The 65,568-nt window shown below is 41.7% G+C and overlaps 1 protein-coding gene across 3 annotated transcripts; it reads left to right on the plus strand.

The window, feature by feature from the left end:
- Window positions 1-13,494: 13,494 nt before the first annotated feature.
- On the plus strand, window positions 13,495-50,902 carry jag1a (jagged canonical Notch ligand 1a). Of its 3 annotated transcripts, none has more exons than XM_084684871.1 (26): window positions 13,495-13,877; window positions 14,323-14,625; window positions 22,980-23,037; window positions 25,535-25,792; window positions 26,518-26,578; window positions 27,005-27,135; window positions 27,356-27,475; window positions 29,637-29,750; window positions 29,944-30,057; window positions 31,609-31,722; window positions 32,484-32,530; window positions 32,994-33,167; window positions 33,861-34,011; window positions 35,958-36,122; window positions 37,261-37,374; window positions 37,764-37,877; window positions 38,198-38,311; window positions 38,567-38,683; window positions 38,870-38,897; window positions 39,259-39,344; window positions 42,065-42,178; window positions 42,392-42,501; window positions 42,687-42,917; window positions 48,326-48,457; window positions 48,646-48,789; window positions 49,031-49,192. In XM_084684871.1, the coding sequence occupies exons 1-26, from the start codon at window positions 13,803-13,805 to the stop codon at window positions 49,058-49,060; spliced, it is 3,219 nt and encodes a 1,072-aa protein (XP_084540997.1). In that variant the 5' UTR covers window positions 13,495-13,802; the 3' UTR covers window positions 49,061-49,192. The 3 variants fall into 3 exon arrangements, with proteins under 3 accessions (XP_084540997.1, XP_084540995.1, XP_084540996.1); XM_084684869.1 differs by having other exon boundaries at window positions 13,536-13,877; window positions 48,639-48,789; window positions 49,031-50,902; XM_084684870.1 differs by lacking the exon at window positions 13,495-13,877 and adding an exon at window positions 21,771-22,306 and having other exon boundaries at window positions 14,557-14,625; window positions 48,639-48,789; window positions 49,031-50,902.
- The last annotated feature ends 14,666 nt before the right edge of the window (window positions 50,903-65,568 follow it).

A 65,568-nucleotide genomic window follows, 5' to 3' on the forward strand; every position in this document is an offset into this window, starting at 1 on the left:
CTATGGTGGGCGGGCCAATAATTCAAACAAGACTGCACCAGAAAGCTGCATGGTAAGTAGCCTGGCATACCAAATCTAATTAAACTATTATAAGGATGATAAATCTTTTTTTCTTTTTTTTACATGCACATAAAAAAACCTATGCATATCTGTCTTGATGGCATCAATCACAAATAATGTTGTTAGTTTGGTATATGAACATACTTTTTGAAAAAGTTATGTTTTTCTTGGTGGTCCAATTTACCTTAACCCACTGAGGTAAAATGGGCAACATGGTTTCAGATAAAATGGGCCATCATCTGCGTCACTCACAAACACACATACACATGTGTTGGAGTGTGTGTGAGGGTGTGTGTGTGTGTGTGTGTCACACCATGACCCCCCCAACAATAATAATGGTAGTAGATATTTTATGTACAGTGAGTATGGCGAAGGAGAAGGAAACGAGAGGAGAGGAGAGCGGGAGAAGGAAAGAGAGAGAAAAGAGAGTAGGAGCAAGGACCAGAGAGGAAAGGATACAAAGATAAAACAGGGATGGAAAGGAAGGCCAAACAATTACAATCTGTGGAAAGAGGAGAGGATGAAGGGGGCCTTAGATGAATATATGGAGGGAGAGAAGAAAGGAATTACAGTGAGTGTGCACCTCTTATCAAGAGCATGGGGTGTGCCGCAATCAACACTGCAAAGACGCATCAGTGGAAAGGTGACTGGCAGTGAACATGTGTCAGGGCGGAAGCCCTACCTTCCACAGGAGGCAGAAAGGGAGCTTGTTGCCACCCTCAACACATTGGCGCAGAGGGGGTTTCCCTTCACAAAACGTGATGTCCGGCAAGTGGCCTTTGATTTTGCAGCCAAGAACAACATATCTGGTTTCTCCAAGACAGCAGGGAGGGCTGGATATTACTGGTTTAAGAACTTTCTAAAGCACAACCCAGAGCTTGGGATGTGCAAGCCAGAGGTCCTGTCTGCAGCACGGGCTGCTGGACTCAACAAAGAGGTGGTTAGCCAGTGGTTTAACCAGTATGAGAGCCTTTTGGTCGAGCTGGGTATTGAGGGCACACCGTCACATATATATGGAACTGTGACGAGTCTGGGCTTCAGGATAAATGTTTTTTAAATTATGGCACATATGAATGAATATGTTTGTTTAATGCAGTTTAAATGTTTTGTGGCTGTATAAGCAACTGTGTCTTAAAATTAAAATTGATGATAAATTACTATTTCCCTACGTGCTCGTGCACTTGCCCTGATAAGTTTAGTCTGATTGAAATTAACCACATGATATGGATGCGGATCAGCCGTCGACGAACCGATATTTGCGGTTCTCAGTTAGCTCGCTAATGGTAACGGGCTGAAGGGACACATGATTAACTTAGCTTCAACCCTTACGACGAACGGGCCCCTGAACAGATTCTCACAATAATATATATGTGAGATAACAATGGTTGTGCCCTTGCCGAAGGCAAAACACACTCAATTACATAAACTATATAATGCTCATTCATCGTGATCTGCCTAAGTTTATCCATTTCTTTCCAGTTGGGCTGTTGTGTTTGAAGTCTCCACTTCAATCAAATCTTTCCTTATGTTTATGGTCAACTGCTAGTTTAACTTGAAGGACAATAATAAAAAACATGTTAAGCCTAAAACATGTTAGTCTAAATGCCAGCAGCCAAACTACAACATGCCAAAGGAGAACGCATCCCTGCTGGAGACCTGTAACACCTGGATACAATGGCATGCAATGATTAAGATCTACAGTACTTAAAATTAAAATAAAGATAATATAAAATAGAGAGCATAGTAGTACTAGAAAGTAGAAATTGCACTGTTGCATCCCCATTGACAAGCATAAAACCAAAAATATAATATAGCTGCAAGCAGCAATGGAGGGGCCAAGCAGGAGAAGGCCTCCATAGCACTTACGCAATAATGAAGTCACAGCAACCTGTTGCACTCATGCAACACACCAAGTTTGGTTGAAATATCTGTTTGCGTTCAAGAGTACTGAGTGTTCAAATAACAAAATAAAAAATTCTGGTATAACACCACAGGCCTCCTCTGCTCCTCATGGGAAGGAAGGAACCGAAGTTTGGTGATGATCGGACAAATTTTTGCTGAGTTATGCTCTCACGTGTTTTGCGTCCTCACCGCCGCTTTTGATCAGCTCTACCGAACAAACGTTCGGTAACGAAAATGGAAAATCCATCCGACACCTTTGTGAAGCTTGGTCTGAATATCATCTGTGCCAAATTTAGTAAACATTGGACAACATTTGGGGCGTACAAAAGGTTTTTACACTTTTCCATTCACGCCAGAATGGCGGCCGCGTCAATTCGGTTGTTATGAAATATTATCGATGGTCAAGCTTGATATCTCACAATACATCAACAGACAAAGAAATTACTTTATTAAGGTAAACACTTCAACAGTTATTAGCCAAAACACTTGTATGCTTCCGGCCACGCCTCCTTTTAGTCACATGACACAAGTAAGGCACTCTTGAGACAACTGATGAATGGTTTCATGTGTCGACTGGACAAGTCTGAGAACTGAATAGTAGAGGCTCTGGTCAACCCTCTAAAGAGCTGCTATCCATTTACTTGAAACTTAGACGACATTGGCACAAAAGTCTTCATACTTTTTAATGCACTGTATTATCTATGTTTTGTCTTTTGTTTTATCTCTTTTTTATAGCTCTGTCTGTTATTTTATATGGAACTTGCTGTCTGAAATAAAGATATTTATATATATATATATATATATATATATATATATATATCAATGTTTCAGGATTTGTATAACTTTTTACCATTGCATACTAAATAGGAAATGCAATACCAACAAGATCAGCTTTTGTTAGTGTTTCTTTGCCTTTACTATCAATGTTTACGGATTTGGAGACCTTTTTACCATGGCATACAAAATCGAGGCTTGGTCAGCCCATATACTCTCTTGAAATGTTGTGTGTGCGTTTTGTCAAGCCCGCGCGTGTGTCAAGGGAAGGCTGAGTGTGTGGGGATTTGGAGCCGGCGCGGGCAGGAGGAGGGGCGAGAGGATTTAGCAAAAAAGCTCTAGAAATTAGCCAAGCATGTATATTTAAAATCTAAAAATCTACTTTTCATCTTACATTCAACTTTTTTTTCAGATTTGAATACTAAACATTCTCAAGAGTCTTCATATGAACTAGTGATAGTATCAGAGTATCCGTTTTAGACTGGTGGATGTGTAAAGCATTATTTTAGCGATAAATTCGATTTGCAGTCATTTTTAAAGATATTAAGTACATTTTTCATATGGTAACATAATGTACATGTTGTCTTCCACCAATGTGCCAACTTTGGTTTTGATATCTCAAAGATTTGCTAAGATTTGATCCAATTTCCTGTTTGGCGGCTTTTCTGCAGAATTTGATTGGCTGTTCCGGACAAACGGTTTTGAAAATCAAATATCCTTCGATAACTTTTGTGAGGCTCGGTCTGAAGATCATATATGGTAATTTTGAAGAAGATTTGACAACATTTGTAGGAGGCGTAGGCTTTCAAAGGTTTTTGATAAAACCTGAAATGGCTGAAAATCAGTATAACCGGAAATGTACGCCACTGTGTGCATTGCAGTCGGCTTGATCCAGGGAATCCAATGGACATACGGTTCAAAAGTTGCGTGTGTAAACACAAGTCCAACTTTGACCCATTGGTGGTGCTAGAGTGCCCAAGTATGGGACATGAAACGTTGTGAATTGGACCAGGGGACTGTCGTCAATGAGTGTGCCAAATTTCACAACTTTCGACCACGCGCTCTAGGGCCTGCCATAGGACCCCATGGTGGAAGAATCATAATAATAATAGAAAAACTAACAATTATAATAGGTGCATCGTAGCTTCGCTGCTTGGCCCCTAAATACAAAATATACAAAGCTGTCATGCCCTCTGCCCCCTAGTGGTGGGTTGTTTGTGTTTCCCGGTTGTGGGTGTGGCCATGGTCTCCAGTTCCAATCACCCACTCCTCTGCCTGAGTCTCCACACCTGTCTCCCATCAACTCAGCAGCCCTGCAGTTTATCAACCCTGGTTTTCACATCATTCATCGCCTGATAATAGTTTTGTCTACCCCCGGTAGTACACTCCCGGTTACAGTAAGACTAGTATTTTTTGTGTGAGACATTTCTGTACTGACCTTTTTGTCAGCACAGACCTTTTTGTCATCTGTGCCTCCAGGATCACCAAACTTGCCTCCCAGCCAAACCCTGTACAGCCTACCCTGCCGTCCTGTCTGTTTTCCATCACCATCATTCCCCTCTGCACTTACCCCAACATTAAACCCCTCTGGTCCATCCCTTCGTTTTTTTGTGTCTGTGTTGTGCACCACCAACAACCAACATAAAGCAGCAAAAACGGTGCATCTTTAAATGCTAGCATTGCAGCCGTCTCTATGTTGGTGCCTCAACATGTCCAGGGCAGCATGTGTTCATCTGTTTTGTACTTCATCTGGGTTCATCTCTATAATTCAACTGGTTCAATGACTTGCAGCCCAGTGCAAAACAAATCAAGAGAATAGGTTTTGGAGGGTTCTAAGACTAACATGTCACAAGTTTAGAAAACCCCTACTTCAATTGTATCAAGACCTCTTATCAAATATCAGCTGATTCTAAATAGGCTGTGACCCAGACACATACTAAGAGAGAGTAAGACTCAGTTATAAGACACATGGCTAATTCAATGGTTTTAATACCCAAGCACGCAAGCCAGGTCTGGCCTTCTTCAGCTGAGTCAGCAGGCTTGCAGTGACTGATGAAATGGTGAAAGGCACATTTAATAGGCCAACTCTGGAGTGGATAAACATTTTGATCGCATGAATACTCAGACATACTTGTTCACTGTGCCATCAATGCAGTATGCATGTGTGTCAAATTCTTCCTTCACTATTTCATAGTTAGATCTCCTGTACTTAAAACCTTGACTTTCAGCAGTATATTTTGAGCTCTCCTTGTGAGATATGACTCCAGCATGCTTGTCAGTCTTGCTTCTATCAGTGACAGATGGGGACTGCACACCTCTATATACAACATCATTACATACCTTTCTGGAGTCCAATGAAATGGATTTCAAAACTGTGTCATCTGTTAGTTTAGGAACAAAGGCCCAAGTCCCAAGGACTGTGACTATTCCCATTCATTAGACAATTTATTATGCAAGAAGGACCGTTAAGGGAAATGTGATTGTTTTAATGACTTGTAATTACCTATTTTGTTTCGTTTTAGTGCAAAAGCCATTCACGCCTCTAAAACATATAATGAAAAATGATATATCACGTATATTCACAATTATCATTTATCATCTTGTTTATTTATTAGACATACATTTAATTCCATAAAATATCACTAATCTGACATGGGTGAGGGAATAAGAACATCTCCTTTATTTCTGTTAAACCCCTGGAGTATTGCAGGTTTTTGATGAAGTTTTGTGAAATAAACAATATAATCCTAATAAATGTCTTTGTTATATTTGAGCTAATCAGCGGACATTTCTCAAATTAAATGCACCAGCATAACTTGAACATTTATTTCCAAGACTGCCCAAAATGTACACATAAGTCAAAAGTGAAGAAAGTATTTATTATATAACAGCCCAGACTATTTACAGAGGGTGGCCTTGCCATGTTTCTTTTACATTTAGACAAAACAAAGAAGGACTTAATTTAATTGCATTTCCTTCAAACAAACTCAAGCGCTCCCGGCATTTGTCAGTAAACAGTGGCAAATGAGTACTGCCAAGATGTACAGAGCATTTGCCTCTTTTTCAAAAGAAAAGTTGCCTAGATCAACTTAGAATACAGTCTTTGAGCTGGCACATGTAGGCCGTAAGGTGAACCCTGTTATCGTTTCATTCCGCTCCACAGTCTGGCATCTATACAATCTTTAGCTCATAAAAAAGAACTAAGCTACCAAAAAAAAGTTTGTCGCTAAAATTCCAGTTGATTGTCGATGCGTCTATGTTTTATGCAGAACTGTGAAGTTTCTTCAGAGTGTAATAGGATTTTGGTGGCACGGTTCAACTCGAGATTGGTCTACACCAATAAGTTAAATGCTTTTTGTCAACATGGATGGATATGGTTGACAAATAGAGGATGGGACCTTTCACGACACCTGGATGACTCGAAATTCGGCCCCTGACAGTGTTTTGCATGTCAGAATCAGAATTCGGTTTATTCGCCATGTATGTTACAAACATTGAATTTACTGTGGCAGGGAGGTGCAAACAGTAAACATATACTAATCTTAAATTAAAGGTACAAAAGTTTAACTATTCCTAAGAACTAAACAATCTAAGAATAAAACTAATAATTTAAATAAAATAAAATATATATAAAAATAAGAGGAAGAATAGGAATGAGAATGAGCGGCATGAGTGGTCAACATAGTGCAATCAGATACTGGGTAAAATAATGAATGAATGTCAGTGGGAGTCGGCCTTGTTGAAAAGGCCAGTAGCAGATGGAAAGAAACTGTTCTTATGGCGTGAGGTTTTGGTCCTGATGGACCACAGCCTTCTACCGGAGGGGAGTAACTGGAACAGGGAGTGTCCAGGGTGGGAGGGGTCGGCCGCAATCTTCCTCGCTCGCCTCAGGGTCCTCGAGGTGTGCAGGCAGATTGCAGCCGATCACCTTCTCAGCAGTGCGGATGATACGCTGCAGTCTGCTCTTGTCCTTGGCAGTGGCAGCAGTGTACCAGATGGTGATGGAAGAGGTGAGGATGGACTCAATGATGGCTTTGTAGAAGTGCACCATCATTGTCTTTGGCAGGTTGAATTTCTTCAGCTGTCGTAGGAAGTACATCCTCTGTTGTGCTTCCTTGGTGAGGGAGCTGATGTTCAGTTCCCACTTGAGGTCCTGGGAGAGCATGGTGCCCAGGAAGCGCAAGGACTCTACAGTGTTGCCTGGGGAGTCACACAGGGTGATGGGGGTGAGTGGGGCTGTATTCTTCCTGAAGTCCACAACCATCTCCACTGTCTTAAGAGCATTGAGCTCCGAGTTGTTCTGGCTGCACCAGGTCACCAGGTTGTCAACTTCCCACCTATCATCAGACTCGTCCCCGTCAGGTGGGAAGCTAACAACCTGTGATACACTGCGGCTGCAAAAGTGCTGATGTTCCTGTTTTTGCTAGGACTTCACAAAAGAAACTGAGGAACTGGAAAATAACTGTCCTGACACTGACATTTAGGACTGTGTGTCCTTAATCTGTTATTCCTTATTCTGTTTTGTACAGTTTTGTCATGTCATGTCATCATCTACCGCTTGTCCTGGGGTCGGGTCGCGGGGGCAGCAACCTAAGCAGGGAGGCCCAGACTTCCGTCTCCCCGGCCACTTCCACCAGCTCTTCTTGGGAGACCCCGAGGCGTTCCCAGGCCAGCCAAGAGACATAGTCCCTCCAGTGTATCCTGGGTCTTCCCCGGGGCCTCTTTCCAGTGGGACGTGCCCAGAACACCTCACCAGGGAGGTGTCCAGGAGGCATCCTAATGAGATGCCCGAGCCACCTCAGCTGGCTCCTCTCGAAGCGGAGGAGCAGCGGTTCTACTCTGAGCCCTTCCCGGTTGACCGAGCTTCTCACCCTCTCTAAGGGAGAGCCCGGACACCCTGCGGAGAAAGCTAATTTTGACATGTCGTTGTTGTAACATTCAATTCATTCATTCATTCTTCCGCAAATGAAAACAACACTGATTAACCATAAAAACAATCTGTATGAAAAGTATGAAATATGATATATAAAACTGTACAAAAGGAATAACAGATTAAGGACACATAGTCCTCAGTGTCAGGACAGTTATGTTCCAGTTCCTTAGTTTATTTTTTGTTGGCACAATTACAACAACGACAAACTGCTGGAGGTAGGGCGTTCTCATATAGAGCACCTCTTCTCTGGAAAAAATTACCTGTCTCAATTAGGGAGGCTGATACTGTTTTGACATTTAAAACTAGATTAAAAACGTTCTTGTTTAGTCAATCCTATGATTGTTAAATGTGTGTACTTTCTATGTAAACCTGGGGTGTGCGTTTGCCTATGTGTGTATCACATGTAACTTTTAAATTGTAATTTTAGCTTATGTTCACACTGCCCATTTAAATGTTACAAATAAAGTAAACCTGTTATTGTATATTGTTACTGTAATAGTTCCGTTGCTGTATATTTTAATTGTTATAGTTTACTAGTTGGAGACAACGGGGGGCTGGTTGTTTTCCTCCTTATTCGTATAAATATAACCTATTTTAGAGTTGTTTCCCCTGGAACAGATTTCATGTTCCAACCAAGGGGGGCTGTCGCTGTCTTGGTGTGTGGGGCTGCATCAAATACCCTCTTAGCTTTGTTAAATTGCTGCACTAGTCCACACTTGACCGGTGGGGATCTCATTCTATTACGACTGAAACTGTTAGCTGCTCCTGGCATTCTCTAATCCCTGTTCTCCTCTCTGTCCCCCCCACACATCCCTTGTGGTGTGGGGGGTCTGAGCTGTCAGGACCTGCCTGGTCGTCGGTCTACCAACGCTGGACCAGGTCGTCAACCGGAAACCAGCCTCCATGACGGCCAACAGCGAGTTTCCAGGTCCCATCCAACGTCTATAAAGCCAAACAATGGATTTTTGGTGTTTCAAAACCCATTGACACTGTATGACTATGTTTAGCTTGTGTTCTGCTCCTCTCTCTTGCCAACCGTCTCTGGAGGAGGGGATCCCTCTCTGAATTGCTCCTCCCAAGGTTTCTCCCAAGGTTTCTTCAATTTTTTTCTCCCGTTGGGAGTTTTTCTGGGAGTTTTTCCTTGTCTTCCTTGAGGGTTTAGGTTGGTTGAGGGGCAGTTCTATGGGCGTATGTGAAGCCCTCTGTGACATGCTTGCGTGTAAAAAGGGCTATACAAATAAATTTGATTTGATAAGTCTGTGCAACACAGTCCTAGCGAAAAACAGGAACATCTGCCTTACTCATACGCACTTTTGCAGCCGCAGTGTATCACATGCAAAACACTGTCAGGGGCTGAATTTCTGGTCATCCAGGTGACGTGCAAGGTCCCATCCTCTATTTTGCCAACCATATCCATCCATTGTTAACAAAAAGCAGCTACTTTATTGGTGTAGAACGATCACGTGTCAAACCGTTCCAAAACCGTTCCAAAACCGTCCAAAATCATATTATGCTCTGAAGAAACTAGTTCTGCATAAAACATAGACGCATTGACAATCGACTGGAATTTTAGCGACAAACTTTTTGGTAGCTTAGTTCTTTTAGCTTAGCACAACTCGTTCTTTTTTATGAGCTAAAGATTGTGTAGATGCCAGACTGTGGAGCAGGAATCATTTTCTAAAATACTTTTTGTGGTTCACCTTGTGGCCTAATGGGGGAAGCATTTAAAGTTGGCAAACATGAAGCAAAGTTGTTTCAGAATCAATTCACTATGTACTCAGACTTACTGTCCTAAAGGTATTCATTTAGCAGACGCTCTTATCCAGAGCGACTTACAGTAAGTACAGGGGATATTCCCCCGCTGTTACGCCTACACTGAGATCCGGGCCTCGACGCTCCCTCTCTCCTGAATATTAGGGATGCGTAATGACACGCACCTGTGTACACGTTTGCCCTCGGCTGTAGCCAATTATGTTTATGTATTTAAGGAGTGAGTTTGTGTATGTCATTTGTCAGTTATTGTCATGTTTTTTGTTCAGGGAGCATGTTAGACTTCTCTTGAGAGCTCTGCTGGATGCAAGCTTTATTTTGTTGTTCTGTATGACGAATAGGTTACCTGAGTTGAGTGCTGTTTTGTTTTGCCGATGGGCATTACATTAAACTACAACCTCCTGCATCATACACCTCTTGTTTTTTTCGTTCAACTCAACAACTTGGTGACACCCGAGTGAAGCAGGGTGAAGTGCCTTGCCCAAGGACACAACACCATTTGGCTGGCCGGGAATCAAACCAGCAACCTTCTGATTAATAGCCTAACTGCTCAGCCATCTGATTCCTCGTAAATAACGTATATAACTCCTCATAGCAGCTGTAGTGCATGTTAAAGTGAAGTATCATTATGTATTATTTACATGTATAAATAATAAGTAATAGTAATATTATTACGAAGTGTTTGGCAGTTTGAAAGGGAAAAGGTATATGAGACTAAGGGCAATATCCCATGGTTTTATCCCTAGTGCACAGAGGTTAACCTTTGAGTTAGCTCACTGTCAACCTAATGGTCAATCCGTACCCAAGGGCTATTGTCCTGTCGTGACTCATGAACCAGACCTCAGGTTGGAGTGGTAGGCCACATGGGACCCAAGTCAACACATTGTTAAAGTTTCAAAATCCTATGTATACCCCTTCCTATTAAACTCAAAACAGTGGTGAATTATCCTTACAATAATAGTCTAGACTATGTTCCACATACATTACAATATTCGAAATACCTACTCCCGATAAATCACTTGGCCAATCACAGATTTCACATTGAGACTAGGTCTTGCAAGATTGTACTTGAGCAAGCCATTCTCCCATGGCGCATGACCAACTGATTAATCATTAATGCAGAGGCGTATACGTGACATCAATAGTTGATTAACCTCACTGTACTAGGTCGACTTTCGCAATGCGCTGCGCACCAACAGGGAAGGACACAGAGGCGGTCCTGAGGCGGTCGGGGAGTTTTAGCGTGGGAACTTTTCACACAGCTACAAGGCTTTGACATCAGCGTAGAATCAGACAGTGTGGGTATAAGCTCTTTTGATTATTGGGACACTATGCTGTCTCGCCTGAGAACCAAAAAGAAAGTGGGAGTGGAGAGGAGCGGAAGGGCAGGTTGGATGGGAGGGTGTGTTGAAGAAGAAAAATGTGAGGCGTACGGTTACAGGCGGTGGAGAATTGTAAATTAATTAATCAAATAAATACAATGTGTACACAGAAACGTATGGTATAGCGGAATACTATTAAAGAGTTCAGAGGTTGCAGTGGTTGTAGGGAAAAAAAGTAATCTCTGTAGTGGAAATCACAAATGACACTGTCAATACCCTTTTTGACAAATTTGTTCTGCTGAGCTGAAGAGTTGTGCTTGCCACACCTCAAGAGACAAAAATGATGAATTTCTGGTAAATGTGAACTTCCCAGCAGTGTATTCTTTACTCAGTTACTCATCCGTCCCCACTCAATCATGAGAAGAGGGAAGTCGGGACAATTACATGAAGGGTGACGAGAGCTGTTTTAATTTGTGGATGGTGAAAGGCAGACTGTGAGTAATTCATTGCCTAATGGTATTTTAATTGGCTAAAGAGTCAGCCCATGAGAGTAATATCACCAGGGCAATAAACATGTTTATAGTAGAGTTTTGTATATGTCAATTTATGTTTATAATTTATATGAGAAGAGTTGCAAAAGTGAATGTATTTGATATGAATGAAAGAGCTAATGTATTTAGAACTGGTAGAAGAATTATACTGTATCAAGGTTATGATGAAAACTTAAAAAAAAGTGAGCAATACCAAAGCAAACCACAAGAAAAGGAAAAATGTTTTTACATTCTCCACTAAATTAAAAAAGGATACCAGTCCTAACCCTAATCCAGAATTTAAAAGGCATTGATCCAGAAAAAAAACCTTCAGAGAACCGTTGGTTCATACAGCTTGTTTACTTTGTAATGATTTTCATACAAAACAATGTAGAGTACCGGCACCTCGGTCAGCCTTGCTGTGTTGTGAGTGTACTTACTTACTTACAAGAGGGTGTGGTGGTGGTGGTCTAACCCAACCCAAGGGGGTGGGGTAGTGGTGCTCTATACCCAACCCAAGGTGATAACTAAGGTTATAATTTTGCCGATTTGTTTCAAGAACAGATGGGTTTAGTGCAGTGCAAAACAAGGATCCCTATTGTTCACGTTGACTCCTGCGTGTAGCACATGCTCGGCTAGCCTATACCACTTTTTTATGTTGATCACTTTTGTCATCCCATTGGCAGGGAACGGCGCAGCATCGCAAGTCAAAGACCCAGACGCAACTAGCGTTCTCACGCCAGCTTAACCCTGCTGCTGGCCTCTGCTCCAGTGCATGCTCTTTCATTCCACGTTTTCTTCCATCCCAGGAGGAGCAAGGCTCGCTTTCATTAGTATCATACTGTAGGGTGCCGTGCTGACTGTCATTACCTTTTCCCATTAAGTCAATTGGTGACGGGAACGAGCGACAACCGTTTCAGAGGACTGAATCCTGCGGGGCCCTCCTGTGGCCCTTTTCAGAACATAAAACACACACACACACAGGCACGAGCAGACAAGTCTGTACCCCGCTACGGCATTGAAATAATCCATTCAAATTTATAGGGTCCTATTGTTGGGCCCGTTACACCCTAGCTCTGTTGTCACCCGTGAGTGTCACGCAGTTATTCAGGCGACACTTTCCCCTCAGTGTAAGGCAAGGGGGAGGGAAGGGCTCCTTTTCAGCAAAAAGGGACATCATCTATTCATTGGGGGCTCTTGAAGGGGGAAGAGTCCAGCTGTTCTAATTTGAGAATAAAGACTGAGGGGTGCCTTTGTCCCTTAATTGTCGCAGAGTCTCTATTTCATAAGGGAGCGACTCGCCCCCCTTCTCCATCAAAGCTCAAATTTGGGATGGGGTACTAGTGACTTTTTCAAAAGAAAGTCCTCTTTTCTAATAACTGGATACTTAGGTCTCATTCTAAAGTAAGCCCCACCTTCAGTTATTTTGTAAATCACAATATATGGCACCGTGCAACGACACCCCAAATTTTCCGAAGGTTACAGGTTACCGCTTTAGGGGTAAAACGTCTGTATACTCTCTGTGAGGGTTCCTCATAATGATTTAACAGGAGTCAAATACAGGTGTATTTGAAACATTATACAATTTTAATACATATCATATGGGTTTTTAACTATCTTCTCAGCTAGTTGTATACACAGACAAGGACACTGGCATGTTGTATGTCTAACTAAACAATGCATTTGAATCATGATGCTGCTACCGGGTTGACATCATCAGGTGTTTTTTTCACAAATGTTGAAGGAATTTGTTGGGTACAGGCTACATTACTGAGGGACATCATATTCAAGCATCCATCATTTACTGTTGTTAGGTAGAGGTAGTGAGGTGAATTAATGCACTATACTTACATATCTATTTATATTATATCACGTTGGTATAATGATGTAAAGCCATTTCTACACATTGAATAATATATTAACTTTTACTGTGTTTTCTTTTTCTGTGACATGTCTGATAAACCATAGAGTCAACCTACTGTGGTTCCATTTCCAGTTAAAATTAAGAAGGAAACGCTAAAGACATCTCACTGTGTGTTTTGTTGACCTATTTGAATAGCATCCATGTGTGGGGGCACTTACACAGTTGCCTGTGAAGCAACTGTAAACATTGGGTCGCACGACATGCATAAATGTACAAAAAGGTGCGGCTTCGAGCTCAGTGCCTCTCCTACTGATTAATATTAAGCTGCTGCTCGCGCCCCTTGATCCCCTGAACTTGTTGTAAAGCTGGAGCAGTCCTTCTGCCACAGACGGCGTTTTCTTAGCTCGTGGGTATTGTTGTATCACAGGAGCAGCAATATATAAAGAAAAAGGACAATAACAATAGTGAAACGGACAAAGGAGTGAGAGAAGGCGGCAGGCCATTTTTTGCCATTCGAAATCAATGCTGGTTTGAAAAGGTGTTGTTCTCCACTCGTGCATGTTAAAATCGGGGAGGAGTATATAGATCGAGCCGTGGGTCGGCCGGACGTTTAGTTCTACTGCAAACGGCACTGTCAAACAAAAGACATGATTTTGAGACGGAGTTCATTATTCTGTGCTGCTTTTTCTATAAATGTTTTACTGCAGTGCATATGGATTAAGGTATGTGGATTTACTGATTTACGTATTTTTATTTGCTACACATTCGCACAATATATTGAGTAACTGCTTTTAGAGGTTGTGATTTTGGAAGATGGTAATTTCATGAGGACAATTGAGTTCCGTAATGAATTTGAGATAAAAAAAGAAGTAATAGGCTACTTAAGTAATTTTAGATAACTTTATATAGGCCACACATAAGTGCAATGATTATAACTTAGTCATATGGCTACGTGGGGCTTATTAATAATAAATCGTTCACAAAGTTTGTATCTAGAAATAGTTATTACACGTGTTTTGACAATATTGGCGTTGTAGAAAATCCAGCAACTTGATATACCCGTAGCCCAGAGCAGAACATCAATTGGACATTGTGGCATAATTTTGTTTGTCAAAAGTGTCTCTCTGTCAACAGGGTCATAACCGTGCATACTTTTTCTCCGAACAGGTGTCTGTGGGATCCGGACACTTCGAGTTGCAAATCTTATCTATGCAGAACGTGAATGGCGAACTCCAGACTGGTTTGTGTTGCGATGGGACTCGTAACGCTGCGGATCACAAGTGCACGAGGGACGAGTGTGATACCTATTTTAAAGTGTGTCTGAAGGAGTACCAGTTAAAGGTCTATTCAGCGGGCCCCTGCAGCTTTGGATCGGCGTCTACTCCCGTCGTCGGTGGGAATAACTTTTCTTTGCGGAACCCGAGGAGTGACAAGTCGAGGATTGTTTTGCCTTTCAGCTTTGCTTGGCCGGTGAGTTAATTGCTTAGTTGTAAAAGCAATCAATGATAATATATGTTTACTTGTCTTATTCTCTCTCGCGCTCGCTCCCCCACTACCGTGGGCTGCTTCAGTTAAAATCTTCAAATAGCCTACTTTTGACTATGCTACTTAAACGTGTATTTTTCCTCATATTATGTCCTGATTGTGACGTGATAAACTGTAAGTGTTATTCATTTGTGTCAGCAGTAGCCTAACGTGAAGTCCCTATCAGGAAATCCGAGTTCTCTCTGCATACACTGAGTTGACATGATACCCCCCAGGCTTAAAACAAGGACTGTCTTTATTAGAACGCCCCTGGCCGAATGTTAGACAATGGCTTCTGCAAGAACAAGCAATAAAGCACCTGTGTTATCTCCCCAGCGCGTTTACACACAATGCCCTCAGGAAGCTGTAATGACAAAGTAATCATTCGAACCGTTCCTGTTGATTCGTGTTCAAATTCCAAATGGAATGTCGAGTTTTATTCAGCAAATTGTGTATTGTTACACTTGAGTAAAATTAGATTTCAGAGGTAGGAGGCTATTCTTTGAAAATCTGATTGAAATGGTCTTTATATATATTTCCAGTTTGTAGCCACTGCATAAAATAAGCTAAAGTTAGACGTATTTTCACCCAAACAGCGATTGGTTTACAACTTTTTATTTGTTGGGTTCCACATCACAAATACAACAAAGTGATTGGATGTTTGGAGTAGCCTAGTTGCTAGGGAACGGCCTCCCACGGGGAGAAAGAGAACTGAATTGAAGGATGGGAAGGGGGTTGCACCTGCAAGTGGGCAATAGAGAAGCCTGGGGCCGGTTGCACAAAGCACCTTAAGTTAAGATTTTCCTTAAAGACAGAGTTAAGGTTTCCTTAAAATATAATCGGTTGCACAAAGCACCCTTAAGTATTTTCTTTAAGGTTTCCTTAAATGTTCCCTTAAGTATTTAAGGTTTTCTCCTTAACTTTGTCTTAAATACTTAAGGAATCCCTTAAGAAGCGTTGCACGGAAGACCTTGGCAAACAAAGTAAGGAAGAAAACTTAAGGTACCTCTGACTTATTCTTTACCGCAACATGGCTGGTTTATGGAGATAAATAAACCCATCCCACACCTATGGCACTCTGTTAAGCTACTGTGCTGCAGTCTAAACATAAATAGCTACTATTTAAGCATCGGCTACCGCTGTAAATAAAGTAGCTATAATATAAATATAGTATAGACTCATTCCTGTAAATGCAGTGTAATTGTTGATCTCATTTTGATCTAGTTAGCTACCTAAGAAGTACTGTAGGCTAGCGCTCACTTTTTAAAAACGTTAGGCTACTGAGTAGCAACAAGACCTATGCTATGAGTAAAGTTGATATCTCCTGTTTTATTGGACTCCCTCCTGAAATTGGTTATCTCTTATTTGGACATAACAGTCAAGTTATCATAGCTAGCTCTAGCATATATGTTTTATTTCTTGAATTGACCGCTTCACCAAACTTATTGAGGTTTATTTTTGATGCAATTTCGTCCTACAATCGTACGTTTCCAAAAAACGTTGTTTTTTGTTTGAAGTTATTTGTGGATCAAATTTACGTTTTAGTATGCGCTTTCTTTTTTGTATTCCTGTAGAAGCACAATATTTTCCTCCTCTGCCCAATTGGGTTTTCTTGCCTTCTTTTCGTAGGTGTATAAGTTAGCTACTAGCTAGCTCTAGCTACGAAGGTGACGCACTAGATACAACCAAACAATGCGTTCACCGTGGAAACGGTCGAATTTTACTGCTGTAAAATCACGTTAAATGTAGTAAATCCCTTAGCTAAGGATAAATTTACCCTTAAGTGTCATACTAAAAACTTAAGGTGTTTTGTGCAACCGGCCCCAGCAGTCCTGGGCTCGTTAAGAGCTTCTTACAGTGCGTTCCCACTGCAGCGACGCGATGCGAGCGACATGTTTTCCATTCATTTTCTATGGAGCCAGGCGAATCGCTTGCGTGGTGCATTGTGGGTAGCGAGGCGACGCGACAGAGTTGAGATTTTCTCAACTTTATGCAAATGAGGAGCGATTTTCGCTAGCGATGGCCAATCGGAGTGTTTTCTTGTTTCTCGTAACGTAGCAACCATGTCAAACATTACTAGCTTTCTAGGTTTCAAGGTGGAGGATAAACTAATCATTTGTGTGGCTGTTTACCCAGTCCTGTAGATACATGGCTGTATTTGTACAGAGATGTTAATAAATAAAAAAAACAATGCATGGCGCAAGGTTGCCGAAGTTGTTGGTGATTGTACTTTCTTCTACGTAACTTCGTTCTGTGGTAACTACTGTAGCTAGCTATAGATAACCTGGCTGGAACTCTCTATCGTATCGACAGATTAGCAGAGACTTTGAGTAATATAATAAAACGTTTTATACACATGTCAGTGTAAGCCTATTAAACTGTTTTGTATTTTGTATACAAGTTGTATTTTGATCGATGTTGCGAGTACGTAAACCCAGTCTGCACACTTGGCCATTACAACTACAACAGTGACTTTAGAGAACTACATTCTAAATGAATCTGTTTGAAACGCCCCCGAGCGTGTTGAACTGTGGGAAGGCAAGCGATTCGCGTCACTGCATTGTGAACGCACCATTACAGTGCGTGTCCACTGCAGCGACGCTGCAGTCTCTGCTAATCTGCCGATACGATAGGGAGTTCCAGCCCGGCTAGCTAGCTAGTTAGCACAGAACGAAGTTACGTAATGTGACTAAACTGAATTTGAAAGTACAAGCACCCACAACTTCACACAAACGATTAGTTTCTCCTCCAGCTTGAAACCTAGAAAGCTAGAAAAATGTTTACCATGGTTGCTACGTTACGAGAAACAAGAAAACACTCCGATTGGCCATCGCTAGCAAAAATCGCTCTTCATTAGCATAAAGTTGAGAATATCTCAACTTGAATCGCGTTGCGTCGCTACCCACAATGCACCACGCAAGCGATTCGCCTGGCTCCATAGAAAATGAATGGAAAACATGTTGTCGCTCGCATCGCGTCGCTGCAGTGGACACGCACTGTTACGGTGCGTTCACACTGCAGCGACGCGAATCGCTTGCCATCGCTCGCCTTCCCACAGTTCACCACGCTCGGGGGGGTTTCAAACAGATTCATTTAGAATGTAGTTCTCTAAAGTCACTGTTGTAGTTGTAATGGCCAAGTGTGCAGACTGGGTTTACGTACTCGCAGCATCGATCAAAATACAACTTGTATACAAAATACAAAACTGTTTAATAGACATACACGTTGACATGTGTAGCCTATAAAACGTTTTATTAGGTGCTGTCAGTTTAACGCGTTATTAACGGCGTTAACACAAACCCAAATTAACGGCGTCAATTTTGTTATCACGCGATTAACGCTCTTTTTGGCCTAGCAAACTTTGTAGTTTTTTTCACATGCTGTTGCAACAACTGCCGACGTTAGAAAAACTACAACACCACACCGGATCTAGCTAGACCGGAAAACAACAGGCACGCCACACACACTTGTTTAGCTTGCGAGCCGGTACGTTTTGAGTGGATGGCGAGCGCGAGACGCCGAAATGGATGCCAATAAGATTCTGAATGTAAAGTTTACTTTAAAAAGTTGCCAAATGGATCCATTGACAAGACCAAAGGGATCTGTGTGTTTTGTCGTTGTAAACTGAGCAATCATTGCAGCACGTCCAGTCTGAAATACCACTTGATGGCCAAGCACACAGCTGATGCGATTCATGCGAATTCTCCGCCCCCTCGTCAAAGCCAGGCGATTGCAATGTTGTTTTCAATAAAAAAAATATTTGCACGAAGCAATCCGAAACACTTTTCAATTTTGATAAGAGCATTAAAATTTGAAAAAAGAACGTGACAAAAAGAAATCAAGGGACATTTAGAATAGATAAAAATGTGCGATTAATCGCGAGTTAACTATGACATTAATGCGATTAATCGCAATTAAATATTTTAATCGTTTGACATCACTAGTTTTATTATATTACTCAAAGTCTCTGCTAATCTGTCGATACGATAGGGAGTTCCAGCCGGGCTAGCTAGCTAGCTACAGTAGTTACCACAGAACAAAGTTACGTAATGTCACTAGACTGAATTAGAAAGTACAATCACCAACAACTTCGGCAACCTTGCACCATGCATTGTTTTTTTTATAATTAACATCTCTGTACAAATACAGCCATGTATCTACAGGACTGGGTAAACAGCCACACAAACGATTAGTTTATCCTCCACCTTGAAACCTAGAAAGCTAGTAATGTTTGACATGGTTGCTACGTTACGAGAAACAAGAAAACACTCCGATTGGCCATCGCTAGCGAAAATCGCTCCTCATTTGCATAAAGTTGAGAAAATCTCAACTCTGTCGCGTCGCCTCGCTACCCACAATGCACCACGCAAGCGATTCGCCTGGCTCCATAGAAAAGGAATGGAAAACATGTCGCTCGCATCGCGTCGCTGCAGTGTGAACGCACTGTTAGGAGCGTTCCAAGTTCACTAGCGAGGCGACGCGACAGAGTTGAGATTTTCTCAACTTTATGCAAATGAGGAGCGATTTTCGCTAGCGATGGCCAATCGGAGTGTTTTCTTGTTTCTCGTAACGTAGCAATCATGTCAAACATTACTAGCTTTCTAGGTCAATCGGAGTGTTTTCTTGTTTCTCGTAATGTAGCAACCATGGTAAACATTCACAATCGTTTGTGTGGCTGCTTACCCAGTCCTGTACGATACATAGCTGTATTTGTACAGAGATGTTAATAATTAAAAAACAATGCATGGCGCAAGGTTGCCGAAGTTGATGGTGCTTGTACTTCTAATTCAGTCTAGTCACATTACATAACTAGCTAGCTAGCTAGCCCGGCTGGAACTCCTTATCGTATCGAGAGATTAGCGTAGACTTTGAGCAATATAATAAAACGTTTTTTACAAATGTCAATGTGTTCGTCTATTTAACAATTCTGTATTTTGTATACAAGTTGTATTTTGATCGATGTTGCGAGTATGTAAACCCAAGTCTGCACACTTGGCCATTACAACTACAACGGTGACTTTAGAGAACTACATTCTACGCCCCCGAGCGTGTTGAACTGTGGGAAGGTGAGCGATGGCAAGCGATTCGCGTCGCTGCAGTGTGAAGCTTCTTAACGAATCTGGGAAACCCGGCCCTTTTCTGTTCTAGCCCGTTTAGGTATCTTTGGGAATGTTGAATATGTGGCGTTTTGGCCTTGTGCCTGTGCATTAGAATTCCTTGATTTATAAATTGTTTGTCAAGATGATGAAAAATTATATTTTATTAGAACTTTCATATTAGTTTATTTTCGTTTTTAGTGGTTTTAAAAGACTCGAATCAGATATCTCTTTGGCCATAGGGCCAATCATGGCACTGTGGAGACTGTCTATCACCTTCTTCACTAAGGTTTTGGGCATTGTTTTTTCGCCCCTGACCTTAAAACACAGACAAGTATAAAGGCCTGTTGTCTTTGCTTGGTCTTTGTGAACCTGGGTTGCTGCGCTTGACTGGCCCCAAGACATTCCATCTTTTTAACCCTGCCACCCATAGTAACAGGGCATGATGATGGCTTCATTTAGCATGCCAAACTGAACTGTAGTCGGCCAGACAGCTTATTTTTCTTCTTTTCTTTCCTTTCAGTATTGCAAACTTTTATTTCTCCCCCAATCCCAACCTCAAATTGGCACGTCCGACCAAAACAACATAATTTTGTGCGTCAGTCACTTTATTGGGCCCTACAATGGCAACTCTGAAGTTTCAAGTAATGTTTCATCCCCACAGGGTCTGTATTTCTCTCCTCTCCCTGAAACCTTTACATGTGAGAGTTAAGCTCTGGCCCCATTTCTTTTTTTACTGAGTTGGGAGGACCCCTCTCTTTATCCCTCATTCTCCGTATTTCATTCTGCCCCAGACAGACAGGGAGGCAGTGATGCTTGTATTAACCGGGAGGGGGCTTGGAGTGCGATGACACAATAGCTTTGGCCCCGACTGGGCCACAGCAAGGATTATGGGACATAATGGGGGGCAGGCGGGATATTGTAGATATGGGGGAGGTAACAGGAAACAGCAGTGATCTCAGCAGAGAGAGAGGTTAGTGAGTACTGCCGCTCGCCAACAAGCCCCCATTTGTGTGGTGTTCTGCTGAATGTGCGATTATTAGAAGTCCTGTGGTCCTTTTGCAACTGCGAACCGGGGCTCCATCATCTCCCAAAACCAAGCGCCTGTTGTTATACGCAAGCCATTCCCTGTCCTAAAGCCAGAAGTCCAGAGGTTGGACTGGCCTGCTAGCTTGTCAGGAAGGGGCCTGGGTCAAACTGCGGCCTAGGGTTCAACCCGAGGAACAATGTCTAATGCTAAACCACCAAACACATCTCAAATGTGACAGCAGCCGGCACAGAGACTTTTTCTTTAGAAAAAGTTAGTTGTGTTTTATTGAGAGGGGAAACCTACTTACTTAAAAACTCAATTGACTTTCTGTAAGCAAAGTCAACCTCTTAAAGTCGTCAAGATTATGTCATTTTATATGTTTAAAGTTTGAAACCACAGGATGTTAGCCTTGAAGCTAGACATTATACTATTTTATCATTTGTCATCCTCTGTTTACCTTTCACTCTAGGCCGTGTGAGCACTGCCCTTCTTGCGGCTCACATTGATGCCTCCCTTCCCTTTCTAGACTTGCCCTGACTTGTTCTATCCTTTCACTTGCTTTTGAACTATTTTCCCACTCTTAATCTCCTGCCAGGGAAACCAACACGTAAGTATTGAACCATGTAGTTGGGCTCTATGCCAACCACCCAAATGATATTGCATTGTCGGCGACCAGGCAATGTTAGGATAGGCATTATTCCTTGGAGAAGAAGTGTGTGCTACCTGGCAGATATTCCATAAGGGCATTTCGGTAACCATCTCATTGACATGGTGAAGTGGTGATGGCATGTATTGATTGTGCAATCTTTTGAATCTCTTCAGTAATGTATGATCACACATGTTATATCTTATTTAGTTTTTGGGTTCTTTAGCCAAATTGTATGTAAGGATTCAACCACTAATGACTTCCTTGTCTGTAAAGGATAATATAAATCAGAGCAACTACCCTGCCTTATCTATTTCAGCCAAACATTTGTTTAAATGGGACAAAGTATCAAGGCCACATAAGTCCAACACAAGGGACTGGACAAGACTCCAATCAAAAGCAGACGGGTTAGAGGAGAAAGCAGAGAGACGGAGAGATGTTTGGGGAGCGGGGGAAAGCAGAACATTGAACCCAAGTGGTGTCTGCGTGGTGTTCCCACCACTACCCCCCCCCTCCAAATTTCTGGAGCTTCATTGGCATGTGTTACGAAGAGAGCGAGTGTGAATGTTGACAAGTGAGTGTCACAAGTGGAGAGAGGCCCACGGCTTTGGATGGGAGCCAAGTGCGGACAAGGTCGTATGCACATGAGCATTGGAACAAACAAACACCAAATATCTGATGTATATTAGATACACACATTCGTAAATTGTCACCTAGAGCGTCTAACACTTTAAAACATGCGCACACTCTCCTCTCTGCACACACACCTCCCTCTCCTCCCTCAGCTCTCCCCTGTCCGTCATCCGATACCGGTGAGAGCGATGGTGGCCTTAAGAGAGACAGAGTTTCAAAGAGGTGCCAAAATAATGGACCCTCTACCTCCCCGCAACGCATGCACACACACCCCACACATATGACCTTGTGTATGGTACTGCCTTTTCTACCCATTAACCCATTAATCTCACTGACTAAACACACACACACACATGTGCATGTATGCAGGGATAAACAGAAGAAAGTAAGGAATGGGGAATGAGGGAAGATGAAGTAGGGGGAGTGGGGGAAAAGAGAAAAAAGCAACTCAGGATGTTTTTAAACAATGCCAGCAGTTTGCTCTCTTTATCACAACCCTTGATCTCACCATCCGGGGGAGAGATGGAGAGAGCTGTCTATTTGTTTTGGGGTGGCTTGGGGAAAGAGAGATCAGCTTAGCGAGTCGCTATCCTCTCTCTTCAATTCAGGGTATTGGAGTAAAGCCCACATTTTGACATGTAACTGGATAATGAAATCTAAGAAAGTACTTGAAGCATTCAAGGTTAATTTAATTAGCATGAAATTATTTAGATAGAATTGTAAACATGTATTTGTTTACTTTTCAGTGAGTTGTTTGAAAACAATGCAAAACTGCTGACTAACTATGCCTATAGGAATTCAAGTATACTGCAGTTTTGGTTGGCACACATGGGGGGAAGGGGGTCAAAGCAGCTGGAACTTGTTTGTGACCTGACTTCTGTCCCTTTCCCTGCAGAGGTCGTATACACTGATCGTGGAGGCCTTGGACTTCAACAACGACTCGTCCACGGGCAGTAAGTATTACCATTAACTCTCTCCACTCCACATCAGGTTTCACCTTACAAAAATAACACGGCCCTTGACCTGGAAGCGCTGGTTCAAACCAAAGAAATGGGGAGTTCTTAAGGCACACTTGCGTGTGTAATGCTTATGAGGTGAGTTAGGTCCATGCTGTCCTAACAGAGACCTTTGCTAGGAGGAAAGAAAAGGGGATTGGAAGGAAATGGGTGAAACGTAAAGAGATTCGAGGTTAAAGTAGGAGACGGCAAAGGTAGGGAGCCCCTCGTGCCAAAATGTTTACAAATATTTGATGGCTGATAGCAGATGTAAGGCTACTTGTTTGCTTTTATCCTAGTTGATGTTTACAAGTAGCCTAAAGTCGCACTGTTGTGCGTGTGCAGTGTTTCCGCTAGGATTTTTTTTTGCAGTAAGGGCAGGCCTGTCCGAACAACCCCCCCCCTCCCCCCAAAAAACTAAACAGAAACGGAACTGTCTGCTTAATTTGATTTGACATATTGGCCAACATTCTGTAGAAAATAATAACAATGAACCCACTATTAATTACATTATCTTAATGCAGTGTAACTACTTCAGCATAATAAGGCACCTAAAATACAAACGTGGGCAAGGGCGTTCAGCAATCTCTATCGAATCAACAGCGAAGTGCACGCGCCCGCTCGCAGTGTGAAGCATGTGTCCGTGCTATTCTCCGACATGCACTCTGCTGATAGACGGCCTATTGTATGGCCGTATTTCTGATACCGTGGCGGCAGAAATGTAGCCGTAGCGGGCCGCCACGGCCAAATCAACATAGTTGAAACACTGGTGTGCATGTGCTTCCTCTTCCAGTTGGAAAGTCCCATACCGTTGAGCAGTGCACAACTGCATGACAAACTAGATGTTGCCAAATTCAATTTTCTCTTAACCCTTTTTTAACTGTTTCTGGTTACTTACGCTGCTATAGAATGATGCAATAGGCCCATTCAGAAAAGACCTACCGCAAGTGCGATTAGTGGAGGAGGGAGGGAGCATGCTGGAGCTGAGGTTTGTTTGTTTTTCGGCTGGACCGTCAGCCCTTAGGTGGTCAGTGGGAGCACTGGCTGTGTGTTGCATTTAGCGTCCCCCAGGGAGCTATTATAGGGCCAGTGTGAAGTCGGCCCCTGAGTACGTTGACCTCTGTCCAGGTGTGCTTTGGCAGAAAAGAGGGAGGACAGGGAGAAAGGCCCAGACAATGTTGCTTTGGGCTTGAAACTGAATTGTACTTTTCTGCCACATGGTTTGCCACAAACTAAGGTTTCATGAGAATGACAAATCTAAAAAAAAGTTGCCCTCCTGCTATTAAGAGAGCTATTAAGGAAGAGGGCCAAACAAGAACTGGTCAAATATTGATGGTAAACGTCAACAGGATAAGGCAGGTGAATGGGAATAAGCAGGCTGATTAAAATCTGTTCCATGATTATTTAAAGCTAATGTTAAACCAACCTAACAAGTACAGCTAACGCTAACTTGTTTAATGCCTTCAATAATCTTGACCCATTGGTTCAGTACCAACTGTCAGACTGGTGTTACCTTGACTGCCCAAGCAATATTCACCATTGAACTGAGAAGTTTAAATATTTGTAAAGAATTTCTCAGTTGGTACAGTAAACTTCTTTGATGTGAAAAACAATTTTTCATCTGCTCCCTCAGTGCTAGTTCTTGCACCATTTTCATCTTGGCCTTTTCCTGTTTGATGTGACTGGTTGCAGTTTACTTCCAGGTCGGGCTCCAGTTTCATTTTGTCTATTTTTTGGCGAAGACCCTCTTGCTCCAGCCTTGGGTAGAGCAAGAGTGTCACCTCACCCCAACCACACTTTACACCCTTCCGGAGAAATACCACAGTCCAGCTCAGGATTCTAGAATGGTCTGAAATATGACTATGTCTGGCCTATGGCACTACAAATGACACTAGAGTAACAAAAAATACCTCCCCAAAAGTAAGTAAATAAACTCACATACTTTTTAGGCGCTCTTGTGAAGCTTTGCAGAATTGCTGCAGTCATACATTGACTGCTGTGTTTTCAATACATTAGTAAGCGATGGCAATGGAACCTTTTTATATAAGTTCTTTAGGACTCTTCCATGGAAATTGTGATCTTGGTGCAGCTGGTGACCTTGGTGTTCCAGACCAAGGCTGGGCAATGCCCAACTCTGCTTGGGTGGCGACCTAAGCGAACGTTGTGTTTGTTTGGATGAGAGGGCACAGAGGGTGGCAAAGCAGTCAGAAAAAGACTGTGTGGGTAGAACGATGGCCAGACAGTGCAAAGACACAACTGGACATCATGTGTTGGTTGGCAGCAGTGGACAAGGAAGGCTAAGTTCATTGTAGATATGAATAGGTTACTTTCACTAGCAATTGTGGATTTGACTATGTTTGCATGCATGTGTCAAGTCTGGTCTTGTTTTATATGCAACGTATTGTTGTATCATGTGTGCCCTTCTCTGACCTTTCCCTCCACGTTCCCTAATCAGGTGTGGGAGGCGATGTGATCGAGAGAGCTGTCCAGTCGGGCATGATCAACCCTAGCCGCCAGTGGCAGAACGTGAAGCATAATGGGCCGGTGGCCCAGTTTGAATACCAGATCCGTGTGAATTGCGACGAGCACTACTATGGCTTCGGTTGCAACAAGTTCTGCCGTCCCCGGGACGACTTCTTTGGTCACTATGACTGCGACCACAACGGCAACAAAACCTGCCTGGAGGGCTGGTCCGGACCAGAATGCAACACTGGTAAGGGTTTGAAAAGAATTTGCATTGTGTATGGTATCCCATGCAAAAAGTCATTGCGTACATGTGGTCAGTCAATCTGATGATGATGAGAAATGACATGCAGGCCAGCGTTGTTAGTGTGATAGTTAACCAAAAAAAGACTTTTCCTTCAGCCAGATGAAGCTGTCGTAAAACAGACGTTTAGATGAACCAGGCTTACCTGAGCCAGACTAGTGTGACAGAAAGAGAGAGACAGAGTACAGGAGAGAGTTCAAATAACTGATATCAGGACAGGGAGTCAAGCTGGCTTTTTCAACCATTAAAACAGAGGTATTAGTGCCGCATATTCGGGCCCCATGCAGTGGGTAGTACAAATAGTTAGCATTGCCTTTTGGAATTTGCTGTTGCAACGCGCCAGCGCAGCCCCCCTCACCCCCGCCCAGGCCCTGTATCCTCCAGCAGGGGATCACTGGCAGGACCTGGGATAAGTCTTGGATTTTGTAGGATTACTGGACTAGTTGGAGATTAGAACATTCCCACGAGTTTGAGAGATGGTGGCAGAGGGCTGGGGATGATGATGATGGTGGGAGAGGGTGGGGGGGTTAGGAGTGTTTTTGGAGAGGGGGCTGACATCATCATTGTTATTCTCCACATCACTTTTTTTCTCATGCCCTTGTTTATTCCTAGTTATCATGTTACACTTTTATCTCTTTCTCTCTCTCACATGTGCTTTGTCTGCTACCCAGCTATCTGCCGGCAGGGCTGTAGCACAAAACATGGATCCTGTAAAGTGCCAGGCGATTGCAAGTAAGCACTACAAGTTTTTTTTACTATTGTTACGCCTTTTAGCTTCCCAGCTGAAAAGAGAACTAGTGTTTATTGGCATTGTAGAATACTTTGTTTTGGCTCACTCCATATGCATACAATAGTTTGTAGTTCACTCCATACTGGTGCAACACTGTCAATTGGTTTTGCAGTTTATTCTCACGTTTTTGGCTATAAACACTGGGATAATGGATTGCCCTGAGCGAGGGTGGTGATGTCTACCAGGGGAAAGATTGTATGGCTATGTGCTTGAGTTCCATCTGTTTTTGTTATGACTCAGCCACCCTTTCTGGTGCCCTGTCCAGACAAGCTCTTCTCCTGACAAGAGAAGGAGCAGTGTTTGACCCTGTCCAATCCAAAATGTTTTGAGTCGGTTTATAAATCCCTTTGTGTATGTGTACGCTTCAGGTGTCTGTACGGATGGCAGGGGGAGTACTGCGACAAGTGCATCCCTCATCCTGGGTGTGTCTATGGCACCTGTGTGGAACCATGGCAGTGTCTGTGTGACACCAACTTCGGAGGCCAACTCTGTGACAAAGGTAAGAGTAAAAAAGGACAAACACACAAAGAACACACAGATCAGTGTGAGGAACAATTATGTTATGGAAGACATGAACCCAGATGTGTGTCTTAAGTAGTAGGTTACACACACACACGACACTCCCTGGTGCTTAGGCAGTTATACTGATGTCTGAAAAATTTAACATCCCCCCCAACCCCCCTGATTTATGTTCATGATGGTCTAATCCTGTCATCCAGATCTGAACTCCTGTGGCACGCGCCAGCCTTGTCTGAATGGGGGGACCTGCAGTAACACAGGGCCTGACAAGCATCACTGTGCCTGCCCTGAAGGCTACTCTGGGGTCAACTGTGAGAGAGGTGAGTGCCCCTCAGCCAAACTTGGCTGTCACACATTGGAAAGATATCAAATGATACACTGTAGATGTAAACACAGTGGTGATAAGCTTGTCATTTACACTGTCTTTTATCTCACTCTATCGATCTAGTTTTCTATCTGTCTTAGAGACTCTACTCACTTCCTTTCTTTCAACTTTTACCTTTGATTGCTTCATTCTCATAACTCAAAACTTGTGTAACGTTCATGTGGCTTGTTGATTAGCTCATGAGTTCTTCACGTGATTTAACTCCTGGCCGGGACCAGATCGCAATCGTCCCTGAGACTCTGTGGGAAGTTATGTCGCAGTTCAGGGGTCAAGGGTCAGTTCTGAGCTTAACCTATCCGTGCAGGGAGGTTCCTGGCCAGCATTCTTTGGGGTGCTCAGTGTCCCCATCCCGTGGTCACCCCACCCAAGAGGATGTTGCCTCGTTAAGGCATTACCAAGGGAACCAGTGAATGAATCTGCCCCTTTATTATTATGTGTATATATATTTTTTTACATTTATCCAGGTAACTTGTCCCACACCCAAAGGTTGTTGTGTTACGTTTTGTGGAGTTACCACATTAGGTCCTTTTTATATATTTTGTTTGTTTTTGAGTGTGAATATCTCTTAGGTTGGGATACTATCCTAACAATTAGGGTTACACATGATTTATTTAAGGACATGAGTTTCTGGAAAAGGGTTTGTGATTTCAGTAAAATTAGTTAAGTTTGTTTGAACTTAAACTCGGTCAATAAAGTTTGTATATAGTGTGTTGTGATTAAGTCAACAGGAACCCTTGTTTAAGCATGGGGTCATCTGAGGCATGACTCAGCTAATTGTGGATGAAGCCCCATTTGTAGGCTTTGGCAGTTGGAAGTATGGGGTTAGTGTTTATCTAGGAGAGTTGCCCCTTCAGCTTTCTCTCTCTGTCACTCTCTCTATCTCCTCCTGAAAGCTATCGCTGCCGGTCATCTCAAAGAGGGGATGGAGGGACAGAGAGAGAGAGAGACACTTTCATATGGTCTCTCCCTCTATATTCCCTCTTCCTTGTCTTCTGTCCCTCCTATTTACCTCCCTCACCGCCGAAAGCCTTGTCACCAGTCGACAGTCTTCATTCTCCCCTCCAAGCGATCCCAGCCAAGAATGTAAACCATTCATTGATTAGTGGAGGAGAAATCCATAGTGACTCATGGCGTTCACCCCTTTCTGTCTCTTCTCTCCATTTCCTGCAATCTTGCTGTTGAGGGAGAGGATGATTTGCACTCAAATGGAAGTCATGGTGCGTGACCGTGTGGGTCAGTGCGGCGTGACAGACGACTTCCTGCTAGTCCCCTCCACACCCCCCTTGGGGGCTAGTGAGAGGAATATTGGGCAATTTTCTTTTTTTATTTTGTTTTTGTTTTGCAAACTCGAGCTTCTTAAATACTGTAATTCCTTATTTCCCTCCCCTTACATGGGGTTTCTTTTTCACTCCATCATTTGCGGTGACAGTTTCTGCCATCGCATTCCATTGCCTTATCTTTTCCCATCTGGTTTGGCCTCTGCCTTTTTGTTGCGCACTCCCATCCATTATTATGCTCGCTCACTCTTTGTCTCTCTCTTCATCCGTCTCTCTCCTGATCTGTCATTTTCTCCCTCTCGTTACCTCTGCATCAGCATTTTTCTCCTCGACTCAATCACCTTCTCTCTCTCTCTCTCTCTTTCTCTCTGTCTCTCTGTCTCTCTCTCTCTCTCAAAATGAGTTTTGTTCCATGTGCGCGCACACACACACAGACACACACACACACACTGAGCCTCTGCATGGTGTGGTCCAGAGCTGGTTAGCAAGAGAGCAAAGGGGCTTTCCACTCCGTTGGCGGTAGCCATTGAGAGAACTGAGAACTGGTGGGAACTGACATGAGCTAGGGGGGGGAAACCCAGCACCCACCTAACCCTCCTGCAATGTGAGAACCACAGAGACAAACTCTCTCGCTCCCTTTCACTTTCGCTCTTTCTATCCTTATTCCTCTCTGCACCCCCCTTCTTCCAATTTGTTTTGTCATTCACTCATATCGTCACTCTCTCTCATCCTCTCTTACTAAACTCCCCTTTTCATCCACTTCAGGCCTTAATGACTCTTAACTCTTTTCTTTCTTGTCTCCTTCTCCTTCCAATGCAGCGGAGCATGCCTGTTTGTCGGAGCCGTGCTTCAACGGGGGCAGCTGTGTGGAGACCAGCCAGGGCTTCGAGTGCCAGTGCGCCCTCGGGTGGAGTGGGCCCTCCTGCACCAGCAGTAAGACCTGATGGGTGCACGGGGGGACGAATGGGAGTGGGATTCTGAAGATTGTTGACACCCCTGTAGAATTGCAACGTCGCATGAGAAATGCATTTGGAGGCTCATATAGACATGTATGATTTAATAAGAAAGTTAGTACTGAAATCCCAAGAGGGAGTCTAAACGTGTCCTCTCCTTCTCCTTTTGTCAGATGTGGACGAGTGTTTCCCCAATCCCTGCAGCCATGGGGGCACTTGTCAGGACCAGGTCAACGGCTTCAAGTGCACCTGTCCATCCCAGTGGACCGGCAAGACCTGCCTCATTGGTAGCTTCACCTGAATCCCTTCAGTTCACCTGAATCCCACTGAGCTTTTTCTTCTTCTTCTTCTCCCCATCATTTCCCCAACATTTTAAAAGCCACAACTCATCTTGATCCTTGACCTTCCAGTCCTCATCAATCCCCAAATATTCCAGCTTGCTTCAGTACCTGTGACCTCTCTAATGATTACTCTATTTGGTTTCTTACCTATTTATTCAGTATATTTATATATTTACCCTAAGGATGCACCGAATCCAGATTTTTGGGGTTCGGCCGAATACCCAATCCACTGGTTAAGATTCGGCCAAATCCTAAACCAAATACCGAAACCTACTCCCATCCTCAGTCCATTAACACAGTAAACACATTAATGAAGTAAACAACGTCCACAGCAATGTATTTATTTATTTATTACTGTAAAAAAAAAGAATAGGCAACGTTATGCCAGGAAGACAAGTGGGAAAAACTATTTTGACAAATACCATATGCCCTATCTCAAAATTCAATCAATATCCAAAATATTAGCTATTTAGATTTATTTAGGAAGTTTCATTCGCAAATGTTCTAACAGCGGATATCTTGTGTATTGTTTAGGGTCCTTGCCACCACGATACAAATTGGCATTGTAGCTCAACTTAAATCGCCTTCTTTTGACTGAAAGTACTGCCAAACAACACTTTTTCTGCTCACAAGTTCCATTTTCACTTTCTTTCAGCCTACTGCATTGAACAGTCCACCTACGTAAAAACCTTCCCGTAATCAACGACAGCATCATTATGTCGACCAGCGTAGCGGACATAGACCAAGCGTAGAATTTTGATTTGGTGAAAAAAAAAAGTAAGGTTTGGCCAAATGCAAACCCTGTCAAAAAGCCCAATATTCGGCCGAATCCTGGATTTGGTGCATCCCAAATTTTCCCAAAAACCCACAAATATGTATATGTTAGACAACCAGAGGACAGGGACAATCATGGGACAGTGCTCTGGAGGGTTTTAGAATGGAAAAGAATGGAATCGAAATGTGCCCACGCAGCAGGTCCCTGGCCTGGTGGTTTAAAACCTGATTTCTCACACGTTGAGCCCTGTGTGATGGCGCTGAGGTCTTTTGGGCATTGCATTCCATTCCATGGCTCCTTTTGGGAGTCCTTGGTGGCAAGGGATTAATGTGGGATTTCCTAATCTGCAGGGGCAGGATCATCCTTTAAGGAATGACTCCTTTGGGACGAGGTCAGGGACGGGGGGTTGCTGTGAAGATGTTGGTGGGTGCCGTAAACTCTATTCACTGGTGTTAATTCACTAACAACTGGCCCCAAATGCCCCACACTTTTCTCTCTTCTGGCCAATTCACCATCCACCTCTGGCAGCATAGTTCTGTTTGTTTGTCCCAATAGTTGTTCTCCATGGTAACAGACAAGACTCTTCTAGAATGCTAGAATGAAAGCGGGCTGACCACCACCTCCCACCACACACACATTCCATTGCTAGGTTACACACACCTCTCAGTCTGACACTAAAATTCCTTTTCTCTTTTTTTGGTGTTGTCATCATGGGGTTTTAGACGCCAACGAGTGTGACATGGATCCTTGCGTCAACTCAAACTCCTGCCGCAACCTGATTGGTAGCTACTTCTGCGAGTGCCTTCCCGGTTGGATGGGCCAGAACTGTGACACAAGTAAGTAACCAGAGGAACCACCGCTTGTAGGTGTTGTGATGGCAGCTCAGAGAATGCAGGCTTTGGTTCCAGCCTCGCTCCTACAGTATATTATCTTTAAAGGTGGCTCGTCTTACACAGAGGCCAAACAATAATGATTTCGAGAGCCATCGGCTACTATTCTGGGGTGTACTAGCAGCAAGCACTCAATATTGTAATTCTAAGATGCAAGGTTAGACCGGCTAGTTGTAATTCAACTCATTTCAAACAGGGAATGACTTGTGTGTGTGGGGGGGGGCAGTGTTTTTCATGGCAGCTCAACGTAAAGGTTAAGGCTATCGTTCATCCTCAGGGCCTGGCCAAGCCCTTGAGTGTTTTATGGACCAGGGGAGTGGTCAGTGTGGAAATGGCCTAGTGCAGAATAAGAGGGGAAAACAATTACTTAAAAAGAACAACACACTTTTATCGCAAGTCATTAGGTCTGCTTGCACAGCCGGGCGGACGATAACGTTAAGATAACGTCCGTCCAAAACAATCGTGTGAAGGCTTGGCTAACCAAGGCAGCGTGAATCACTGTGCTTTTCCCACCCATTCTCAACAAGCTTATCTGGAGGAAAGCTCACAGGAAATCTTGACAAGAGTTCTTATCAGGGCCATGCCTTAGGGGAGTCAAATGGTGTACATGTTTTTTTTATAAAAAATAAGTGATGTCCCCTTTTTTAGACAAATATTTTATCATTTCAATTATTACAGTGTGAATTATAATGTTACTGTACCATCAGATGTCAACAACTGCCAGGGCCAATGTCAGAATGGTGGAACCTGTAAGGTAAGTGTTTCTGTTTGATAAGATTGATAGAAAGTTTTGAATGGTATTTTTGACTAGTTTTTTTTACCCCTTTCTGCCTTCATTCTTTGTCGACGTTTTTAAAATAGCATATGCTGACACATGCTCTAAGAGCACAGACACAAGTATCTGTGTGTGTTAGCGAGAGAGAAACACACAGAGACAAGGGATGTGGATAGACGGAAGGCTTCCATACAATAGATCAGATTACCATAAACATTCTTGTCCCCTGCCAGGAAAAATATATATTTTCAATTGCAATTGTGTGTGTCCCACTCACAATTGTTTGTTTTCTATAACACCAATTCCACCCACCCTCACCGCCGATTTATTTCTGTCTCCCTCTCTCTTTCTCTCTGTCTCCTTCTCTCTCTGTCTCCCTCTCTCTCTTTCTCTGTCTCCCTCTCTCTCTCTCTCTCTCTCTGTCTCCCTCTCTTTCTTGCAGGACGTGGTGAACGGGTACAGATGCATGTGTCAGCCAGGCTTTGGTGGCGAGCGCTGTGAGAAGGACATCGACCAATGTGCCAGTGGCCCCTGTTTGAATGGCGGCCATTGCCAGGATGACACAAATGGCTTCCATTGCCTATGTCCATCAGGTTTCTCTGGCCAACTATGTCAGGTGAGCAGTCATCAGACCACTCCCACCACCAAGGACTCTCCACAGTGGGTAGACGTTTCCCAAATAACAACAGATTTAGGGAATCAAATGCGTCCTCACATCAAAACATCCCTACCTGGTTTTAGATCAAGCCTTTGCCTCATCGGGGAAGGCAGAATCTTCCCAAGTCATGGATACAAGTTTAGATAATTGCTTACCCATAGAGTTAATCGTTAATGGGAGGATGTGGGAGGTGAGGTAAACATATGTTTTAATCTGTTACAGGGCAGCCTCTCAAACTCTTAATCTCTTGGCCATGATCTGTTTTCATACCCTCCTCATACCCTTCTCATCCTCCTTCATACCCTCTCCCATGTTGTCGCTATTGTCCTTCACTCGCCTTTCTCTCTTCTCGCCAGCCCTTCCGCTGTAATGTACTCGCACCCGTGTCTCACTCAGGGATCGGTGCAACACGAAACCACGGCTTTATCACGCTTGTTAACACTTGGATGCACAACAAACAAACTTTTATCTGCCAAATCTAACCCCCCACCCCCCCTTCAGATCTTACCATTTGTTGAGATTTGGCCTTTGGTTCTTGATCTGGTTTCCATGGTAATGTGTAGAGCATTACCATAGGCAATGCCAAATAATAGGTATGCCTGTCCTTACCTTAGTCTAATTGTCATATTTTTCTTTATCTCACCTTCGCAGCTGGATATTGATTACTGCATGCCAAGCCTGTGTCAAAACGGTGCCCAGTGTTTCAATCTGGCAACAGATTACTTCTGCAAATGTCCCGAAGACTACGAGGGCAAGAACTGTTCCCGCCTTAAGGACCATTGTCGCACCACCCCCTGCAAAGGTTTATATGGCATTCTGATACTTCCTTTTTCTTATTATTTTGGTATTCAGTGTTGCAAGGAGTCGACTAAGCATTTCTTACCCTTACAAAAATAAGTATATTAAAGTATACTATAAGTATACTAAAATATGGATAGTACACTTTTAGTTCACTTTTGATATACTTTTAAGGAGTATACTTAGAAAATAGTTCACTTTTGATATACTTTTAAGTATGCTTTGAAAATAGTTCTATGAAAATAGTTCTATGAAAAATAATAGTTTATGAAAATCTATTATGCATTGCACATTGAATCTTTTTTGGTACTGAAGCTGTAACCTTAATTTCTGCCAAAACATTCTGATGCCCTATAATCTTATACTAATAATTATCAATTGGAGTATTAATGGAAAAAATAAAAAACTACTTGAGACAGAAGCAGACAGAAGGGTTGCATTATCCATTTGAAGGTTGCACTGTCAAACTGACTGAAGAACAAAATAACAACGTGAAAAAATGAAAATAACGTGGCTCATTGGCTGGTATATTCCCATAATGCAAGGCGGTGAATAGTGTTAAAATTAGCTCCTAAGTTTGCCGTTCGAAATACAAATGCAACTTCATGAATTTCGTTTTCTAAATGTGTCTGCTTAGAATGTAGTGTTTAGTTGCGTGGTCATTGTTGTGGTGGTTTAGCATTGTAACCATGAGTTAAATTAATTTTACATCTCATAAGAAAAGCTGGAATCTTAAAATGTCAACACTTGCGCAGTAATAGCTTCTTTCAGCTAAGAAACTGCAGTGTAACTTTGCAAGGGCCCCCGTTTGTTGCTAAGTGACATATAATCTGAGGCGTCTGAGGGGCCCCTGAACATTATAATATATTAGTAAGTCCTAGTAAAATTGTATTTATTAAGTTCTCTTCTTGAAGTACTTACATTAATTGGAAGTGCACTTAAAAGTATTGCAAACTATACTTTGAGGCTCTTTAGGAAGTATACTTGATGAACTGAAAGTGCACTAAACAGGCTACTTTACAGTATTCAAAAGTAAACCTTGAAAAACACTTCAAGTGCACTTTAAAGTGTACTAAGTGACCTAAAAAGTGGGCCAATTCAGTTTACTTAGTACAAAAATAGTATGTAAATAAGTACAACATTTTTATATAAATAAGTACACTGCTAGTATACTTTAAGTAACATTTTTAATTACTTTAAGTACTTTTTATACTAAGTATACTTACAAAATAAAGTATACTTCTTTTTTGTAAGGGTAGGCTAACTGGTTAAGTTAACTGGCTAGGCTAACACTAATACAAGCTAACCCCTCAATCTTCAATCTTGAGGACAGAAGAGCTGTAGAATAATCTCACTAACTCAAGGCCATTGTGCTGAGTGTGTGTCATCCCATTGTTGTTTGGAGGCCTAGCATTAGCGAGCCACACCACAAACCCATTTTCTGCCCTCTCCCCCAGGGCCTTGTTACCATGGGAAGGGTTAAGATTTGGTTTCATGTTTTTATCCTGCCACTGCCAAACTCCTTTTGACAAGGACACTCCCTTCAAACACCACCTTCTGACAGAATGCCTAAGCTTCTGAAAATGTTCCCTCCTCCCGCCTTTGTTCACCTCTCAAAAATTGCCAAGAAAAAAAGCTGCCAAGTTCAGTGTGTGTTCTTCCTGGTAAATTCTCTGTTTACCCCCCTTGGTGATTGGTACCATGGAAGGTGTGTGTGTGTTTTAGAGGCTTCAGCCTTTGATTAGTGCAAGAACTAACCCATAAACAGACATTTAAAAAAAACGAGTGAAAATGTTTGTTTTGGGATTTTTAAAATGTTCATTGCTTTATCAGAAATAAATGCGAACCAAAAAATCTGAAATATACATCTGCTTGCATGAAACACATCAGCATTACCACCTTTTAATAGCACTAATCGTTTCCTGCGCCTTGCTGTTTCTTCGTCTGCAGTGATTGACAGCTGCACGGTTGCTGTAGCGTCCAACAGCACCCTGGGAGGGGTACGTCTCATTTCATCCAACGTGTGCGGTCCCCACGGGCGCTGCCGGAGCCAGGCTGGTGGCCAGTTCAGCTGCGAGTGCCAAGAAGGATTCACAGGCACCTACTGCCACGAGAGTAAGTTATACCTGTTAGTCCAGAAATGGATATTCATGTGGCACTGGCAGGCCTTAATACTGATTGTCCGTGTGTGTGTGCTTTCTCAAACCAAAGTAGGCCAAAAGTCAGTCACACAAGCATCTCAGAAGCAGTCATAACAACTACTGACTAATTACCTCTTCCCTGTCGCGACACATCACAAAACATACCGTGCGGAATGTCCGGTAGCTCCATCCAAACCGGTGACGTTTATCTTAGACACATTCTTAATAGAGACCCTGGGTTTGGAGTGGAGACCCCCCCTCAGCAATACTTTTGGCATCAGTGGCCCCGCTCCATTTGATTAATGTGAGGGACGAGCGGCCTAGCTTGTAGAAAGTCACGCGAACCAGCCTGTCAGTAAGCAGGGGTTATCAGTTTTGTTGTAGGGGAGGGGCAGGCCCCAGGCAAGGCCTATCCTGTCTCAGGCAGGGGGTAAGATTAATCACCCTCCCTAGCCTTCACAAGCCAACGGGAGGCAGGGTACAGGGGGGGGGGGCTAGAAGTTGTTAAATTAGTCCCCCCCACTGCACTACCACCGCCAGGAAGTATGGTTGTTCGTGCTCTTCCTACTCCTCTCCCTCCCTCCCTCCCCACCCACCCACCCACCTTGCTCTGCTTTGTTTTTGAGTGATACCAAGGAAAATAAGTCACTCTGGGGGAGTTTATGTGCTTAGTTGTTTGACCTGAGATGGTCAAAGTACAGTATACGAGGCTCAAGGGGATAATGCTTCAAGTCAACTGAAAGGCAGTGTTCTTACTCCTTAAATGGGGTAGGTCTAAGCTGTGAAACCCTTGTTCCTGGAAAGCTACAGCCCAGTACGTTTTTTACTACAGCCCTTATTGTAGCTAACCTGATTCAGCTCATCATCCAGGTTATTACTGAAAGTGGGTGTGCCTGAACATTGTTCCTGGACTATGGACAACCCGAAACTCCTAGGGAACAACCTAGGGATTAACAGGTTTTAAGAGTTTGCTGGTTTGCATGCTTCTATTGCATGCTTTCTTTCTCCCTCCCTCTCACTCTGCCTGTTACTTTTTTTCCTCTCTATCCCTATTTCTTGTTCTCCCTCTCCCTCCCCATCTCTCTCGTTCTGTCTTTGTGTCTTTATCCCAGATATAAATGACTGTGAGAGCAGGCCATGTCAGAACGGGGGAACATGTATCGACAAAGTCAGCCTGTACCAGTGCATCTGTGCGGAGGGCTGGGAGGGACCCAACTGTGAGAACAGTAAGTTCTCCCAGTGTCTATGTTCTGGGGGGTCTGTCTCCCACTTTCTATTCAGTTTCCTTTTTTAGAAATCACCATAATGTACAGTATATAACATGATTTTTATAAATGTTTTTCCACTTTATGAACTGACTTCCATGTATTTCCCCACACGGTATTACATGTCTCACAATTAGCCTAATAGTGTAGCTAAACACAAATATATATATATATATATTACCCCATAGTTCATATATACAGTTAAATGTATCAATCTTGCTCTTAGGGAGGGGGGGGGGGGGGGCTACAGATGAATGCCCTTCTAAAACTGGTCTAACCTGGGGGTCTTTCAAGATGCCCTGCAGGCTGTCAGAAGTGTTCATGTTTAATCCCCCTTCCCCCTTGCTCAGACATAGATGATTGCAGCAGGAGCCCCTGCCACAACCGTGGCACGTGCCGAGACCTGGTGAATGACTTCTACTGCGAGTGTCAGAACGGGTGGAAGGGAAAAACCTGCCACTCAAGTAAGCAACTAATACACAAGATGTGTGTTTAGTCCGGGGGTGAGGGGGTGGGATTTGGTAGGGAGGTGGATTCCAGTGTAAATTGTGTTTAGGATAATTCACAAATTTAATGTTGGTGATCGTGTACGTGCTTGAGTTGCACGTGTGTGTGATGTTGTGGCGCATGTGCGTGCTTGTCGCCATATGTACATCTGCTGTGTTCACAAAGGCAGAGACAGCACAGGTTTAGAGGGCAGGTTTTCACTTTGACTGAACCAAAAGTAAGCTTGATTGCCGCATGATAGCTAGCCATCGCTAACACAAGTCTGCTGTTTACCCAGGGCAAAGTCAGTGTGACGAGGCGACGTGTAACAACGGCGGAACATGCTACGACGAAGGGGATGCCTTCAAATGCATGTGTGCAGCTGGATGGGAGGGGGCCACCTGTAATATAGGTGAATTTACCAACCAGCCCTCACCAAGATATACACCATCAAAGCTATAAATGTCAAGAAAACCTTTACATGGCAACAACTTAGCTTACACATTTGCAGTAGTAATTTTGTGTGCACATTTCAGTATGACAATTCTAATTCCATTGTGGTTTTCTGCACAGAGTTTGTTTCTGAGTTTTTCACATGCTAGCCTGTTGGTTAAAGGTTATGTTTGCTAGCTAACATGATGGCTAAAGGTTATGTTTGTCTCCCTAGCAAAGAACAGCAGCTGCCTACCCAGTCCCTGTGAAAACGGGGGCACCTGCGTGGTCAAAAGAGACTCCTTCACTTGTGTCTGCAAGGAGGGGTGGGAGGGCTTGACCTGCAAGCAAAGTGAGTAGCAGTGTGGAGGGAACAAATGTGTTTTAATAGACATAGCTTCTTTTTATAGATATATTTATTTTTGAAGTGTTTATTTGATTTATTGCTCACTTTCACCTAAAACCCACCTACAAATAATTTTTGAGTGTATCTGAACTTCCCAAATGTGTCTCACCTTTTTTATTTGTCCTTTTACAGATTCCAACGACTGCAATCCCCACCCGTGGTAAGTCAATCCCAAACCAAATTAGCCTCAGTAAACACATCTCTCCTTAGGAATGACCCACTGCTGACAAAACAGACACACTCCCACATACACACATTGAAACATGCACACATACACACAGTTTTCATATACTGATGTACACAGTCAACAATAGGTGGAATCACACGTCTGACTTAAGACTTTTGGTAGCCATCATGCCTTTTATTTCCCCATTCTGCTTCTACCACACAGCAGCCTAACAATAACAACATGACTAGAATTTACACGTATTTAACTGTGATTCCTTCTTAGATCTTGTTGATTAATTATTATGTGATTGGTTTGGAGATGACCCAATATTTTTTTTTCTTTCTTCCTCCAGCTACAACAGTGGGACTTGTGTGGACGGGGACAACTGGTACCGGTGCGAATGCGCTCCTGGTTTCGCCGGGCCTGACTGCAGGATTAGTAAGTAATTGACTCTTTGCATTTCTCTCTCGGTCTCTCTGTCTCTGTTTCTCAGTCTCTCTCTGTGTCTATCTCTCTGTTCCTCTGTATCTCTCTGTCTCTTTCTTTCTCCGTCCCTCTCTCTGGGTCTCATGTACTAACGCTTTTGTGCCCACTTCAGGCGCCTAAAAGCTTTGGCGAGGCATGTAAAAACATGACGCAATGAGGTAAAAGCGCAGACTGCCTGTCACAGGAACTGAAAATGGCAAATTGCGCTTTTCCGTGTCATGCATATGCATTCACGGGACGGTCGGGGAAAAGCGGGAGTTTCCCATCAAGAGATGGGAGGGGATGCGTAAAGTGCACCTAATTATGTATTCGGCGGTATGTACAAAAACCGCCTGTGAAAGCGCACCTCTATTTTCGGTTGAAAATTCTCCGCCTGTTAAAAGCAGGCATAAACCGGGATGCGCATATGCCTCCTGGTGAAATGGCAGCCGTAACCCGAGCAAGACGAAAACATAGGGCAAAGGATTTTTGCCACACTTTCTGAGTTGAGTGAACACGAAATCATAACACGTTAAGATTAAGCAGCCATGCAATAGTACAGATACTAGAAGAAATGAAAGATGACATTGAATCTCCGACTCAGCGTTCACATTCCATTCCACCAGTTGTTAAACTCCTCACTACATTACAAATAGTGGCATCAGGATAATTTCAAACAGTCATCGCTGTTTTGACTTTGGTGGCTGATCCATGATAGAAAGATAGGAGGCCCATTCAATTGCGCGTTTTAATGCTCGCAATGGACGGTATAGTGGGCGGAGAAAGGCGCTGATTACCCGATGACCTGCAGGTTCCGTAAATACGACGTAAACTGAAGTTTCACAGCGTGCACAATCTGCGGGTTGGCCATGGCGCTAAAAAACGCTACGTTTGCGAATGTACGTACATGAGGCCCTCTGTCTATCTGTCTGTCTCTCTGATTATTCTCTTTCTCCATTTGCAATGCTTAAGCAGTGACAAAAGTCAGGGCTAAACCAGAGCTGGGTCAGGACTTTGTATTAAGGATGCAATGGTTCTACAGGGAATCACAGTGGCTGAGGGCTTATGGTTGATGGGTTTGATGTGTTCATGCTTCAGTAAGCGGTTTGATCCTGTTAAAGGCATAGGTCAACCTAAATCAGATTTGGGTCTAATACCCTAACTATCCCTTTAAAGGGAGCTTTGAGATAATTTGGTTGTTTTTTTAGTGGTATTGTTTACCACTGATGACATCCCCAACCAGTTAGCAATGGACACCAATCGTTAGCACGCAAACCAGGGCTTATGAAACTTAGTGTAGTTATTTCCCTTCTATAGATTGTCATGGAAAATGTGAGCAACATGACCCTGTTAGCCTGCCGGATATTTAGATCTTTGTACTGTTGAGTACTTGTACTCCCGGACCCCTAGTCAGTCACTGCATTTATATGGAGTCAAATTACTGGCTTATTTGGATTGAAATAGAATGATCCGTTTCTTGTAAACACCTTTGTTCGAATAACTGCGGTCCGACTACGATCCGATCGACACCCCGAGATAACTCGATCCAAGTCAGTTGATATTTTGGACATCGCATGCTTGTAAACGGGTGAATTGGACTATGAACTGGACTCTGCGTCTTTGCACATGCTTGAGATCCCGCCACCCTCCCTCCCAGGTCGTGACCTGGAAGTTGAAAAAGACAATAAGTCGACGCTGCCGGGAGCCGGCCCGGCAGAAACAAACAACGCGAGCCAATAGCGCCGTTTGCATTCGCAGTACTCCTATTGTCATCATGCACGAAATGTAGAGGGGATGTAGCTTCACCTTGCTCTCCGTTCGCCGTCTTTCTCAAAATGTTGTTGTTGTTGGTAGTGGTGAAGAAGTCAAGCGGAAAGGGCTGTATCACCACTAGTTGTAATGAAAACAGCGCCACGTATCGTATTGGGATATAGGGTTGCCAACTTCCTCAATGAGGGACACTTTCTATGCGCCTGCGCCAACAGATGACCAACAATAAAGGAAATTGCATACCATACCATAAACCTACAAATTTTAGTGTAATGTTGGCAAACCACCACTGTACTTGCTTGTATGTATTGTTAATATTAATAGTCAATACAATTATTACAAGTTTCTCTTAAATTTCATGTTGTTTTCTTGAAATAGCATTAGACTAACCATATGCCACAGACACTGAAAAGCTTTAGGCCTAAATCAACCATTGTCACCAACAAGCAACAACCGTGTTCCATAGCATCATTTGCGTGAGGTTTGGCACATTTACAGTAGCCTATTATTGGCCGGTGAGGCTGTGATTGGAATACGGGACTGTAGCTGTCTCTGATGGGACAAATCAAAATCACCCATCATTCGGGATGTCCCGGACAATTCGGGACGGTTTGCAACCCTACTGGGATATGGCATGTTTTCGGCCAATGATTCGGTTTATTCACTGCCATATATATTAGGATAATAGCAGTTGCCCCAAAAATTAGCATTATCCTAATAAAGATAGATTCGAATTGATACCATCATGTAAACGTTGTGAGTATTATGTTAGATTGGAACAAGTTAAAAACAAGTCATTCTTGTTCTACATCTCTCTCCGGAGTTGCTCACATTTGTCGGTCAGATGAATAGACACATTTCAGTTAGGTTCATAACTGAGTGGGAATCTAACAGTTGCCATTCTCGCTTGCATGTGTCCATAGACATCAATGAGTGCCAGTCCTCACCCTGCGCTTACGGCTCTACATGCGTAGACGAGATCAACGCTTACCGTTGCTTGTGTCCACCCGGCAGAACCGGACACAGGTGCCAAGAAGGTAAGAGCCCAAGCAACCTTCGCTTTCCAGCAGTTCATGCTCCACATGGAGTCAGGAACTACACTTTTTAAGGTGCACCTTCACCTATGGAGTACAACTATATTGGCAGAGTATAGAAACTAAGCCTTTGAGTAGCAGTTTTCAGTTAAGTCTGAGACAATGTTGACGTGGATTTCTTGTTATTTATTTCTGATTTATTTCTATACCTTGCAGTCACTGGGAGACCCTGTGTTGTCAATGGATTGGTGGCTGCTGATGGGACTAAGTGGGACGATGAATGCAACACCTGCCAGTGCAACAATGGGAAGGTGTCTTGTACTAAGGTGTGAAACGTTTCTGCAAGTTGTATTAAACTGAAAGCAGGCTGTGATGCATTTCGACCCTAACCTACAAAGTAGCACAACGTTAAAGCTTTCTTGGTTTTTCAATTTGAGAACAAGACGGTGTGGCTGGTTAACCGACCAAACGGTAAATGGCTTCAACAGTTTCTACAATGGTTTCCCTATAGATCTGGTGCGGCCCCAAGCCATGCAGACTCCATGGTAAAATCCGCGGAGGCGATTGCTGGTCCGGCCAGTCCTGCGTGCCGATCCGTGATGAGCGTTGCTTCATCAAGCCCTGCCCTAACCAGGGGGAGTGCTGGTCCCCCTCTCACCGTTTCCCTGTTCGTGCCAAGTGCCGACCTGATGGCAACTGTGCCAACGTCACATTTACCTTCAACAAGGACCTAATGCCACAAGTGAGTTGATAAGAAAACACATTTCAGTCCTAATCTTCCTCTAACAGTCCTGGGGGAGAAAGGGGTTCACTCGATGGGTTTCTCAATAGGACAATGAACAATACATTCATTCACTTAGAAAATACAATAATTGGGTTGAGACGTGGTCTAAAGGGAATCTGTCAGAAATATTCATCTATCAAGTCAGTCAGTGAACAAATTTAAGAAAGCAGCCGGCCCATAAGGAGACAAAAACATCACACGCCATTGTGCTACAAAGTTTCCCTTACAAAAAAGAAGTATATTAAAGAATACGATAAGCATACTAAAATATGGATAGTACACTTTTAGTCCACTTTTCATATACTTTTAAGAAGTATGCTTACAAAATGTTTCACTTTTGATATACTTTTAAGTATGCTTTGAAAACAGTTCACTTTTGTAAGAAGTATCTATAGAAAATAGTTCACTTTTTATGTACTTTTAAGTATGCTTCGAAAATAGTTCACTTTTGATATACTTTTAAGAAGTATGTTTAAAAACTGGTATACATTTCTTCTGGAGTAGGATGTACGTTTTCTATTATTATACAGCAAAAACAGTCCAAATAATTTTAAAGTACATTACAGGTAAAAAAATGTTGATCCACCTCATTCTAATTATTAATGTCATGAAAATATATTATGCATTGCACATTGAATCTTTTTTGGTATTGAAGCTGTAACCTTAATTACTGCCAAAACATTCTGAAGCCCTATAATCTTATACTAATAATTATTAATTGGAGTATTAATGGAAAAAGAATGAAAAAGCTACTTGAGAAAGAAGCAGACAGAAGGGTTGCATTATGCATTTGAAGGTTATACTGTCAAACTGACTGAAGAACGAAAAACGACGTGAAATAATGAAGATAGTGTGGCTCATTGGCTAGTCAATTCCCATGATGCAAGGCGGTAAATAGTGTTAAAATTTGCCATTTGTTCAAAATACAAATGTAACTTCATGAATTTCGTTTTTTAAATGTGTCTGCTTAGAATGTAGTGTTTTGTTGCGTGGTAATTGTCAATGTTTGTGTTGGTTTACCATTGTAACCATGAGTTAAATGACTGTTACATTTTATAAGAACAGCTGGATTCTTGAAATCTTAATGCTCACGCAGTGAAGCGCTAAGAATCTGCAGTAAAATGTTGAGAGGGCCCCGTTCTCGCCAAGTGACTTAAGATCTGAGGAGGTTGAGGGGCCCCTAAACATTTTAATACATTAGTAAATAATAGTAGAATTACATTTAGAAGTTTACTTGTTGACGTACTTACATTAAACGAAAGTGCACTTGAAAATATGGCAAAGTATACTTTGAGGTTCTATAGGAAGTATACTTGATGAACTGAAAGTGCACTACACAGGCTACTTTAAAGTATTCCAAAGTATACTTTGAAGTACTTTAGGAAGTATACCTGATGAACTGAAAGTGCACTACACAGGCTACTTTAGAGTATTCCAAAGTATACTTTGAAGTACTTGAGGAAGTATACTTGATGAACTAAAAGTGCACTACGCAGGCTACTTTGCAGTATTCAAAAGTAAACCTTGAAATACACTACAAGTGTACTTTAAAGTGTACTAAATGACCTAAAAAGTGGGCCAATTTAGTTTACTTAGGACAAAAAAAGTATATAAATAAGTACACTGCTAGTATACTTTAAGTAACACGATAATAGTATACTTTTTACACTAAGTATACTTACAAAATAAACTTGACGTATACTTCTTTTTTGTAAGGGAACGCAAGGCAACCTGGCATAGCATGACATATAAGTGGTCTACTCAGATCATACTATGATTCATAGGTTACACCTATGATAAGCCACCATAAAAGGTCTTTCTCCTCACACAGCATGGGAAAGAGCCTGTGCTCAATGATAAACGATCCTTTTGGTGGACCACCAACACCCAGGTCATGCAAGTCTGCCTCTTTGATCAGATCGATTCTGTCTGTTGGCATTGTCGTGCAGTTACGACAAGAGCTAGCTACAAGCACACCACTCGGTGTTGCTCAACCTGTCAGTGTTAACTATATTTATATCTTCCGACAAAACCACATATTCTGCATCATATGGAACAACTGCAGTCCTGCGGGTACATAATTACGTATTGGTTCGAAAGCATACACCAAAGGATGAACAGGGATTGGTATGATGGGTCGATTTACTTCAATTTTGAATGCAGTTTGGCGAGTTGAAATTGATCCAACCATTCTTGTGACGTCAGATGTATACGTCATTTAAACATGGCGGCGCCCAGTTCTTTTTAAGTACATAATTTACAGACTATGGAGATTTCAATTATCACTGTGTCTAATCGCAGTTCAGTTCCACTTTAAGCAGCCCCACTCTTTACAATCATTGGTTAAGACAAAGGCATGCAAATGTCCCATGGCTCTTCTTCATTGGCCAATTTGTACTTGGTGATGAGGGACGCCCAGGTAAAAAAAAAATATGCTAAGTATACTTGAAGATATACTTCATATATATTTCAAGTATACTTGAAGAGTGATTAATCATCAGTATACTTCAAGTTATTGAATGATTAGTTAATTTGAAGTGTGCTATTTTGGCACAACTTATTTTGTACTTAATATATTTAAGTTGAAATTAAATTGTACTAAAGCACAATTTAAAGTATATTAAGTGCACTTTTATGTGCTAAAGTGGAACAACTTCAAGTATACTTAGGACACTAAGTATACGGCTATGTCCATATACTTAAAGTGTATTTAAGTTGGTCGCGTTTTAATAAAGGAGGTGGGACACAACCTTGTTGTGCAGACAGAGCCTAGTCAGAGCCTCAAAGTCCCACATCATAGGTCCTGGGTTTTAGTTTAATCGTCAGGTGAAATACAAACGGCTGGGTGCTCATGTGTTGCTGGACCAGGGCACTACTAACCAACAACAATTCCTATATGAACACTTGCATCCCACCTTTACTGGCAGTACTGCAATTAAATATGTGGAGGTCTTTTGTAGCCCAAACACAAAGTACGATGCGGATTTCCTCCGTTGGCTTTTTGTCCACAAAATGAAATGGGTACGATAGTGTTTTGGGTGGTCTCTTCAAGGCTAGGTTTTCCAGCTACATTCTTTTGTAGTTCTCATCTGTTGGCAGGCGATGGAAACTGTACTGTTTGTCACAAGAACAATCCCTTTTTGTTGTGGGTGTGTTCAACACACTGTCGTTGAAGCCACAGATTTAGCTAAATCTAGTTGTTACTGTAGTAAAGCCGCGAACAGCGCAACAGGTAGCCTACCAGAGCTCCGCAATGACATTTTAAAACAATAATAATAACAATATAAATGACAACATATGTTTAAAAACAAACCAGTTTGAGTTATATTACAGTTGAAATTACTTTAGAAAGAATCGCTGTTGACGGCTGGCTGGGACTAACGGACTAACGTATAGCAAACAGCAACTTCCGCTACTCACCGGAAGTTTCACCCATAATCTTCTTCTAATTAATTCTTCTAATTAATAATTCTACAGTAGACCCCTGAGAATAAAGTGGATTGAGGGTTTTCACCGACGTCACATTCTGGGCGGTATCCCGGATGCGCAGCCATATTGAAGGCACTCGGTGTAAACAACTCTAACTCTATGAAACAACTGAACGGAGTACAACCAAACAACATATATTTTATACTATTTGGTACAACTGTAGCCATGTCTAAACGACCGAAATGGTCATCAAAACGCGCCCAAGATCCAAAGGCATATAGGAAAGGACTTGGACCACAAGAAAAGGGTCGGGTATTTTGAGAAATTAGGATTTATTGGCGGTGCAGATCCCTACCAGTTAGCTCCCTCTACTTGGATCCGTGACGACCCGGTGATTCTGCCTTCAGTTGGATATCCCGATATTGTTAACTACCTGGTTTTCTCTCCAAACCCATACACATGCAGTAGTTTGATGTGAATTATATTATGTCAATGTCAGCTTTACAGTAAAATAAGCACAGTAAAAACAATAAAAGCAGTAGGCCTGGACTATTTACTATTAAAAATATTATCATTACAATAGAAAACTTGTTATGAGCCGCTGAAATAAACATTTCACAATACTTGACAAGAAATGTGCCGAACAAATATGGATGTTGTCCAGATTCTTCCCTCGTAGATTTTGGTTGAGCTTTGCCAACCTCAAGCGCCTCCTTTACTCAGATAATCTCTGGCATTCCTCTCCCTGGTTTTTAACCCGGTTGATCTGTGATAGACATATAATTATTGTATGATTACAATGATTTTATAGCCAATATCGCTGAATTTATGTATTTTCCTGTTCAAATATGGGCAAAGAAGCCGAAGGAGGCAGCGAATAGCTGTGCCTCCTCTCGGATTGCGCAATCCCACACAAACTGGGCTGAGCTGCAAATTCTTTTGCTCAACTTGAGCACGTACAATTTCATCTCTCTGTATGTCACCAATGTAATGTTTGTACACATTTTTATTATATGTCCTCACATTTCATAGTCTAGGTCATGTATTTTACGTATTTGTATAACATATTCGTCTTGCTGATCGTACAAAACGCCGCAGTGAAAAAGCGGGAGGGGAGGCAGCCAGTAGCTCTGCCTCACTGAAGGGGGCGTGTGTGAGCACACGGGCTTGTTCTGCTATTGTTCTTCTTCATGTATTACAGACAAATGCCATTGTATGGTTGTTGCTAGCTAAAAAAGTCGAATAGAAAAAGTGTACCCTATAGTTTATTTTTTTTGCCCTGACTGATTATAACATTTTATACATATATATATATATATATATATATGGTAAGTTTATAATCTAGCATTTTTATAATCTTGCATATATATAAGTTTAACATTTCTCAAAACTGGACTTTCAATCAAAACTGGAAGTGATAAATCATGGAAGATCGATGCCCGGAGCTAAAAGATTTGCTTCAAACGACGGGAAAGAAGATAACAAAATTATATAAAACCAGATAAGAAATGTTTTTAGTTATGGACTGTATATACTTTCATTTCTATTGAATGAGTATTAATTGTGGAATTGTGATGGCAAATTAAGAACACGGAGGATGCTGAGCCTCTATAAATGTAACGCTTTTCTTTGGCCAAATATGTGTGTGTAAAGAATGCTGATATGGGATATGAATCACATTAGTCAAGTCAAGCAGCCAGTTGAATGGTGAATTGATGCTGCTCTGTTGAATTAATATGTTAATCTGACTTTGAAAGTGTCAGTGCCTCCCCAGCCACGAACCTCACCGCACGTCACTGTTTTCTTAGTGTATTTAAAATGTACTATTGAATATGTAAATATGCTTGAAATACTCTTAAGTATACTTTTTTTCACCTGGGCGAGCTTTTGCTTTGGTTTCCTTTAACCTCTAACCTTTCTATCTTTGCATGTTCCAGGGCGTTACCGTGGAGCACATCTGCAACGAGTTGAGGAGCCTGTACGTGGTGAGGAACGTCTCGTCAGAGTACTCTGTCTCCATGACCTGTGAGCCAGCGCTCACCGCCAATAACGAGATTCATGTCACCATCGTAAGTTCACTCTGAATTATCGTCAGAATTTAATTTGTGTGAGAATTTGTGCTTTTTGTGTTATTAATTTAGCCAAGTAGCTTATGCCGAGTAATGGTGAGGTTATGTTTCCTCTTAGTAGGATGAAGTGATTTTTATAGTCAGGAAAAACGAGTAATACAAGTTTCTCTGATATTTTAAGTCAACAGAAGATCCAAGGAGAGGCATGTCGCCCATCAAGGAGATCACCGACAAGATCATTGATTTGGTCAGCAAGAGAAACGGCAACAACACTATCATCACGTCCATCGCTGAGGTCCGCGTCCAGAGGAGACAAAGCCACATTCCCAGCGGTAAGAAACATCTTCCTTTCAAGCACATCGGTTGGATATTGAACATGGAATTTCCCCCAGCTAGCAGACTTAGTTTTTGAGTTTTGCTCAACCAGTTGAGGTTTTCCAATATCAACCCACCATTTGATGACTTTCTGTTCCAGGATTGTAATCGACATGTTTTGATAATTGTAACTTTGCTCAGACAATATTTTAGTTTTGTCATCACCCTCATCCCTGTATCCCTCTCTTGTCCCAGCAGATTACATGGTGCCTCTTCTGGTTTCCCTGATGATTGTTATATGGGTTCTGGTCGTTGCTTCTGCATTGTTATGGTGCCTCAAACGGCGGCGGAAGCAGAGCAACCACACGGGGGTCAACACCCAGGCCATGCCAGTGACCGCCGAGGACAACAATGCTGTCAACAATGTCCGAGAGCAGCTCAACCAGATCAAGAACCCCATAGAGAAGAACCCCTCTGGCAGCCTGCCTCCAGGCAAAGACCAACACCACCACCCACACTTCTTTGAGGACAAGAACTCGGTCAACGCCAAGATTCAGACAAACAACTCCGATGTCGGGACGCTTTCAGAAGATGAGGAGTCGGAGAAGAGGCTTCAGAAGGCAAGGTTTCCCAGGCAGCCAGCGTACACACTTGTGGACCGAGAGGACAGAAGCCTGCAACAAACATCTGGAAAACAACCCAACTGGACTAACAAAAAGGACAACAGGGATTTGGAGTCAGCACAGAGCTTAAACCGATTGGAGTACATCGTATAGTGTAAAGCTGTCTTATTAGATGGTTTCACTGTCTCTAGACAGTCGATACAGGGGACAGTCCATAGTTCATACGGTTGTTTTTGAATCAAAAATATTTTTTTATCTTTCCCTGGTTAATTTATGTTTTGACAAGCAAAGTATGTTTAGACTAGCAAAAAACAATTGGCTGTGGTTGGCTGGATTTCCAGGTGCTGCAGGTTAACGTCTGAATCAAATCTAGTTCTGAGGCATTGCTTTGTGTAAAGGGACAAAGCAATGTAGGTTAACAAGCAATTCTAAGTTGTTCTGAAAGCTGTTAATTCTTTTTTGTCCCAATAGTATTGTGCAAGCAATATCTATGTAGGATCCTGGCTTGGAACTAGTTTTGTATTTTGATAGGCTTGTGCAGTGCCATACTACAGCAAATATCAAAAAGAAAATATTTATTACAATTAAATGTTTTGTTTTGGGGCAGGTTGAGTCTGTCAGCATTTTCTGCCAATATGAAGAATTTAAGTGTCAATGTAGAATGTTGTATAGATTTGTACATATTTGTAATTAATCATTGTGTATATTTGGTTTATTAACTTAATAATAAAGAGCCTTAAAATATCATTCCTTTTATTTATATTCATTGTTTAGATTTGAAGGTTTGACAGCTTTGTAAGCTTCCAACATCCTTTTTTGTGGATTGAAATATTGTTTCAGTATGTTTCAGAAATGCCAAAAGTGTTCTTGAAAGAATAGTTTATTTTTTAACAATAGGATGGGCATTTTTGTGCCTGGAAAAAAAAATCCTGACATTTTGTACATTTAGTTTGTTGTTGGATACCATGTTATGTTGAATGTGCCAGGATGTTTATTGTAAGTACTGAAATATAAATGGGAGCAAGGTGACAGATGACATAGTAATACAATGATGTTGCTGCTGCAGGGTCCTTATAAGTAAAAAAGGAGCAGACACATTGCTTGCCACTCCAAAAAAATAATTTAAGGGAACAAGCAAGTCTGCATGTACAGTGTGAGTACACAACAAAGTGTAAAGTATGGGACTCATAAATGTCCTTGAATCCTTCGAAGACAAATCCAAAAACCTTATTTTGATGTATTTGTAATTACTATTTGCATTTATTAGCGTAATGGTGATACATTTGAATAAAGTTAATACTTGAAGAGAGGCGTCCAATAAGAACACTGTAAAACTGTCATGTGACACATTGCCTTCAATTCATTGGAGATCAAGAGGCTGTGAAGATGTTTTATTTCAGTAGTTTGCCCTTTTTATGATCTTTTATAATGGAGGATAAATCAAAACAAATTGTACATTTGATTTTAGAATTTCAGAACTTAAGAATAAAGTATTTTGTTTTGAGGATCCTGGCAATAAAGTCTTGTTTTGAAAAATAATATTTATTAAATATTTTGTACAAAAAAATACTTTGACAAGTGGTGTTTTCAATGGGGTTTCTTTGGCAAAGATCCGGGTTGTTATGCAAGTCACTTCTAGCCCAGACAACAAGGCTAATGATGCGTTTCTCTGAGAAGCCAAACAGAGGTTACTTTGTCTGTGGCCCCCGAACCATCGCTGTCCTCACACACACACACATCTCCTGAGACATGTGAGAGCATTTAAAAGGGTCCGTACACTGTGGAACCTGCGTGGGAACAAGTCTGTCTTTCTCACAAATAAACAGCATGAGACACTTATGAAACAAAAAACAAGCAAGCTTTTCTGCCATAGTCTGCTAAACTTGAAAATGGTTCCTTGAACCCAGTGCACTGGGGTCCTATGCTATGCTAGGTTTTATGCTGCGGTTCAAATTAGTAAGGCGTTACTTAAGTGCACTTTATTGTAATTACAATATTTTAAGGTGGCACCATTTATCACAAAAATGGTGGTTGATAAGCAATTCAATATGCTCTCTTGGGATGTTTTTGGTGTAGGCTGTTGGATCGGCGTTTGGGCTTATGGCCCTGTTTTCCTTTTTTTGCTCTGTGTTATTCTTTGGGATGCAGAGATTCCCATGCCAACGTTTCCCCATAATGTTTGTAAAGCCCAGTCACACTCTACTCTCCACTGCTGTGGTCTCAGCTGACTCCAGAATGTCTGACTTCCTGCCTTTTTTCTTCTACGTCTTTTCACAAATGAGAGTGTTTTCTCTTCCCTATGTAAGCCCCCCCCCCCCACACACACACACACTCCAATATTGTCCTGGTATCTGTATATATATATATATATACAAAACCATCCAAACGATTACATGTTTGATAGGAAAGCTGGAGAAAGCTTTTTTTGCGGTCATGAAATCAATATCAATGTGCTATAACTGCTTCAAAGCTCCAAAATAGGTAACCATGGTTGGGACACAACACTGCACTGTGTTGGATGCAAATGTTCTGTTGCTGTATTAATAAACTGCATCCATCTTTCTTGGAAACGTGATTCTGCCTGTTGAAGAACAAAAAACTGCTCTCATACATACATGCATACCTCAAGTTTTTTTTAAGGAAGGTGAAAAAAGAGAGCTCAAAGTTCTGTGCCATTTAAGCAAGACTGTTGTGTCTGTCTGCGAAGACAAGCATACAGTACACACATAGACTACTAACTCATATTGTTTTCATAGCACATGATCTATGAGGGGTGCGGCTGGATATAAGCAAGAGTGTGTGTATGTCTGTGTGTGCGTACATTTACATGACTCAGCCTGTGAGAACTGCAACAGTCGGGAGAGAGGGGAGAGACTCATGATGTCAACACTCCCCCAGGCTGGAACGAACACAGAAAAAGAAAGGGAGAGGAGGACTGAAGAGGCCAATGACTGTTTAAGCTGTTCTCCTTCGCTTAACTTTTTATCCATCAGATATGTTTTCAGTGTTCAACGTGCACTGTATCACAAGATTTAAACCTACTAGCATTTATAAAAAGCAACACACACTTCCATAGCAACCAGGGAAACATTTCCAAACTTGAGATTTATGTAACTGCAAAGAAACCTTCAAAAACAGTGTGCTTTATTTATAAACTGTTATAAAATATTGGGTCTACCTACATAATTTTAATTTTAATAGAAAACTAGTATATATGTAAAGTATGGTAGTTGAATTAGCTCTACAAAATGTGAATAGAAATTTATGACACAAAGTAAATGGCAGTGGTCGAGTTTTAAAGTGCAGAACAGAAAAATGAGTCAGTTTTTGTTAATGTTTCATCTTTTGGACATTTTATCCAGAGCAACGTAGAAATAGTGTATATATTATAGGGAGAGCAGCTAACAACATCATATATCAACATATATCAACCTCATTCGCACACATTTTTATACTCCAGTGAAACAGGAAGAGATGTCACGACTCAACATAGGTCCTTAGGAATGAGATAAGTGCCAAAAAGTAGAATTCAGTGTTTAATTTTGGTCAATGTTATTTGCAATAATCTTTATTTGTTGTTATAATTTTTAATTGTGAAACTTTAATTTGGGGGAAATTTACTTTGAAATTAAATCAACACATAATTTGTATGGGCTCTATTAGAAGAGTAATTTGGTATTTTGAGTTTTTTCTCTGTAATAATATTGTTAATATTTGTTTGAGTATCGATTGTGCATTGACAGTCAGAGGTGCCAGTAACTTTGGAGTCCACTTTATTTCCTACTTTCGTCAAACTTTTTACGAAGTTTCCAAATGTTGTTCATAGACTGGCCATGCATGCATCTCAATTTAAGTTTGATAACAACTACCATGAGTGGCTGCTGTGGATCTGTGTATTTGTGCGGTCCATCCTTTGAGAACTTTAAAAGAGACAAACCTATTGCTCAGAGTGTGCTGGTTTATAGCAGTTCATGTGTGGCCATGTGGTGTTGAGTGAAAGACAACTGCTTGTGATGCCATTTTTCTGCTCTTCCATGTAAATAGTTTGCGGTGTGACAAAGGCGTTGTCATTGCAGCAATTGTATTTCCCCTTCCCTGTGCTTCAGGGTTGGTAAACGTGGAGCAAAGCCTTGTGGGACAGGCTGGCCACTACCTGCACAAAGTAAAAAGTGCCTGAGGGAAAAACTTTCACTTTACTCTGAAGCCTAGTATGACAGAGAGTGCTGCAAACGTATTCAGGTGGTGAAGCCAAGGCAATTACTTATCACTATCACTCCTCAATACTCAAATCTACAAACTCTTCATGTGTGTCTCTCATGTGTATTTTCACTCCTTCATTCTTTCTCTGTCTTTCAGACAGTAAATTTAACACATTTACCTGTATAAGAATTATTCTGTGTTCAGCATTCCTTGCGTGTAGGGAGAGGCCATAAAAGATGTCTGGCATTATCTGTGTTGGGTGAATCATGTAGTCAAGCTTACAGGGGTCAAAAGGCACACACACGCTAACACTCAAACACGCACGCACACACGCGCACCAGGTCTACGCAAGGAGCCAATGAAGAAGAGCCATGGAACATTTGCATGCCTTTGTCTTAACCAATGACTGTAAAGAGTGGGGCTGCTTAAATAGCTAGCTAGCACAACATGCTAGCAGACAAACTTTGTAGCACAATGGTGTGTGATGTTTTTGTCTCCTTGTGGGCCGGCCGCAAGCAATAAGGCTTTCTTAAACTTGTTCACCGACTGAATGTGCAATGCTTGATAGATTAATATTTCTGACACATATATTGTAAAAACCAAATAAGTGCCAAAGGGAAGAACCATAAGAGCATGCAGTTAAACAAGTTACAATTAAACAACATGAAACTCAAAAAGTGTACTTGAAGTGAAAAACAATCAACAGTAAGAATATTTCACAGCGAGTACAAGAATTTAAATCCGTTACAACTAACCAACAAGAGCAACAAGTCTCTCAATAAGAGTCATTGTGATCCTGGAGGAAACAAACATCAGGTCCAGCCAAACATTCTTAAGTGCCGTTGTACTCCCGGAACAAGTGAGTCTTGAGCCTTTTCTTGAAGGTGGGGAGACAGTCCCTGATGGAGGTGGGAAGATGATTCCACCATTGGGGGGCCAGACAGGAGAAGAGCTTGTGTTGTGACCGGCGCTCTTGAGCGGTGGGATCACCAGACGGTTGTCAGAAGAAGACCGTAGGTGGCGGGTGGGGGTGTAAGGCTGGAGGAGAGACTTGATGTCGTCGGTTGCAGTCCCGTTTACTGCTCGGAAGGTCAGTACCAGAGTCTTGAATCTGATACGGGCCGTGATGGGTAGCCAGTGGAGGGAGATGAGGAGCGGGGTAACATGGGAGCGTCTAGGTAGATAGCCGCGTTCTGAATCCTCTGGAAGGGCGGGTTGCGCATGCTGGGAGACTGGCGAGCAGCGAGTTGCAGTAGTCCAACTTTGAGAGGACAAGTGCTTGGACTAGCAGCTGGGTGCAATGTTCAGACAGGTATCTCCTGATCTTCCGGATGTTGTAGAGAGTGAATTTACACGACCGGGAGACCGCAGCAATCACCGTGGTTACATGGATTCAAATTACTGTCTTATTTGGACAGAATTAGAATTATCCCTATTTTGTAAACACCTTTGTTCAAATAATTGCGGTCCGACTACGATCCGATCGACACCCCAAGATAACTCGGTCCGAGTCGGTTGATAATTTGGACATTGCATGCTTGTAAACGGTGAACTGGGCTATTAACTTAACTTTGGGTCTTTGCGCATGCTTGAGATCCCGCCGCCCTCCCCCTCCCTCCCAGGTCGTGACCTGGAAGTCAAAAGAGACGATAAGTTGTCACTGCCGGCAGCCGGCCCGGCAGAAACAAACAAACAACGCAACCCTTACAAAAAAGAAGTATACTTCAAGTTTATTTTGTAAGTATACTTAGTATAAAAAGTATACTATTATCATGTTACTTAAAGTATACTAGCAGTGTACTTATTTATATACTTTTTTTGTACTAAGTAAACTGAATTGGCCCACTTTTTAGGTCATTTAGTACACTTTAAAGTACACTTGTAGTGTATTTCAAGGTTTACTTTTGAATACTGCAAAGTAGCCTGTGTAGTGCACTTTCAGTTCATCAAGTATACTTCCTCAAGTACTTCAAAGTATACTTTGGAATACTCTAAAGTAGCCTGTGTAGTGCACTTTCAGTTCATCAAGTATACTTCCTAAAGTACTTCAAAGTATACTTTTGAATACTCTAAAGTAACCTGTGTAGTGCACTTTGAGTTCATGAACTATACTTCCTAAAGAACCTCAAAGTATACTTTGCAATACTTTCAAGTGCACTTTCATTTAATGTATGTATGTCAACAAGTAAACTTCTAAATATAATTTTACTATTATTTACTAATGTTGAAATGTTTATGAAATGTTTAAGATCTGAGGCGTCCCTCAAACGCCTCAGATTATTAATTTGCTAATTATTTGCTGCAAGTTCCTAGATCTTCACTACATACTCAATAATATTCCTAGAATCCAGCTGTTCTTATCAAATGTAACAGTCATTTAACTCATGGTTACAATGGTAAACCAGCACAACAATGACAATTACCACGCAACAAAACTACATTCTAAGCAGACACATTTAAAAAACAAAATTCATTAAGTTACATTTGTATTTCGAACAAACGGCAAACTTATCAGCAAATTTTAACACTATTTACCGCCTTGCATTATGGGAATTGACTAGCCAATGAGCCACACTATCTTCATTATTTCACATCGTTATTTCGTTCTTCAGTCAGTTTGACAGTATAACCTTCAAATTCTCAAGTAGCTTTTTCGTTTTTTCCATTAATACTCCAATTGATAATTATTAGTATCAGAGTATAGGGTTTCAGAATGTTTTAGCAGTAATTAAGGTTACAGCTTCAGTAACAAAAAAAGATTCAATGTGCAATGCATTAGATTTTCATAGACATGAATAATTAGAATGAGATGGATCTAAAAAATGTAACCTGTAATGTACTTAAAAATTATTTGGACTGTTTTTGCTGTATAATAATAGAAAACATACATCCTACTCCAGAAAAAATGTATACCATTTTCTGTTTCTAAGCATACTTCTTAAAAGTACGTTATTAAGTACGTAGTGAAGAGCTACGAATCTGCAGTAAACTATTTTGAGGGCCCCGTTCTAGCCAAGTGACTCAAGATCTGAGGCGTTTGAGGGGCCCATAAACATTTTAATACATTAGTAAATAATAGTAAAATTACATTTAGAAGTTTACTTGTTAACGTACTTACATTAAATGAAAGTGCACTTGAAAGTATTGCAAAGTATACTTTGAGGTTCTTTAGGAAGTATACTTCATGAACTCAAAGTGCACTACACAGGTTACTTTAGAGTATTCCAAAGTATACTTTGAAGTACTTTAGGAAGAATACTTGATGAACTCAAAGTGCACTACACAGGTTACTTTAGAGTATTCCAAAGTATACTTTGAAGTACTTTAGGAAGTATACTTGATGAACTCAAAGTGCACTACACAGGCTACTTTAGAGTATTCCAAAGTATACTTTGAAGTACTTGAGGAAGTATACTTGATGAACTGAAAGTGCACTACACAGGCTACTTTGCAGTATTCAAAATTGAACTATTTTCAAAGCATACTTAAAAGTATACTAAAAGTAAACTATGTTCTAAGTATACTTCTTAAAAGTATATTAAAAGTGAACTATTTTCTAAGCATACTTCTTAAAAGTATATCAAAAGTGTACTATCCTTATTCTAGTATACTTATAGTATACTTTAATATACTTATTTTTTGTAAGGGGAGCCAATAGCGCCGTTTGCATTTGCAGTACTCCTATTGTCATCATGCACGAAATGTAGAGGGACGTAGCTTCACCTTGCTCTCCGTTCGCCGTCTTTCTCGAAATGTTGATGTTGTTGTTGTTGGTAGGGGTGAAGAGGTCAAGCAGCAAGGGCTGTATCACCACTAGTTGTAATGAAAACAGCGCCACGTATCATACTGGGATATGACATGCTTTCAGCCAATGATTCGGTTTATTCACTGCCATATATATTAGGATAAAAGCAGTTGCCCCAAAAAATTGCATTGTCCGAATGAAGCTAGATTCGAATTGACACCATCATGGAAACACAGTGAATGTGGGCTGTGAGGGAGAGCTTGTCATCCATGGTCACCCCGAGGTTCCTGGCAGAGGATGAAGGGGTCACCGTCGCAGATTCCAGGGTGATTGAGAGATCATGGGAGATGGAAGACATGAATCAGCAGTCCTAGATGCTTGATTCATTTTTTCTCCCCTTTACCCAGATATATGAACTAGCTTGGTCATTCTTTATACATTTAAAGATCAGACTGCTGTAAATACAAGTGTAGTGGAAATTATTGCAGGTCTATAATCTCAACATTATTACCCTTTGAGTGAACATGTTGAGAGGGAATTAGTAGGAAAGCAACTGTATTACAGTCGTGTATGATGTTTGGTTTCTCTCAATGGTGTTGCTCTTCTTCAAACACAAAGTCTAAACATTGGTCCACACATTCCACAAGAGGCTCAAAAGATCCCTGATACATTTGGCTGATTTAGCTTAGCATAAGAAGATCTAGCAAATCATCATGATATTTTGTATGTGTGTTCCACATTTGACATGGCAATTCTACTAGTAAAACAACAATGCATCAAGGTGTAGGTGGTGCTGTGAAATCCACCAAGATTAATCTAATGTAGGATGTGAACTACACTCCTATACAGTTCTATACCAATTCTGTCTAAAGACAATCTTTTGTAATACAAATATTGTTTAATAAAATATTTGTCTACAGTTCATAACAGTTCCAGACTATTCATTATACAAGATATTTTTCAGTGGACATTCAATGTTACACTACAATCCTATTCTTTTCAACATTTTCTAGCTTAATCTAATTTCTTCCTAATTCTAATAGCATTTCTCCGGCATAGGATAATATTGTTTTTGAAGTGTTCAGTTACAAGGAGTTTGAACTATAAAGCTCTTGTGAATAGTAGTGTGATTGTCTGAGTTATCTGTTGCTGCTGTTGGCTCGTCTGTGTTAGGGTGCTCATGCCAACACTCAATGGGAACTTAACACCATCATGTTTCTCCAGGCCAAGGCCGCGTTTGTGCAATGGGCAGGAGGGGCTGCTACCCTGGGCCCCGGCCACTAGGGGGCCCCTGCACGGGAGATAACAAAATTAATAAAATACATTTTTTTACATGCATTTACCCACCCGTAGTGAAGTCCAAGTTCTCTTTAGTTAATCAATTGTCCCTTTAGCCCGTTAGCATTAGCGAACTAACTGAGAACTGTAAATATCGGTTCGTCGACGGCTGATCCGCATCCAAATCATGTGGTTAATTTCAATCAGGCTAAACTTATCAGGGCAAGTGCACGAGCACGTCCTACTTCAAAAGGCAGGAAAGGTCGATCACCAAAACCATGATTTTCTAACGGTATGATGGCGGAAAAGACGAAAGAGAGTGGTGATATTCTCGCCATCTGAGCAATCCATTATAATGAGTCTACGAAGACAATACGCATATTATTATGGCTAAATCAAACACCGCCACCGCTGCCAGAGCAAGACAGGCAGCTTGGCAAAAAAATTGCCGATAAACTAAATGCGTATTTTGGTCAAATGTATATGCTCATATTTAGTGCCTTATTACCCCGATCAATCATATCACATTCTTTAAATGTGCCTGCTGGCAGTAGGCTTGATGGAAATTAATCATCGAATGAGATCTTTCTAGCGAAAATAATGATATCAACTCTTTCAGAATAAGTATGAAAACAAGGCCAAAGAGTATCTAATTGAGACGAATTCATAGACACTTAAGAGGATATATGTAGGCCTACTGAAAGCGCATGTAGCCTACTAGGGTGATATCAGGTAAAATGGGCCACTTAAATCATTTGGGACAATAATAGGCTACAATACCATGCCTTTTCCATGTGTTTTTATGATTACTAATGACTATTTTTGATAACCTTTTGTTGAAATGATGTAATAAAAATTATTTAGGCCCTACACTTCTTGAAACATCAGCTGTGCCAACTTTTTTTGCACAAGCAGTTTCAGGTAAAATGGACCAGCTGTTCAGGTAAAATGGGCCAGTGAAACTGCAAAGGGAAATAGTAATTTATCATTAATTTTAATTTTAAAACATAGTTGCTTATACAGCCACATAACATTTAAACTGCATTAAACAAACATATTCATGTGTGCCATAATAAAAATGATCCTGAAGCCCAGACACGTCACTGTTCCATATATATGTAACGGTGTGCCCTCAATACCCAGCTCGACCAAAAGGCTCTCATACTGGTTGAACCACTGGCTAACCACCTCTTTGTTGAGTCCAGCAGCCCGTGCTGCAGACAGGACCTCTGGCTTGCGCATCCCAAGCTCTGGGTTGCGCTTTAGAAAAGTCTTAAACCAGTCAAATCCGGCCCTCCCTGCTGTCTTGGAGAAACCAGATATGTTGTTCTTGGCTGCAAAATCAAAAGCCACTTGCTGGACATCACGTTTTGTGAAGGGAAACCCCCTCTGCGCCAATGTGTTGAGGGTGGCAGCAAGCTCCCTTTCTGCCTCCTGTGGAAGGTTGGGCTTCCACCCTGACACATGTTCACTGCCAGTCACCTTTCCACTGATGCGTCTTTGCAGTGTGGATCGCGGCACACCCCATGCTCTTGATAAGAGGTGCACACTCACTGTAATTCCTTTCTTCTCTCCCTCCGTGTATTCATCTAAGGCCCCCTTCATCCTCTCCTCTTTCCACAGATTGTAATTGTTTGGCCTTCCTTTCCATCCCTGTTTTATCCTTTCCTCTCTGGTCCTTGCTCCTCCTCTCTTTTCTCTCCCTTTCCTTCTCCCTCTCTCCTCTCCTCTTGCTTCCTTCTCGTTCGCCATACTCACTGTACATAAAATATCTACTACCATTATTACTGTTGGGGGGGTCATGGTGTGACACAAAAACACACCCACACACACTCACACTCCAACACGTGTATGTGTGTTTGTGAGTGACACAGATGATGGCCCATTTTATCTGAAACCATGTTGCCCATTTTACCTCAGTGGGTTAAGGTAAATTGGACCACCAAGAAAAACATAACTTTTTCAAAAAATATGTTCATATACCAAACTAACAACATTATTTGTGATTGATGCCATCAAGACAGATATGCATAATTTTTTATGTGCATGTAAAAAAAAAAAAAAAAAAGATTGATCATCCTTATAATAGTTTAATTAGATTTGGTATGCCAGGCTACTTACCATGCAGCTTTCTGGTGCAGTCTTGTTTGAATTATTGGCCCGCCCACCATAGCAACCATAAAGCAATCAAATCCCCTGTTACTTGTCAGGGCTGGGACCCCCAAACCTTAAATGGCCCATTTTACCTGATATCACCCTATGTATGTGTATATGCATGTAGGCCTATGTGTAAATCCCTCTTTGATTTCATTGACTGGGGCATCGCCAGGAATATGATGAATTGATTCATCAGCTGGTTAAGCGCCAAGTACACTTTTCTTACAGCAACACATGCTGTGGCTTTGCCAATGTTTTCTGCATCGCCTATACTGTATAAAAATGTAGCCTACCTGACGCGAAAAACCTCAAGGCTATGCAGAGAGTCTGAAGCACAGTAAAAGTTTCAAGTAGCTTTATTGTCCATTTCTTCACGTCAAGACATAAAAAGGAATCGATATGACGTTTCCCACTCTCCCACAGTGAAACATAAAAAGCACAGGCACAACAGATAAGACATTTCTTAGAACATAGCGTTACATATTCACATACAGCAGCATAAGCTCATAAAGCATAGCTTGCTGCGGCGTGTGATATTTGCAATGTACGGCCCGAGAAGGTCTTGCAAATAAATGAGTCCTTGTCGGCTGAATCGATATCGCTCAAACAAGAACTCATCCGTGTGAATTAAAGGATCTTGGCGATCGTGAAGAACTATATTGGTATGGAAAGTTAATCGAACTATATCTCCTTGGTCAGCTGGGTCTCTCAAAAAGGGAGCTGCCAATTATTTTCCGGGGGTGTGGCAAGCTCATCCAGCTACACTTACGTTAGCCTGCTCTCGAGCAGGTTAGTGCTAATTGATATGTTACTATGGTGATTTATCTAAACTTGCTTCCACGAACCAAAAATAGGGGCGTGTTTTATCTTAGCCTGAAAATTAGCTCGCTAAACTGCTTAGCGAGCTACGACGAATACCCCCCCGCTCAATTTGGATTTTGCTTCTGTACTACCCTTACAAAAATAAGTATATTAAAGTATATTATAAGTATACTAGAATATGGATAGTACACTTATAGTTCACTTTTGATATACTTTTAAGAAGTATGCTTTGAAAATAGTTCACTTTTAATATACTTTTAAGAAGTATACTTAGAACAAAGTTTACTTTTAATATACTTTTAAGTATGCTTTGAAAATAGTTCACTTTTGAATACTGCAAAGTAGCCTGTGTAGTGCACTTTCAGTTCATCAAGTATACTTCCTAAAGTACTTCAAAGTATACTTTGGAATACTCTAAAGTAGCCTGTGTAGTGCACTTTCAGTTCATCAAGTAGACTTCCTAAAGTACATCAAAGTATACTTTGGAATACTCTAATGTAACCTGTGTAGTGCACTTTGAGTTCATGAAGTATACTTCCTAAAAAACCTCAAAGTATACTTTGCAATACTTTCAAGTGCACTTTCATTTAATGTAAGTACGTTAACAAGTAAACTTCTAAATGTAATTTTACTATTATTTACTAATGTATTAAAATGCTTATGGGCCCCTCAAACGCCTCAGATCTTGAGTCACTTGGCGAGAACGGGGCCCTCATAATAGTTTACTGCAGATTCGTAGCTCTTCACTACGTACTCAATAACGTACTTTTAAGAAGTATGCTTAGAAACAGAAAATTGTATGTATGGATGTATGTTTTCTATTATTATACAGCAAAAGCAGTCAAAATAATTTTAAAGTACATTACAGGTTACATTTTTTTGATCCATCTCATTCTAATTATTCATGTCTATGAAAATCTAATGCATTGCACATTGAATCTTTTTTTGTTACTGAAGCTGTAACCTTAATTACTGCTAAAACATTCTGAAACCCTATACTCTTATACTAATAATTATCAATTGGAGTATTAAAGTAAAAAAACGAAAAAGCTACTTTAGAGTTTGAGGTTATACTGTCAAACTGACTGAAGAACGAAATAACGATGTGAAATAATGAAGATAGTGTGGCTCATTGGCTAGTCAATTCCCATAATGCAAGGCGGTAAATAGTGTAAAAATTTGCTGATAAGTTTGCCGTTTGTTCGAAATACAAATGTAACTTAATGAATTTCGTTTTTTAAATGTGTCTGCTTAGAATGTAGAGTTTTGTTGCGTGGTAATTGTCATTGTTGTGCTGGTTTACCATTGTAACCATGAGTTAAATGACTGTTACATTTGAAAAGAACAGCTGGATTCTGAGAACATTATTGAGTATTTAGTGAAGATCTATGAATCTGCAGTAAATTATTACGAGTGCCCCGCTCCTCTAAGTGACTCAAGATCTGAGGCGTTTGAGGGGCCTAAAACATTTCAACATTAGTAAATAATAGTAAAATTACGTTTAGAAGTTTACTTGTTGACATACATACATTAAATGAAAGTGCACTTGAAAGTATTGCAAAGTATACTTTGAGGTTCATTAGGAAGTATACTTCATGAACTCAAAGTGCACTACACAGGTTATTTTAGAGTATTCAAAAGTATACTTTGAAGTACTTTAGGAAGTATACTTGATGAACTGAAAGTGCACTACACAGGCTACTTTGCAGTATTCAAAAGTAAACCTTGAAATACACTACAAGTGTACTTTAAAGTGTACTAAATGACCTAAAAAGTGGGCCAATTCAGTTTACTTAGTACAAAAAAAGTATATAAATAAGTACACTGCTAGTATACTTTAAGTAACATGATAATAGTATACTTTTTATACTATTTTTTGTAGGTCCAATCAGCGAACAGAGGGAGTGGCTGAGAACGATGACGTTAATGTCGTGCACTAGTTTGAGTAGTTCAGTAATGGCGGCGGAGAAAGATGCGAGCGAAACTATTCTACGGTTGTGGCAGCAACGCTGCCGAATATCCATAGGTTAAAGCCAGAGCAAGAACATTCTTTGCTGAGTTTTGTTGGTGGCCATGATGTTGTGGCCCTCTTACCCACGGGGTTCGGGAAAAGTTTGATTTTCCAGCTACGGCAGCTAGTTCCGTTACAGTAGTGGTGAAGGAGTTGGCTAAGGCAAACGCTTGCGTTGGTTATGGCAAATCAGAGTGGCTCTGGGCGGATCCAATAGTTTTAAACTTCAACAGAGGACCCGCCTTCAAGGAAGTTAACATTTGTCAATGGAAAGATCCCAGACCCTCTGTTCAAATGCAATGTACGAGGGTCTGGTTAGGACCAGGCTAGCCCATTACATACCTGGGGAGTGAATTTCACCGATACACATCGGTTACATTCACCCTTCTGAAACTCAGTCCGGCAGTTAGCTGGCGCTAAGCTTGTGAGATCCGGGTCACGGCACCAATGTAACGGGTATGCAACGGACGTGGCCTTGCTCCGCCAGGGCCATCGTTCGCTGCCATCGAGAGTTGAACCTGCCACCTCTGGACTGCCAAGCGCAACCACTACCAGCTACGCCAAAGAAAAGCTAGCTATTCGTTGACGCGGGTGGCCCATTACATACCTGAGGAGTGAGTTTCACCGATTCACATCGGTTACACATCCATATATCCTTCTTTGCACACACAAGGTTTCTTACATCTCTGTTCAGCATGTTGCTGACTCAATGACTGACAACAGGATATTGTAATTTACTGACAGCTGAAATGATACACTATTATTTACATCTCCTTGACAACCTTTGTGAAGCACAGAGACGGACTCCAAGAGAGAAGGTAAGCCGAAGGGTTTTTAATAGCACCTTTTAGTACAAAACAAGAGCATTAACAAAACAGAGTTATGTCGGTATGTAGTGATGGGCTGCTCGGTACTAAGGTGTCGATACTGTCCCGACACATTCAACACTCACTGCATCGGAACGTTTCGAGACGGGTTTTTAAAACACTTTCGGTCACGTGTCAAAGTGTTTCGAAACGTTTTGTGACGTAATCTTGAACAAAACCTGTCACGTACTTGCCAAAAGACTGACGTGTCGGGTTATAAAATGAGGCGGCAAAGCCACAAAGGTTTTGAATGCGTGAGACTATGGTATTGCGTGAAATTAGTGCCAGGAGATGGAGCTCTGTAAAAAATTATGTGTACTTGTAGAGATTTGTAAGTAAAATATAGACAAGTGAGATTTGTGAGTTTGAGACAGTTTGAGACAATTAGAGACGGTTACAGAACGTTATATATGAATATTTAACAACTGTACACTGAGTTTATCGTCTCAAATAGTAGTATTTGCATTGTTCGATGAAAGCCATCGCTCCCGTATTCGAAACCACGCCATCTGCATTGCAGACTGGCAATAATTCTGTTCAACCACAACGATCCTTAATTTCAAGATGTGGGATTAGCTCAAAGACTGTTAGTTATGCCATATTCGTAGTTGCCAGTAGATGTCACTGTTGAGTAAAGGTTTCGAGCGTTTCAAAGGCCCCGACTCCAATGTTTCACTTGTCTCGGTGTTTCGAAAAGCCTCGATTTGCCCATATCGGCATGTTTCTTCGTCCTCTGTGTCTTTCTCTAGCCCTCCTGGCTCATGTGTCTCTTCTCTCCTACGGCGAGTCTGTGTAGCACAAAAACCATGTCAACCTCCATATCACCCCTTTTTGTCCCCTTTTGTACTCACCAGGGGTCTCATTTATAAAACTGTGCGTAGGATTCTTACAAAAAGTGTACGTACGCCCAAAAGCCTAAAATGGCGTACGCACACAAAAATTCAGATTTATAAAACCGTGCATACGCACACCTGTACGCAATGTTCCCTTTATAAATCACAGATTACCCACAAGTGTGCGTACGTGAATCAGCATTGTACCCCGCCCTGAACACGCCCATTTTTAGCGTCAACTGTGCCAGTGATACTGCGAGT

Source organism: Hypomesus nipponensis, chromosome 21 (assembly GCF_054491055.1).
Source record: "Hypomesus nipponensis isolate SF chromosome 21, ASM5449105v1, whole genome shotgun sequence".
NCBI classification, from domain to species: domain Eukaryota; kingdom Metazoa; phylum Chordata; class Actinopteri; order Osmeriformes; family Osmeridae; genus Hypomesus; species Hypomesus nipponensis.

What these genes read in the sequence shown, in the direction of transcription:
- jag1a (XM_084684869.1), top strand. Translation starts at nt 13,803, where the DNA reads ATGATTTTGAGACGGAGTTCATTATTCTGTGCTGCTTTTTCTATAAAT. An exon ending in CAACGACTCGTCCACGGGCA is followed by an intron (nt 23,038 to 25,534) that starts GTAAGTATTACC and finishes TTCCCTAATCAG; the next exon opens with GTGTGGGAGGCGATGTGATC. An exon ending in AAAGTGCCAGGCGATTGCAA is followed by an intron (nt 26,579 to 27,004) that starts GTAAGCACTACA and finishes TGTACGCTTCAG; the next exon opens with GTGTCTGTACGGATGGCAGG.